The sequence below is a fragment of the Abramis brama genome, assembly GCF_963993115.1.
Source record: "Abramis brama genome assembly, chromosome: 7".
Lineage (NCBI taxonomy): Eukaryota > Metazoa > Chordata > Actinopteri > Cypriniformes > Leuciscidae > Abramis > Abramis brama.
Window position 1 is genome coordinate 7,533,457 of NC_139969.1, and position 72,089 is coordinate 7,605,545.

Below are 72,089 nucleotides of genomic sequence, written 5' to 3' on the forward strand. Positions count from 1 at the left end.
AGAAATGTACAAATCAGGATGTATATCGCGTGTATTCTCTCTCTCTCTCTCTCTCTCGCACTCACACACACACACACACACACACACACACATACACGCACGCACGTCGCACACACACAAGCGCGGCACACAGGCACACACCGGTAACGGTAGTTTATGTACATTCCAGCATTAGAATGCAACCATTATTAATCCTTATTGTTGCACAGCGGCCAAAAGTAAAAGTAAAATCACACACTGCTCAATTGAATATGAAGGCAAATGGCTTGCATTAATTCAACCATATTTATCAATTCAATATTAAGCCCAAAATAGTTTTTGACTCACCAATCGGTAGATTATTTGTAGCCTACATAAAATTCATCCGCCGCCCTTTCCTCGTGAAGACGTCGATCACAGCTTTGTAAAACTCGTCTTTACGGGCCTTCGGTTTGCAAAGTCTCTGGCTCTCAATTTAAAACATTTAACTCTGTGATGACGGCCTTTTAACTCCGGTGCTGTCATTTTGGCTTTGAATTTGGCGCGGGGATTAGGCATGTAGGCTAGCTGTGGTGTAACGTTAATGACGTTAGCTGCGCAAATGTCCTGTAATATCTCGATTTTAATTGGTCCATGTCTGATATGTTACGGAGATGTTACGGGCATACCATATTTACGTCCAAAGGCACAGCAGAGTTGTGCTTTTGACGTACATGTTAAAGAATACAGGATCGAAGTGCGCATGCGCAACATGGGTTTTTCGCTTGCCGTCTGCAATGAATGGACAGTAAAAGCACTGCTTATTCTACGATTTGTTTTTTATTTGATTATGCGTAACTGCTACATTTGTCATCATAACGACTAAATAATTGGAATAACACACATATTGCATATATAAATCACAAGAATAAACAGTAAAAATACAAATACAAGTTTATTATTTAATAAACAATTTTATTTTTTAATTTTGGCAGGGTAGGCAGTGCCTAGTTTGCCTACCCAGATTTATATGCCTATTCCTTTGCTCTCTACCATTTTTCTTTATCACCTTAAATTTCTTTCAGGATCCGGATTGCTGGGGATGGAGATGATGGGTAGGTGAGGTGAAAGGGTTAGTGGGATGAGTTAGTTTTCTCAATCATAGGTCCAGTACTTTTCTTTATTGTACTTCTTTATTGTACAATACTTGTACTTCATATGATTCATGTCTCTGTATGCAGTCTGCTAATGCTGAGTGGAAATTCACTGGCAAATAATTAAATAACTGAATATAGGCTGATAAGGAGAAGTACTACAACTTGTTTTTCAGAAACTGCATTTCCTTGAAAACTGTCTTTTTGTAGAAGCTAGACTTGACTGCTAGGAACAGAAGAGAAATTTTGAACACTTTGAGTACTTCTCCCATCCTAATATGGTAATAAGGTATGTGCGCATCTAAGACACCCCACACTAGGCGTATGGAAACTTATGGGTAGCGAAACAATATTCAATTTGAAATGTAATATGCAAAATGGCAATGTATTTCTGTATTTTAAATGTACATTTTCAATACAAAATGTGTAACGTTTGGAACAAAATACTCTATACAATATAATCTAAACGTATATTTTAACATTTTATAAGTTGCAAGATTAAAATGAAAATGTATTAGAAAAATTATTAGATATGTCTAACATGTTTAAGCTTTCATTTTATGTCCCACAATGAATGAAGCAAAATTCAATGTGGAATTGAAAATGCCCTGTCAATCATTGCAACACCAAACCAAATAAATGTGGAAGTTTCAAGTGAAAGTTTCACATTTTCCTCTCCATCTTGACCTCTCAGTCAGGGGGTCAGCAATCCTAATATGGATTGCAAAAGTACTCAAAGTGTTCAAAGTTTCACTTCTGTTCCTGCAGTCAAGTCTAGCTTCTCCAAAAGATAGTTTTAATATGTGCATGCACTATGCCGTTTTTTATTTATTTAATTTCTTTCTTGAAATGTTAAATACTAAATTACTGTGGACTACGGGGAGCCAGCGGCGGAACGGTAATCATCTGAAGAGCTCGTCCCCCCATCCCTGGGTGGCCTGTATCAGGGACACTTGGTCTCACACTTTCCAACTGGCTTGGCAGTGTCTGACACAGGCTGGGCAGCCTGCCTGCGGCTAGCTCTCCGCTGAGGCCTGGGTGAAGGCTGCTGTTTTTATGTTTCCACTATTCGATCGCACCCGCGCCTCTCACACACACACACACACACACACACACACACACAAACATATTCCAGTAGTGTAATCTTGACATCGCAGCCTGTTCATTATAGCCGTAATAAAATATAATAATAAAATAGGCAACCCAGCATAAAAAATTACACTGCTCTGTTTAAATAGTCAGTAATACACTTCATACATTCATGGTAAGCACCGCTCCACTGTGATGTTTCCAAGCACATTTTAGCGCGTGTGAAGAGGATGATTTTTTTCCGTCGATATTGGAACGTGAGTGAAGTACAAAGCCTATAATAAAGAATAGTTTACCAACCAAATACATCGCGAATGTTGAAACATTTTGATTCTAATAAGAGAGATACGTAAGCCCAACGCCGCTTACTATCACTTTCGCTTTAAATTATTTAGTTTTGGCTTGTTTATAGTTATTTTTTATTCTTGTTCTGTTCTGAATATTATTACATTTAAAGGATAAATCATTGATTTAAATGTCAGTCATCAATCATTGATCAAATCAAATTTTAGTGACATGGCTTAACATTACCGTGACTTTGCGCACAAATTGTCTATGCACGCGAGGTTATGCGCATGACTCAAACACTGGCAGACTGTAACGTGCTCCAAGAACCAAGTTAAAGTCAGGATCTAGATGCAGATAAAAATTATGTTTAATGGCTCAAAACAGCAATTCATGACTTGAGCGTAGAACACATGACACGGAGCGTAGAGCTTCACCATAGCAATGAACCATCAAGGGCACGTTCACATGAACATTAGAACACACTAACATTCAAACAATAATCCGTCCAGGTAAGAACGAACACCATGGTTAAATAACAGGACTAATTAGATAACACTGTACACCTGAGTGAGTGAGTCTAATTAGCAAACAAAACTACAAAAGAAACATGAACTGACAATTTTCACAATAAGAGACATGACAAAGCACAGATTCCTTACATAACCCCCCTCCTTAATGGCAGCTCCTGATGCCCAACAAAGATTCCCTGAAATCATTGTCCATGGGAGGGCCAGGACCGTGAGGCAGGGGAAAAACTAGCCTAATTGCTAACCCAAAAGGCAGTTCAATGGGCTCTGATACAAACATTGAGACAGTACTACAATGTGCCCGACACAAGGCAAAGACATTCATTGCAGCAATACAAAACAAAGACCCCATAACACTTGTCACATGAAGTATAATAAACATCAGTAATTTGTCCATGGCAGTAGCATGAAGCTCAAAGCTCAAGGTTTCCTTACTTGTCACATTGTACATAGGTAACTTAGATTCCCCCGTGACCATGGCATAAAGCTTGGAATCTGAAAAAACTACCCCCTCGTTCCTAAGAAAAAACAAAAATGCACACTCGTTCTTAACCATGGTGTGCCTCATCTCAGTTTCAACGTTCTCATTCAACACTGAGACGATCACATTCTCGGCCTCAGTGCAATTCTTTGTAGCCTTAGCACTCACGTTCTCGGCTTCGTTGCACTCGTTCACTGCAGCCTCGGCACTCATGTTCTCGGCTTCGTTGCACTCGTTCACTGCAGCCTCGGCACTCACGCTCTCCTCTACTGCCCCCCCTGAAAAATTAATTAAAGCCAGATCTTGGTTCGAGAGGACAGTTGCACTCTCTGGGTTGTGGTAAGCCACAGCCTCACCCACAGTGAAACTAGACCCACTTAAAAACAAAATAAAGTCCATTTGCTGGCATAGCGTAGAGGGGTGCTCAAACGAAGGCATTAACTCAGCGAATTCATCGTCCAATCCATATTGAAAGCACCACTTTAAATAAGTCTCATCCCATGGTACATGATCCGTGAAACATAGAAAATCCTTGACATAATTTTCAATAGAACGACCTGCTTGACGAGGACTCATGAGCCGATCTGCTAGATCCATTTTAGACGGATTATTCTGTAACGTGCTCCAAGAACCAAGTTAAAGTCAGGATCTAGATGCAGATAAAAATGATGTTTAATGGCTCAAAACAGCAATTCATGACTTGAGCGTAGAACACATGACACGGAGCGTAGAGCTTCACCATAGCAATGAACCATATCAAGGGCACGTTCGCATGAACATTAGAACACACTAACATTCAAACAATAATCCGTCAAGGTAAGAAAGAACACCATGGTTAAATAACAGGACTAATTAGATAACACTGTACACCTGAGTGAGTGAGTCTAATTAGCAAACAAAACTACAAAGACCATGAACAGAACTACAAAAGAAACATGAACTGACAATTTTCACAATAAGAGACATGACAAAGCACAGATTCCTTACACAGACACAGCAGCAGTTGTAGGCAGGTATATTGATCATGAAATCAGAATGTCTTGAATTAGTCATTAATTCATTCATGTCACTTGTTTAAGTTAATTAATATGTAAAAAAAAATAAAAATAAAAAAAAAACTCGATTGGGGGCCCCCTGGTGGCCAGTTCGCTTATGCCTCGGGCCGGTGTTTATGATCATATAGTGCAGTGGTTCCCAAACCTGTCCTGAAGGACCCCCAACACTGCACGTTTTCTTTGTCTCCCTCATCAAACACACCTGATTCAACTCATCAGCTCATTAACCCATGTGATAATGAGCTGATGAGTTGAATCAGGTGTGTTTGATTAGGGAGACAATGAAAACGTGCAGTGTTGGGGGTCCTTCAGGACAGGTTTGGGAACCACTGATATAGTGGGCCAAAATGCCCGGGCCGATTTTTTGGCCCAGTCCAGCCCTGCACTGGAGGGACAGCCTCGTAACCCTTCACCACTCCTCCGTCAAGGGTAGTGAGGGAGAGGAGCTATCCAGGCTCTGTCAGTAAAAGGTGCCGTCCACGACCTAGTACCTCTAGTACCTCCACGAGGAGTAATCCTCCTACGGTGGAGGATTCCACTCGAGTCCGACAGCCTCGGCGGCCCATTTCAGCATAGCTGAGAACTGTGGATCCGGCTCGGGCAACGTTACACTGCCCGAAGGGGATAACGCAGCTGAGTTGTCATCTCTAGAGCCCAGCTCACAATCGATGCTGCAATCGCCATCCTGTCCTCTGGAGGGACTCCGAATGAAACGTCTGGTCGGTCCATTACAGAGAGACCAGCGCTTTCAACAGGGGATTCCACCGGCTGCGGTGTGATGGAGGCGTGAGGAGCCCAAAGGGAATGATTACCGGGCTGGAACTCCATCAATATCCTTCGATCACCCATCCTACATGTCACCCTAGGGTGGGGCATGGTAATGGGGTCTCCACCTTCGCGGACGAAGGCGAGTCTCGATCTCAACACCGAGACAATCATGTTCCCGCAATGGGAACACGAGCCATCCACAAAAGCTGCTTCAGCGTGCTGTAAGCCAAAACACGTGATGCAACAATTGTGACCGTCAGAGGGGGACAGGGAACGACTACATCCAGAAACACTCGGGTGTAATGACATCTTGAAAAAGACGCAAACGCACCCGTGTTGCTCTTTCAGGAAATTAAAAACTCTCACAAGTGACAGAGTACACAGGAATGATCGCAGCAACACTGGCAGGGATGGTGCAGCCTGTACCAGTGAAGCACTCACTCTCTTCACCCTCAACCGGCTGTCAGACAAAGAAACACAAACAGAAATGTGATGCTATTAAAACAGCAGTTGAGAGCTCAGGAAGCTTGAGACCACCAATGCACTCGCGCTGTAGAACCACCAGCATCAGGAGAGACTTCCTGAAGAAGCACTGACACACTAGCTCGTTGTAATATAACAACACTCTTCAGAGACATCGACATGCAGAACGATCGGCTCCTAAGCGAAAGACAAGTGGTGTGTCCATCCGCTTCCGTGTTTATGCTCACGCTGCGGGGCGGAGCACGAGATGCAAATCTCGCACGCCAATGTGCACTGGCCCATTTTTTCAATACTCGAAGATGACAGGCTCCCTAAGCGTGATCCCAATCAGTCGACATGTCGACTACGCCATATGTGAGCGACTGAAAGGGAACTTATGGAATTTACATTTTCCATACCAAATGTGCAACGTTTGGAACAAAATGCTCATTCAAATTCAATAATATAATTTACATTTTCTATTTCCTACACTAGTTTTAACAAAATTTAAATATATATTTTAACAGTTTATATGTTGCAAGATTAAAATGAAAATGTATTACAGAAATGATTAGATATGTTTAACATGTTCAAGCTTTCATTATATGTCCCGCAATGAATGAAGCAAAATTCAATGTGGAATTGAAAATGCCCTGTCAATCATTGCATCAAGGCAGGTCAGTTGTTGGAAACACCAAACCAAATAAAAGTTTCACATTTTCCTTTACTGAATCAGTCCTCTCCATCCTGACCTAACAGACAGGGGGGTCAGCAATCCTAATATGGATTGCAGGAGTACACAAAGTGTTCAAAGTTTCACTTTTGTTCTTAGCAGTCAAGTCTAGCTTCTCCAAAAGATAGTTTCAATATGTGCAGCTTTGCTTACAGTTAAAAAAAAAAAAGTTGTTGTAACTTCTTATCACCATATTCAGTTATTTGCCAGTAAATTTCCAATCAGCATTAGCAGACTGCATACAGAAGCACAAATCACATAAAATAAAGAGAAATAAATGCTAAGACATAAGTGTTCCACTACACCGACAATGAGTTTTTTTTCCCTTTTTTTCATTAAAGACAGGACCCTTGAGTTGGATCGCCATTCAGATCGATATTCTACTACACTGGTCATACCACCTACTTCATTACTGGGGCTGGGCTATGTAGTAAAAGGAGGGGCTGCTTTTAATATTATAAAACATGCTGCATTTTTATGCTGTTTTTGTCAGATTGAGTACTATGGATGGCCAAATGGCGAAAGTAATGGCATTTTGGATTTGAATTTACACCGCTTATACTACAGAACGCCATATTTTGCGCCATCTTTTCATCTGAAACGCCATAAAAAAACGGCACCAGAGGCCTCATTTATAAAACGTTGCGTAGAAAGCGTCCTACATTTGATCATAAGATCATTTCTGAAATGTCCAGTGTAAACTGGATCTCTTAAAAGGGTACTGGCAAGTGGCGTTAACAAACACGTGCCCAAGAGTTAACCGCTTTTATTACCGCAACTTTTCAGAGATGACTGAATCGGGTGGTTTTGGGTTTGAAGGGATGCGCTGTTTATTTGGATGATGATATTATTTTTTAGTGATACGTGAGAGCAGCATCTTCAGTGTTTATAGACATTGTTTGATCGTCTGGTTGAAGGGCGCCTTACAGTCAACCTGTCAAAATGTGTATTTGCCAAGGCCACAGGTTAGTACTTGGGTAAGGAGGTTGGAAAGGTCAGAGTACGCCCTCTCTGAGCTAAAGTTTCGGCTATTGAAGGTTTTCCTCCTCCATCGACCAAAAAGGAGCTCAAGTGTTTTTTAGGGCTTGTTGGTTACTATAGAAGCTTTTGTCCTAAATTTTGCCACTCTTGTTTCTCTGTTGACTGATATGTTGAAAGACTCTATTAAGTTTAAGTGGACATCTGTCAGAGGGCTTTTGACAACATGAAATTGTTCCTGGCGACAGCTCCAGTCTTTGCAGCACCCAAGTTTGATCAGCCTTTTAAAATTCATGTTTTGAAAAATGATTCCATTATCGAGAAAGAAGCTTTGGGTATGTTCTGGCCGATGTTTATGTTGGAGGAGGCGCAGAGGTGTTGGTATACTCGGATCATAATCCTCTGACATTTGTGCATTTATTGTAAAATCCTAATCAACATTTGATGCAGGTGGCTTTATTTTTACAACTTTATAATTTGAATATTCAATAAATCAGAGGGGTTGATAAAATTAAGGCTGATGCATTATCACATACTTTTAATGTGGTCGAGTAATGGTTGATTTATATGCCTATTTCTTTGCTCTCTATTATTTTTCTCTATCACCTTAAATTGCTTTCAGGATCCGGATAGCTGGGGATGGAGATGATGGGTAGGTGAGGTGAAAGGGTTAGTGGGATGAGTTCATAGGTCCAGTACTTTTCTTTATTGTACTTTACAATACTTGTACTTCATATGATTCATGTCTCTGTATGCAGTCTGCTAATGCTGAGTGGAAATTCACTGGCAAATAATTAAATAACTGAATATAGGCTGATAAGGAGAAGTACAGAAGAACAGAAGAGAAATTTTGAACACTTTGAGTACTTCTCCCATCCTAATATGGTAATAAGGTATGTGCGCATCTAAGACACCCCACACTAGGCGTATGGAAACTTATGAGTAGTGATATTCAATTTGAAATCTAATATGCAAAATGGCAATGTATTTCTGTATTTAAAATGTACATTTTCTATACCAAATGTGCAACATTTGGAACAAAATACTCATTCAAATTCAATAATATAATTTACATTTTTTATTTCCTACACTAGTTCTACCATATAATAAGTTACAAGATTAAAATGAAAATGTAATACAAAAATTATTAGATATGTCTAACATGTTTAAGCTTTCATTTTATGTCCCAAAATGAATGAAGCAAAATTCAATGTGGAATTGAAAATGCCCTGTCAATCATTGCAACACCAAACCAAATAAATGTGGAAGTTTCAAGTGAAAGGTTCACATTTTCAATTACTGAATCAGTCCTCTCCATCCTGACCTCTCAGTCAGGGGGTCAGCAAAAAAAGAAAAAAAGTTTCACTTCTGTTCCTGCAGTCAAGTCTAGCTTCTCCAAAAGATAGTTTCAATATGTGCATGCAGTTTACACTATGCAGTTTTTTTTATTATTTAATTTCTTTCTTGAATGTTACTGTTAAATAGACCTACTGTAGCTGAATTTTTTTTGTTGTTGTTGTTGCTTATTTTTGATAAAGATAAAATAAAACATCTTTTTGGTAATTATAAAATTCCATTTAAAAATATTAAATTACTCGTATCATGAAATAAGATTTTAGTCAACTAACTCCTATCCCAACCCGTTCAGAATGGTGAAAGGTTAGCGAATGTTTGATTGAAAATAATGTGTTTGTTGCAAACATCTCTGCAAGGACGTTCACACTGGCATAAAATAAAGAGGAGGGAATGATCAAAAAGCAGGGCAGGAACATGCTGGTCAAGTGAGTTTTTTGTTTTTTAATTAATTTATAGAGCAGTGAATTGTAAGTTCTGTCATATTATTTAATTACTTTAACTGTTTTCGTTTTTTTGCCATGATATCGATATGGTAAATTAGTCAGGTACAGTATCATATCGAAATCATATTTTAGGTATCACGAAAAAACTAGTTTACAAAGGACTTTGAGACACCATATTTCCTAATGAGGTTATTTTGATGATACACCAGTTGGAGTGACATTTGACAATGAAGGATCCCATTTCTTTGATGGCATTTTGGGATGTGAGTTCATGTGAATGGGATGTGACTTGTTGCCTGCCCAATCACAGTGTTGCAAGGAGTAGCCATGATACACTCTATAAAACCACAGTGTGTAATGTAAATGAACATTGTCTAAACCTGAAGGGGACAAATCATTCTGGAGTAATATAGTGGGGGAAAAAGGTATGTTGCTTAAATTAAAATAAATTTTGTCAATTCTGTCCTCCAAACCAAACTTCAGATGATATAATTATTTGTAATGACTGCTAAGTGAACACAAAAAAATATATACTGGTTTTCAGACAAAAGTAACATATATAATGAATATTTTAACCACACCATCGAACTATGTTCCCGGGACACCAGTATTTTTCATAAATGTCAGGTCAGGCCAAGCTGTCAGGTGTGTTTTTAATGCTGTAATATACAATTAAATTAATTATAATATCTCTCGACCAAAACAAAAGATTAATATTTCATAGTGTGCTTCATAACTGTATTGCAGATTATACCAGAAGTTAATACACAAATGCTGTGGGAGATTGTTATATATAAATAATAATAATTTACATTTCATGTATATAAGGTATTGCTCTCAAATCATTGTCAATTGACAGCAGTTTCCTACAACTTACCCCATAAGGTGACTGTGCCTTAGTAGATGTCAACTGTATCAAACTGTTTTTTCCTTGGCCTTTTGGAAACTGAGCAGGGAACTTTTCTGGCTTGGTAAAAATTCTCAAATGCTTTAAAAAGTGTGTATATTTAAATACACTCTCTTTCAAAAGGTTCACCTTCTTACCTTTTTACCCCTTAAGAGTGGATATATGTTGGGTACAACGGGGCTAAAGGAACACCTTAAGAAAAAATGTGCTTTTCACTATTCCATAATGTATGATTGCAGAAAAAAAAATGTTTGTATTGAATATTTATGGAGCAACAGATTTTGTTTGAAAATAAATAAAACATTCATTTTGTTTAAAGATTTTATAAAATGTATGAGGTGGAAAGATGAGGGTAAAAGGCTCACCAGCATGGGGCAAAAGGCACGCATTATTTATACAAATACTTTAGCTAAAATAATATGTTTCTAATAATGTCCAAGTTAATATTCTTTCGAAATAATAATTTTAGCAAAGTTTGCACTATTTTCTGTTTATTTTGATAAATACAAGAATTCATTTTCGTTCAATAAATATACTGTCATTAAAATTTATTTAAAAAGATACATACAATTATTTTAAAAGGTAAAGATTTTGAACACATTGAATTAAATCCCGTTATAATTCAATATAGATGTACAGTAGTAACATTAAATCATATTTTTTTTTTATATGATGTGATTAATATTATATTTTTAAATATGATGGTTTCATTTGGTATGGTATCTCTAAGGTGACACCCAACTTGATATATGACATTTACAATCTGAATCTAACCATGTCATGCCAACAAATGGAAAAGTCTGCCAGCTATTTTTTATCATGTTAATTAGCAGGGTTGCCTTTTACCCCAAATACTATATTTTTACATATTCTTCCATTATTGAAAAACTGTTGCTTTAATTAGCTTGAACAAAAGACGGATGTCTCAGAATATATACAATAATTTTAGCAATCCTCATTTGCAACTTAAATCTACAGTACAACATAAAAAAAAACCCATCTAACACAAATATTAGATCATATTAGCACAGAATCAACTTTGCGCTGCTGCCCGTGATTACTTATTTGATAACAGTAATATTGTGAAACATTATGACAATTTAAAATGACTGTTTTCTATTTTAATATATTTTAAAATGTAACTTATTCCTCAGATGAAAGCTGAATTTTCAACTTCATTACTCCAGTCTTCAGTGTCACATGATCCTTCAGAAATCATTCTAATATGATTTTATGCTCAAAAAACATTCATTACTATTTTCAATGTTGAAAATGGTTGTGTACAATTTTTTTTTTCAAAATTCTTTGATGAATAGAAAGTTCAAAAGAACAGAATTTATTTAAAATAGAATATTTTCTAACATTATAAATGTCTTTACTGTAACTTCTGATCAGTTTAACCCACCCTTGATGAATAAAAGTATTGATTTATTTTATTTCTTTCCCCCAAAAATAAAATTAAAATTCTTACTGACCCCAAACTTTTGAAGGGTAGTGTTTAATGTTACAAAAGCTTTCCATTTCAGATAAATGCTGTTCTTTTGAACTTTCTATTCATCATAGCATCATGAAATAAAAAAAAAGACATAGTCTCTCCAGCGTGTCCTAGGTCTTCCCCGGGGTCTCCTCCCGGTGGGACGCGCCCGGAACACCTTCCCGGGAAGGCGTCCAGAGGCATCCGGAACAGATGCCCGAGCCACCTCAGCTGACCCCTCTCGGCTCTACTCTGAGCTCCTCCCGAGTGACCGAGCTCCTCACGCTATCTCTAAGGCAGGGGTCGGGAACCTTTTTTGACCAAAGAGCCATTTTTTCATTTTTGGTTAATGCATTTTTCCAAAAGAGCCACAGTAAAAAAAAAATATATATATATAATTATTATTATTAAAGACGTGCTTGTTAAAAACACAAAAACAAATATTCAGCAAACAATAAATAAGTTGAAATATGGAATTAATTGTGCAGGGCTTTCACTGTGAGGTTGAGTTACCAACTGATGAGCATAAATCCTCTTTCGTGTGTGTGTGAGAGAGTGTGTGTGTGAGTGTGTGTGTGTGTGTGTGTGTGTGTGTGTGTGTGTGTGTGAGAGAGAGTGAGAGAGAGAGAGAGAGAGAGAGAGAGAGAGAGAGAGAGAGAAAGAATGCACACTGTTTACGTGAATACTCGACTTTATTTGGCCGTTTAGGCGCTCAACCGAAGACAAAGGCTACTATGCTTGTCCGTGTTGCGCTCGGAGCGCGCATACAACATCAATTCAGTTCTTTTTCGCGACTTATCATGCTTTAATGTAACGACAATGAGAAGAAATCAACCACAGACTAATTTTCTTCCAGAAAATTAATTCAAACTCTCTACTTCCTGCCGAACAAAACAGAAGATTGGTTCAGAACGTCAAATGATCCTCATCACTCTGGCTATTTAAAAGAGCCTCCCCCAACACTAACTAAATAACTGGTCAATGGCTAGCTTTGTGGCCAACTACGGACTGGTTAAGATAAAGACAGTGTCCTCACAGTCCAGAGCCATAAGTCACCCATCCTGGCGCCACAGAGTCTGCAAAAGACCCTTCTAATGACCAAACCAACGAAAACCCCCCAACTAAGAACTTTTATGAGCCCAGCTAAAGGAAGAACTTGTCAATATGAGGGGGTTTTTAAAAGACAAATTGGTTCAGAAATGACACCACAGCATTCCTGACCCCTCCTCCTTAAGACCTCTGAACAGAACAAACAGAGTTCTGTCTCTTCAAACCAGAAAACTGATTCTTACCAATAAACTACATAAAATCATTTAAGAACAATTCTCAATGGACTTACAATCAAACAATCACGCAACTACATAATCCTGTGTGTTTCCACCACTTATATGCATATTCTAATAAGATATGCTTTAATCCCATATAATTCATGTAATTGTTATAATTATTAGGTGTGTGAATGACAGTGTGTACTGTTTCATATCAATGCTATCTTACGAACACAACTAGCAAGATGGCTTGAATGATATCGGTGTAATATGTTTTGATCTTCTTTTAATTAGAAATCATGTCTAAACTGTGGCCTCTGTCCTCTCTGCTTAAGAGCTAGAAAACACACCAACACCCCAGATTTACGATGAAACAAAGCCAGTGTCTAATTGGTCCGCTCTCTTCAGGAGGGGGGACAAACTTTTAGTTAAAACCTTAGACCCAAAAAAAACTAAGCTCTCTCTCTCTCTGCTCTAAAAGCTCTAAGCTCTCTAAGTTCCGGCAGACTAGTACCATGTAACAAACGAGCAGAAATAACCCAAATCAAGATCTGTAGAACATGGGTTAAACAGTTTCATTCAAGCCGTCTTACTACTCTCGTCTAAGTCTTCTTTTCTTTTCTAAGTCTTCCTTTATTTTCCGATTGAAAGTCTCGGTTTTAAGTTAAGTTTTGCTGCAAAGTTTCGTTCCACGATTCGCGGCTGCAACGCACGCTTTCAACTTCAAAGACTCATTCAACCATCAGCAACCGCCAGCCACACGTGACTGGTTCTCGCCCCATCTATCCATGCACAAGGAGACCACAGCCGACGAACGAACCCGGGGGAACCCTCTGTTACGCAACGAAGGGAATTCCCAAAAAGGAACGAGAAGACAAGCAAGTAACCTCCAGACTGAAAGCTAAACTGGTGTATTTATATAACTTTAATAACCTGCCTAAAACGATAGAAGGGTTAAATTAATGTTTGATGGTTCGTTCAGGTCATGTCTAAGTGCATTATGGAATCGTGAGATTTCATCCTTTCACTCTTAAACCCACTCTTTCCTCACTCTCTTCCTTTCTGCAACTCGTATGAATATGTGTGTGTGTGTGTGTGCGTGTGTGTGTGTTTGTGTTAGACATTAGCTGTACGTGTTAGTATATAATCAATAAAGTATTGTTTGTATTTGAAAAGAGATTGCTTGTGTATGTGCTTATCAAATTTTATTGTCTTGAACTTCGATCAAAAGTTACCTATGCTGTTACCCTATTTCTTAATTTACTGTTAGGGGGTTATTCTTTCTTGGCCAGGAAGATATTATATTTCCTAGAGTTAATAATTGTTTATGCTTTCTGTTCATTGGATGAACTGTAAATTATCATATTATTGATTCTGTTACAGTAAATAATTGAAAATAATTAAATTATTAATTATTGATCATAATTCGTTATGAATAATAATTAATAATATTTATACGTGGGCGTATAAACGCTACATTTATGGTGGAGAATGCGGGCAGTTTAACCTAAAATTGTAAGCATATACGAAGTAATTATCTTTTCGAGAGAGATCCGGACCTCTGAGTCTGTGTGTGACGTATGCAGCGCGCGCCGCGCGCTCTGTTTGAATGACTGTCTGCTGAGTGAATACACAGAGAGCTGTTACTCTAGTCTAGGCTGCCTGCCTATTTTTATTTTATTTTAAACTGCAGTAAAATAACCCAAGATATAAGATCTCACACAACGACAAGGTAACAATTGAGCGTGTCCCTCGATTCTGAAATACTTTAATTATAGCTTAAGACATCTGCGTGTTCCAGAGTCTTTCAAATAGCTATAACGTTATGTGTGTTTGTATCAGTCAGAGAGCTGAATGAAATTAAAACTGCAGTAATTAAAATAACCCTGTAAAGGACGAATGAGCGTGTTCCTCATAAAAGTCCTTTGACTCAGTGCGTGTTCCACTGGGACGAATATTCTCCTCACAGATTAGTCTTTATTTATCAGGTTGTCTGTGCGTGTCCCACGGCAATCCCCGTGATAAACTATAAGCTTATCTGTGTCTGTTCAATTAATTCTCATGTAAACACTGCGTATGTCCGAGTGTAGTTGAATAGGCATTATTTAAAGTTGTGTTCAAGTAAAGCTTGACGTTGAAACTCAACCAACAGTTAAAAACCCTGTTGTTTTTGCGTGCTCAGATAACATTGCACAGAGACGATCCGCCGAGATCGTTATTCCATCTATTATACAGCGAAAAGCTGCTGTTGCTTCCTTTAAAGTTAAAACTCACTCTAAAAAAAAAAAAAGAAGGAAAAACTGAGTGAAGCCCCACATCGTAAAACAGCTACGAGTGGCGTCCCATTTGTACAGGTTGAAATGCGCCGACATTTCACGTAATATTATCAATCGACGTGCATATTCTTTGAACATTGTTTGAAATGTGCCGACATTTCATGTAATATGCATTACTGTTTACGAGCTGCAATTCACAACTTCGCCCACTAGAGTTTGTTTTGTCGCCATAGTTACAATCGTGACACGGAAGTCTTAACCAACGCTTCCGGGGGAACTCGGACCCCACAGCAAAGCCCGTCTGGCCACAGTGTAAACAAACTGAAACAAACCCATTTGTGGCTAAGCTAAGCTAAGCTAAAGCTAAGCTAGGTAGTTGTTTACATTGAGGCCTAACCTATACTAAAGCCTTAAGCATTATTTACGGTTGTCATTGACAGTGGTTAAATACAGTGTCTGTTTGAACAACGTTAAAGGGATTTAACCATTTAAACACCTTGATGTTTACACCTGTTGGTCTTTTCTTCTTTCCTATTTTACCTGTCTCATATTATACTTTACCCATATTTTTCTGCGAAAAGGAAATTTCGGTTCACAATTATTAATTTCATTTACCTGCATTTTACTTGAAAAGAAAATACTGGTTTATGATTATTAATTGTCAAATTTTAATTTGATTTAAAAAGGGTTTAAATTCTATTTTCCTAAACAGGTAATTTCTAATGATTTCTCGATTTATTTTTAATAAATCTAATTTCATAATTTTTCCTAATTTCTAAAATTCTCTTTTAGATTTAATCACTTCAGGTGAATACATTTTTGAACTTTGAAAGCTTGGGAGTAACACACCTGAGCCTCAATAGGAGACATTGGTATCTCACTACAAGTGTCAAATAAATCAGAGATAACCCTCTCTTACAAAGTTTTATTTTTGAATGTTTAGTTGTTGGCAACTATCAATTCTACACTCGTAGTTCGACACAAAGGCTTCAGAGCCATTTGTGGACCCAATCTCCTTTCACTCCTTCCTCTTCCTCCTTTACACGTCTTTCCTGTTCTGTCCTGCTTTATTCCATCCCCTTTCTTCACATTTGTAGGAAACAAACCTGGAAGAACCATCAATCGAGTCTAAAGAAAGAGAAAGATAATTTTTCCAAAGAAAACAATGAATAGGTATTTGATTTGTAATCAAACCCTCTCTTGTTCTCCATACTCTCTCTGTTTTGTAAACACAATTTACAATTTAACATCTTATCCAAGATAAATTAACAGAGACAAGTGTTGAGCAACTGTCGCCTTCATAGCATCCCAGCTGTAAGCAGTCCAACTGACGGTGTGTGGTGTCAATCCTGTAAAACTCGGAAAAAGGTATCAGCATTATTATTGTATTATTTTTCCTTGTAAACATAAACAATAATATTGTTTACCTTTCTGGAAACAGATTCTCACCGATAGGCAGCATTTATGAGAAAAATGATATTTCTCCTACTTAAGAATTTTCTTTCTTGTTTTATTGAAATTGGTTTTAACCTCTCTCTCTTTCCCCCTTACTCAGTTGAGTGACACATCACGAGTTTAAACCAGTTTTTTCATTGATAGAAAATATTAAAAAAAATATTTCTCCCATTGAAAAAAAAATTCTTTCAATTGAGATTTGTTTTAACCTTTTTCTCTCTTTTCCTCACTTAGTTGAGTGACGAAGTTTCCACATCACTAACCTACCTGTCTACACTGAGACCAACACTTAGACATTACAACACTTCACTATTGTTGTACAGTCACTGAAACGACACTTAGCTGTTCAACCACATAGGCTTACACCCCACACAGATCTGTGTCAGTCTCTTCACCCCAGCGTGCCAACATGCCGTGGACGACAAACCCCACTGACGTGGACGCCTGGCTCAGAGGCATTACGGACTGCCTCACACCAAAGACAATTGAACTGTTATTATTTTTAATAATAATCATAATTCTGAGAAGATTCCTGACACATGATTCAAGCCAGAATCAAAACCACAACCACGTGGAACTAACCAAGATTATCTGTTCCCTAAGCAATGCCTTCACAGCCCAGCTGACACTAAGCGACAAGCACATCACCCACCTTCGGGAGGAGCTGACACGTGCCCAGAGCCGCATGGACAAGCTGGAAGTGAAAGTCCAGGACGACTTCAAGCGTCAGACCACTGAGTTCCTGAGAGAGCTGATGCACACTCAACGCTGCACAGACCAGCTCAAAACGAAAGCTCAAGACAAACTCATGCCTGATGTAGTGGAGCAAGAAACAAAGAAGCAAGTTGACAGGCTCCAAGAAGCCCTTGCAGTCACTGAATGTGACAAACAAGAATTAAAGACTGTCCAGATGCACCTGGTAAAACAACTCCAGTCTGCTGAACATCAGCTAGAGAAAGCTAAAGCTGACATTAAAGACAAGAACTCTAAAATTAATGCTCTGAAAGACAACCTGGAAAGGTGCAGTGCTGACATTGATCGTATGACCCAACAGCGAGATGACGCCAACGACGAGCTCTACGCGGTCAGAGATGAACTCCAGCACATTTTCCAACAGAAACCAGAGCCAAGAAGGGAGAGACCTCCCTCAGCATCACCACTGCCGAGCAGGACAGAGTCCTCCATCCAAGAACTGCCATACAGTGAAAGAAGTGAATGGCCACAACCCAAAACGTCACAGGCCTTCACCACAGAACCGTTCACTGCCAACAAGCAACGAGAGCTCATCCAGGCAGACTCCAGAGCTGCACCGGCGATGACCTTTAAAGATCTCAACAAGCTGGTTAAGAATATCACTCCGTTCAACCCGAACTCCACGGAATGCCCGGACATCCAGTCCTACATCCGAGATATCAACTTCCACCTAGAGGTGAGACCTCATGTGACTGACAGAGACAGGTTCTACCTCCTCAGATCGACATCCAGTTCAGAGGTACGAAGCTTCCTAGACCGACAACCTGCTCATGTCAAGTCAAACTACCAACTGCTATGTAAGACACTGATAAAAGAATTCATAGGCCCAGAGTCAGAACACGGTGTGTTAATCGCCTTGGAAACCAAACAAGGTCGACACGAGACTCCCCAAGCATACTACCACCGTTTTCGACAAGCCTTCTTTGGTGCACATAACTCACCTGAACAAGAAGAGGATGTGAACTTCAAAAACCTCTTTCTGAGAAACCTGCACCCCGGATTAAGTCATCATCTTGGTCTCGAGGCCTGCGCAGACACAATGACAATTCAACAGTTACGTGACCTGACGCACAAGGCCCACATCAAACAGAAGATGTCCTCAAAGAAAGGTTTGAAAACATCCACAGTTTCAAACTCCTTCAGCCAAGACACAAGCCTTGCACTGGAAGACAACCAGTGGCATGACAACACCACAGTTCTTCGTAAGAAGCACAGAGAACGTGATTCCCATGCTGATGACAGATACCACACCAACCACATGGAAAAGCCATGGGACCAGCCACGCTTCTCAGGAAACCCACCTCGGCACAACTCAGTTAAGCACAGCACTGAGTATGCCCAAGAACAAGACAGTTTACCCTCAGAAGATATGGAGCAACTAATGAGGCGACTGGAAGTGTTCTTAGAAAACAGGCTGAACACGGAAGACCACTGATTCATCTGATGCACCTTCATAATGAAGATGACAACCACTTGTTCTACAACAACACAGAACAGAGTGGTCTCTCACAGTCAACCACTGACAAACACCCAGAGGTACCAGAAAACACCATCCTGGCTACCCATCACTCATAAAGAAACCACCAAACGAGCTCCAAACTCAAGAACCATATGTGTGCTACAGAAACAACAGTAAGCCCAGAACGTCAGAAAGTCTGTCACAACCAAAAGGTATCATCGGAGGAATGCAACAACGGAGACCAAGTTTTGCACCACAGCTTCATCCAGCCATGCCAAACTGCCTCCCAATGTCTGCCAGAGAACTTCCTGCCTTACTGGTTTGACTCCCAGCAGATCACAGAAGATCCCTTTTCCAAGGCAAAGAGGCAACAAGCTCATCAAAGCTAAGCCATCAAGCAAAGGGGGGAGCAAAACAGACTGAAACAGATCTGACCATACATACATACATGCATACATCCCTAATACATACATACATACACTACACAACATCCCTAACATACTCACTAACATACAGAAGTTAACTGCCTCTACTGTGCAAAACATTCAACAAACATGTTTTCCCCCACAGGTAGAAACTAACTTCAGAAACTAGCTTAACAACTTAGCTACACTTACCATAGGAAACATGGCAACTAACTACTCATCCAACAAGTACACCTGAGAACACCTATCATTACATCATGATCCCTGACACCTTAGCTGTGCAACAGTAGTTACAATTCATATCAGGAGGAACACTCAACTGCTTTGTTTTGTTTTACCTCTTCCTTCCTTCCTTTTCTTCTTTTATTAGGTAAAATGCCTGTCCGCCCCATAAGGGTCAAGGTCACAATAATAGGATTGACACACCACGCCTAATATTTGTAAGTCACCTCAAAACGAATGTGAGCCAGAGAACTCCCTGCATCATTCGAATCACAAATTGAACGGTAAATTGGTCTAAACCTAGAACAATTTAGAAGAGAATAAAACAAACAAATCAAATTTAGTCACAAAATTAATTAATCACCGTCCCAAAACAAATTAGGATAACGTCCTAAAATTGAACTAAACTTTAGTCAACGTGATTAACTATATTGAGAGAGTGAACCTGTTTATGCCTAGGTAATCTAATGCCCTGCACCAGTAAAGTGACCAGTCATGGAGGTGTTGTCTTGTTGTTTGCTGTTTGTGTTTGCTTCCTCTACCCATTTCTCCAGCGTTCACCGATGTCTTCTACTCAACACATCGTCGACCGAAGGGGGGATATGTAACGACAATGAGAAGAAATCAACCACAGACTAATTTTCTTCCAGAAAATTAATTCAAACTCTCTACTTCCTGCCGAACAAAACAGAAGATTGGTTCAGAACGTCAAATGATCCTCATCACTCTGGCTATTTAAAAGAGCCTCCCCCAACACTAACTAAATAACTGGTCAATGGCTAGCTTTGTGGCCAACTACGGACTGGTTAAGATAAAGACAGTGTCCTCACAGTCCAGAGCCATAAGTCACCCATCCTGGCGCCACAGAGTCTGCAAAAGACCCTTCTAATGACCAAACCAACGAAAACCCCCCAACTAAGAACTTTTATGAGCCCAGCTAAAGGAAGAACTTGTCAATATGAGGGGGTTTTTAAAAGACAAATTGGTTCAGAAATGACACCACAGCATTCCTGACCCCTCCTCCTTAAGACCTCTGAACAGAACAAACAGAGTTCTGTCTCTTCAAACCAGAAAACTGATTCTTACCAATAAACTACATAAAATCATTTAAGAACAATTCTCAATGGACTTACAATCAAACAATCACGCAACTACATAATCCTGTGTGTTTCCACCACTTATATGCATATTCTAATAAGATATGCTTTAATCCCATATAATTCATGTAATTGTTATAATTATTAGGTGTGTGAATGACAGTGTGTACTGTTTCATATCAATGCTATCTTACGAACACAACTAGCAAGATGGCTTGAATGATATCGGTGTAATATGTTTTGATCTTCTTTTAATTAGAAATCATGTCTAAACTGTGGCCTCTGTCCTCTCTGCTTAAGAGCTAGAAAACACACCAACACCCCAGATTTACGATGAAACAAAGCCAGTGTCTAATTGGTCCGCTCTCTTCAGGAGGGGGGACAAACTTTTAGTTAAAACCTTAGACCCAAAAAAAACTAAGCTCTCTCTCTCTCTGCTCTAAAAGCTCTAAGCTCTCTAAGTTCCGGCAGACTAGTACCATGTAACAAACGAGCAGAAATAACCCAAATCAAGATCTGTAGAACATGGGTTAAACAGTTTCATTCAAGCCGTCTTACTACTCTCGTCTAAGTCTTCTTTTCTTTTCTAAGTCTTCCTTTATTTTCCGATTGAAAGTCTCGGTTTTAAGTTAAGTTTTGCTGCAAAGTTTCGTTCCACGATTCGCGGCTGCAACGCACGCTTTCAACTTCAAAGACTCATTCAACCATCAGCAACCGCCAGCCACACGTGACTGGTTCTCGCCCCATCTATCCATGCACAAGGAGACCACAGCCGACGAACGAACCCGGGGGAACCCTCTGTTACGCAACGAAGGGAATTCCCAAAAAGGAACGAGAAGACAAGCAAGTAACCTCCAGACTGAAAGCTAAACTGGTGTATTTATATAACTTTAATAACCTGCCTAAAACGATAGAAGGGTTAAATTAATGTTTGATGGTTCGTTCAGGTCATGTCTAAGTGCATTATGGAATCGTGAGATTTCATCCTTTCACTCTTAAACCCACTCTTTCCTCACTCTCTTCCTTTCTGCAACTCGTATGAATATGTGTGTGTGTGTGTGTGCGTGTGTGTGTGTTTGTGTTAGACATTAGCTGTACGTGTTAGTATATAATCAATAAAGTATTGTTTGTATTTGAAAAGAGATTGCTTGTGTATGTGCTTATCAAATTTTATTGTCTTGAACTTCGATCAAAAGTTACCTATGCTGTTACCCTATTTCTTAATTTACTGTTAGGGGGTTATTCTTTCTTGGCCAGGAAGATATTATATTTCCTAGAGTTAATAATTGTTTATGCTTTCTGTTCATTGGATGAACTGTAAATTATCATATTATTGATTCTGTTACAGTAAATAATTGAAAATAATTAAATTATTAATTATTGATCATAATTCGTTATGAATAATAATTAATAATATTTATACGTGGGCGTATAAACGCTACATTAATATTTCTTTTCTCATTCATTCATGTTTTGTTATAAATAACTTAATAACAGAATCGTCAACTGAAATCTGCGCGGATTATCAAAAATACGACACATTTATAGGACATAAAGTCTCTGCGGCAAAAGTGAAAGTACCAGTGGGTGAAATGTTTTGAAATGTCTATTTGCACAGCAAAGCACCCGTTTCAATAAAAGGATATATTAAAGTTTACATTGTCTACTTTTACATTTTCGCTGCTGTTCTAAAAATGGTTCTCAGTGCAGAAGCTGTAGGTTACCACAGAAACGTAAGTGGTTTAGTTGATTGCTGTGGTGACGAGTCGTGACACTCGCGAACAGCACTGAACACGCACTTTTGCCGGTACAACTTGAATATTATTATTATTATAAACTTTTCATTAACTTCGGTAGGCTGTACAACAAGGGAATTGTAATTGTCTGCTTTTTCTGCAGAGAGCCGATCTCTGTTGATTTGTTGAATTAAAAATGTTATCGATCGTTTGTTGGTAAAGGTTGAGAGACCTTGCGAGCCACATGATTTTTGCCAAAGAGCCAGGTGTGGCTTGTGAGCCATAGGTTCCCGACCACTGCTCTAAGGGATCGCCCAGCCACCCTGCGGGGAAAGCTCATTTCAGCCGCCTGTATCCGGGATCTTGTCCTTTCGGTCATGACCCACAACTCATGACCATAGATGAGAGTAGGAACATAGATTGACCGGTAAATCGAGAGCGCCGCCTTGCGGCTCAGCTCTTTCTTCACCACAACAGACCGGTACATTGACCGCATTACTCCAGAAGCTGCACCGATCCGTCTGTCAATCTCCCGTTCCATCCTTTCCCTCACTCGTGAACAAGACCACAAGATACTTCAACTCCTCCACTTGAAGCAGGAACTCTCCACCAACCTGAAGTGGGCAAGCCACCCTTTTCCGACTGAGAACCATGGCCTCGGATTTGGAGGTGCTGATTCTCATCCCAGCCGCTTCACACTCGGCTGCAAACCGTCCCAGTGAACGCTGAAGGTCCTGGTCTGATGGGGCCAGCACAACAACATCATCCGCAAAAAGCAGAGACGAAATCGTGCAGTCCCCAAACCTGACACCCTCCGGCCCCTGGCTGTGCCTTGAAATTCTGTCCATAAAAATTATGAACAGAACCGGCGACAAAGGGCAGCCCTGCCGGAGTCCAACATGCACCGGGAAACAGTCTGACATTGCCGGCAATGCGAACCAAACTCCTGCTCCGGTCGTACAGGGACCGGACAGCCCTTAGCAAAGGGCCCCTGACCCCATACTCCCAGAGCACCCTCCACAGGACACCGCGAGGGACACGGTCGAATGCCTTCTCCAAATCCACAAAGCACATGTGGACTGGTTGGGCAAACTCCCATGAACCCTCCAGCACCCTGGAGAGGGTATAGAGCTGGTCCATTTTTCCACGACCGGGATGAAAACCGCACTGTTCCTCCTGAATCCGAGGTTCTACTATCGGCCGTATTCTCCTCTCCAGTACCCTGGCATAGACTTTCCCGGGGAGGCTGAGAAGTGTGATCCCCCTGTAGTTGGAACACACCCTCCGGTCCCCCTTCTTGAAAAGAGAGACCACCACCCCAGTCTGCCAGCCCAAAGGTACTGTCCCCGACCACCACACGATGTTGCAGAGGCGTGTCAGCCAAGACAGCCCCACAACATCCAGAGATTTGAGGTACTCAGGGCGGATCTCATCCACCCCCGGGGACCTGCCACCGAGGAGCTTCTTAACTACCTCGGTGACTTCAGCTTGGGTGATGGACGAGTCCACCTCTGAGCCCTCAGCCTCTGCTTCCTCAATGGAAGACGTGTCGGAGGGATTGAGGAGATCCTCGAAGTATTCCTTCCACTGTCAGACGACATCCCCAGTTAAGGTCAACAGCTGCCCACCTCCACTGTAAACAGTGTTGGTAGGGCACTGCTTCCCTCTCCTGAAGAGCCGGATGGTTTGCCAGAATCTCTTCGAGGCCAACCGATAGTCTCTCTTCTCCATGGCCTCACCGAACTCTTCCCAAGCCCGATTTTTTTGCCTCCACAACCACCCGGGCTGCAGTCCGCTTGGCCTGCCGGTATCTGTCAGCTGCCTCAGGAGTCTCACAACCCAGCCAGGCTCGATAGGACTACTCCTCTTCAGCTTGACAGCATCCCTTACTTCTGGTGTCCACCACCGGGTTCGGGGATTGCCGCCTCGACAGGCACCGGAGACCTTACGGCCACAGCTCCAAGTGGCCATGTCGACAATGGAGGTGGAGAACATGGTCCTCTCAGACTCAATATCTCCAAACTCCAGCTGGATTCGGTCGAAGCTCAGCCGGAGGTGGAAGTTGAAGATCTCTCTGACAGGGGACTCTGTCAAACGTTCCCAACAGACCCTCACAGTATGTCTGGGTCTGCCGAGTCTGTCCAGCCTCCTCCCCGGCCATCGGATCCAATTCACCACCAGGTGGTGTTTGGTTGACAGCTCCCCCCCTCTCTTCACCTGAGTGACCAAGACATACAGCCGGAGGCCAGATGAAACGACCACAAAGTCGATCATTGACCTCCGGCCTAGGGCGTCCTGGTGCCACGTGCACTGATGGACACTCTTATGCTTGAACATGGCTTTCATTATGGACAAGCTGTAACTAGCACAGAAGTCCAATAACAGAACACGAGTCCCCAGTCGGAGCACTTTCCAGCACCCCTCCCAGGGACCCCAAGAAGGCCGGGTACTCTACACTGCCGTTTGGCCTGTAGGCGCACACGACAGTGAGAGACCTATCCCCGACCCGAAGGCGCAGGGAAGCGACCCTCTCGTTCACCGGGGTGAACTCCAACACATGGCGGCTGAGCTGGGGGGCTATAAGCAAACCCACACCAGCCCGCCGCCTCTCACCATGGGCAACTCCAGTGTGGTAAAGAGTTCATCCTCTCTCCAGGAGTGTGGTTCCAGGAAAGCCGTGCATGGAGGTGATCCCGACTATCTCTAGTCGGTACCTCTCAACCTCACGCACAATCTCAGGCTCCTTCCCCGCCAGCGAGGTGACATTCCACGTTCCTAGAGCTAGTTTCCATGTCCAGGCATCACCTAGGACCTGTTTGCCTTGGGAGACCCTACCAGGGGCATATAGCCCCAGACAACATAGCTCCTAGGGTAATTCGGGTACTTAAACCCCTCCACCACGGTAAGGTGGCAGTTCAAAGAGGGGGAAATAAAAATGTAAAAAACTGTTTTCAACATTGATAATAATCATAAATGTTTCTTGAGCATCAAATCATCATATTAGAATGATTCCTGAAGGATCATGTGACACTGAAGACTGGAGTAATGATGCTGAAAATTCAGCTTTGAACACAGGAATAAATTACACTTAACTATATATTCACATAGAAAACAGCTGTTTTAAATTGTAATAATATTTCACAAAATGACTGTTTTTGTTTGTATTTTTAATCAAATAAATGCAGCCTTGGTGAGCAAAAGATACTTCTTTTAAAACATCAAAAATCTTACCGATCTAAAACTTTTGACCGGTAGTGTGTGTGTATATATACACACAGTACTGTGCAAAAGTCTTAGGCACGCTAGTATTTTCGCCCCAAAGAAATGGTTTTAAGCCAGTTATTCATATCTTTTACTGTAGTGTTTCTAGGGTTGGGAATCGTAAGACATTTTCCGGTTCCGGTTCCGATTCCGGTTCCGCCAAACGATTCCGGTTTCGGTTCCGGTTCCCATTCAATACAAATTATTAAAACAACGAATAAAAAAATAGTAGTAAGGCAAACATCCTTTTTGTGTTTATTTCTTATACTTGTCAAATGAGTTTTACCAGTCAGACTGGTAATGTCAACAAATTCAACATATTATTAAGCAATTTTTGCAAAAATAATTAATTTTTCTGAAGGAAAATAAATATTTCTGCATTCTCTAGGATAATTTGGGACCTCTACTATATAGCTTAAGCCTTATTGTATCTCCAGCAGTGGAGAATACCCTCTCAGAAGGGGTAGAATATGATTGAACACACATGTAAGATCTAGACAGGTGAAACATAATATTTCGATTTGAATGATTGATTCATAAAGACTTCACTTCATTACTGGATGAATCAGCGCTCTAGCAGTTAAATAAACAGAACGTTTTGCGGAAGAACATTGTAGCCGGAGCTACTTCTCTATGTTTATTTCTATGACGCGGGTGAGTCACTCAGGCACTGTGCTACTCCGCAGCGGTGCCGGTGTAAAGTAGTCCGAGTATAAACGCTTATTACAGGCTTGCTGTAGTGATTCATTTCAGGATAAGACAAAAACACGGTTTGAAAAAAGACATTCATGATGTACTCGCTCATTATATACATTTAAATTCTGAAGCGTATTTTCGCTATTTGAAGCGACTTTCAAAAGGTGATTTACTCAGTTTTGGTTGCTACCGTAGATATCAGTGTTTATTCTCGAACTATAAACTTTTATTTCAGTACTTCTGTGATCATTTGAATATTTGTAACACCGAAATACCGATACTGTGTTGTTGAAAAGATTGTGAAAGTAAAGCTGTTTCATATTGACAACTGCTCTCTCAGCGACAGCGCAAACAGATTTGAATGTTCCAGTGTGAAGTTTTTGTCATTTAGGAATAAGATCGCGTGAGTGTTTGAATCGAGATCGTCTATGAGAGGCCGTTTGAGACGAAACCCATTGAAAGACTTGCAATACACATTGAAAACTTGCGATACACACTGAAACACTCGCGCTACACACTGAAACACTCGCGATACACACTGAAACACTCGCGATACACACTGAAACACTTGCGCTACACACTGAAACACTCGCGCTACACACTGAAACACTCGCGATACACACTGAAACACTTGCGCTACACACTGAAACACTTGCGCTACACACTGAAACACTCGCGCTACACACTGTAACACTCGCGATACACACTGTAACACTTGCGATATTGCGATACTAAACAAAAGAAACAAATGCTTTGAAGGCAAGCTTCTATTCCATTCCAAAACAAAACCTTGAGTGTTTTGGATTCCAAAGTCCATGTTGTTTTTGAAATCCTCGTAACTTGGACTGTGAACAGCTTGTTTTATCTGTCATTAATATGTATATTTGTATAGCGCTTTTCACAATACAGATTGTATCAAAGCAGCTTCACAGTATTAAATTCAAATAATACAACAAGGTTTGTTTCAAGTGGAATTTATTGATTGATAAAATAAAATTAAATATCCCCAAAATATCCCCAACTGAGCAAGCCAAAGGCAACAGTGGCAATATATATATATATATATATATATATATATATATATATATATATATATATATATATATATATATATATATAATATATCTGACAAAAGTAAGAATAGCAGATGTTGTCCGTTTTGTTGATAGTTTTCAGGGAGTTGTGACAAGATCGAAATTGGACAAAGGTTACAAATTATTCTTGACCTTTTCTTACATAAAAAAAAAAGTTCCATTCATTTAAATGGCATGACACTTGATGACTAAGCTCACACTTACTATAGCTAAACAAAATAAATAAATAAATACATTGAAATGATGTCTGATTGTGGGCTATGTTTGAAATCTAGTGGCTTTTGTTAAAATTTCATGTTATTAAGTGTTAGTTTGTCCCGGAGATTGCAGCAATATTCCACTAATGACTAGATTATGGCTCATTTTTCATGTTACTATACCATGAATGAAACTAAGAATTGTACATCTTTACAGTGATAAATAAACCGCGCTTCTGTTTCCAAATGAACCAAACTTCCGGTTGCAATGAAATGACTTCCGGACACACTGAAAATGTTTGTGCTCTCTCACACGCGCGAATGTTTGAAAAGTGCAGTCTTAATGCAGGTACAACAGTACGTGGGCGATTACAGGGTATATGCAAAGAGTTTCTATGTAACCGCAATTACCGCATGTCTTTCATATGCACATATATAGTGTTTCACATGTACGCGCAAGTGTTTCAGTGTGTAGCGCGAGTGTTTCAGTGTGTAGCGCGAGTGTTTCAGTGTGTAGCGCGAGTGTTTCAGTGTGTAGCGCGAGTGTTTCAGTGTGTATCGCAAGTTTTCAATGTGTATTGCAAGTGTTTCAGTGGGTTTCGTCTCAGACGGCCTCTCATAATCGTCTCTCTCTCTCTCTCTCTCTCTCTCTCTCTCTCTCAAAACGTATATGAGTAGCGCGAGTGCTTTCATTACTATTTTAATATTCATGAGGTGAGTGAGACGTCGCTGAAGGATAAGCTCCCAGCACTTCGCCCACACATCGGCCCAGAACCGTTTTTTGGAACCGAAACTTAGGAATTTCGCACGGTTCCGGTATTTTTCAAAAAACACTACCGGTTCTGGATAAGAACCGGTTTTTGGTTCCCAACCCTAAGTGTTTCAGTAGGAAATATCAGTTTACATTTCCAAACAATAATTTTGCCATTAATTAATTAATCAATCCATTTATTACATGGATAATGTAATAATCCAGTGAAAATCCAGTGCTCCACACGGAGATCTGATCTCATCATCGAGTCCGTCTGGGATTCCATGAAGAAACAGAAAAAAAACTGAGACAGACTAAATCCAGAAGAACTGAGAAACCTTCCTGCAAATCTACCTGAAAAACTACGTGCAGGTGTACCTGGACAAAAGCTGGTTTAAATGCAAAGGGTGGTCACACCAAATATGGATTTGATTTAGTTAATAGAAGTTAATTGATAAAATCTATTTATAGCATTATTTTTGAAAGCATCCTCACTACAGCATTTTAAGGGCGTAAAACTTTTCACAGTACTGTAGCTTTGGAGGCAGGTTTCTTCAAGCGTCTTGGAGACATTGCCACAGTTCTACTGGATTTAGTCTGTCTCAGTTTTTTCTGTTTCTTAATGTATTTATCTGTGTTATTAAAAATAAGTTAATCGACAGAAAAAAAAAATCATTAGTTACAGCACTAAATATATTAACCCTTTCACGCATAGTGGTCACTACAGTGGACAGCTATTAAAAAAGCATTTTCTTGAATTTGCACGGGTTTTTTTAATGGCAAAGTTGCACATCAATCTCTTCATTGGACCCTGGTGCATCATCCTATAAATTGCAACCAAGTGGCAAGCCTTTGTGTTTTGATTTTTTCCCCCTCCAAACCAAGATGGCCAAGGGTCAGTCAGACATGCCAAGTTGCTCCGGAATATCCACTCATTCCTTCTATCATAGGAGACTCTTGTAGGTTTAAAAAATATTGCAGAAGTTTTGATTTTAGATTGAGAGAAAACTCTGATTAATCACATGTCCACTGTAGTGGACGTCATGCATGCAATGGCTATATTTCAGCTACAATTCATAATTATAATGTGAATATTGTTTTTGAAATTTAAAACTTAAAAACTTAATATGCTTTGACTTTTTCTACTGTAAATAAATGTATTTGTATTATTAGAATGTAATTTTCATTGACATAAAAAAAAAATCATGTGATTACATAATGTATGGCACTTGTAATGCATTACTTTACTTGTTAGATCAAAAAGTAATCTGATTTTATAATGCATGTTATTGTAATGCTTTTTTTACTAATAACATCAAAAAGTAATCTGATTACGTAATGCATGTTACTTGTAATGCGTTTCTTTACTCATAACATCAAAAAGTAATTGATTACATAATGCATGTTACTTGTAATGCGTTTCCTCTCTCATAACATCAAAAAGTAATCTGATTATGTAATGTGCATTATTGTAATGCGTTTTTTTACTCATAACATCAAAATGTAATCTGATTACTTAATGCATGTTACTTGTAATGCGTTTCTTTACTCGTTACATCAAAAAGTAATCTGATTAGGTAATGCACATTACTTGTAGTTAATTACTTGTTAGATCAAAAAGTAATCTGATTAGGTAATGCATGTTACTTGTAACACATTACTTTACTTGTAACATCAAAAAAGTAATCTAAATGGGTTATGCATGTTACTTGCGTTACCCCCAACACTGATCATTTCAGATGAGATTGAAAAAAACGTATCGCTAGGTTTACTCAGAGGAGGGCTATGATAGAAATGTGCATGTCCATCTTGAACATAATCAGAATTATCAGCTAATAAGGGTAAATCTCCATACTCTGGTGCACTGGAGGGAGCATCTGAGTGGTTTCCACAGTTGTACCTTGACAGGCTGTAGAGAATTCTGATGGAATCACGTCCTCATGTTCTGATATCAAAGATATGCGAAGTGCAACTTGTATGAAGTTGTATGAAGCCATTGCAATATTTTGCATTTATATTTTTTGTATATATTTTATAGTTTTCACATTATTTGATATAATTGCATTGATTAGTTTGTTAAATTCACATACTTTATCTGTTTGATTATTTTCTTATATTTAATACAGTATATCTTCAGTTTAAACCAACCGCATGCTGTCCACTCAAGTGGACATCTGAAGATCTCTTTGAAAAATTTGTAAAAAAATAAAATAAAAATCAATTCTTGTTTTTCATGCCCTAAGAGCAATAAAAACACATAGGAAAAAAATCCTGACTGAGGTTATCATAATTCATGCATGAAAGGGTTAAAGCTGCAAGCACTGTCTCAAGATAATTTTACCCATATTTGAAGATGGCCCAATGAATGTTTTTTTTTCTAATGTTGCTTTTGCTGCTAATTTTGTTGCTAATGCAGTATTTTTTTCAGTCATACGTTGTATATCTTTTTATTTAACATTTACAAAAAAATTATAATCCAAGACTTTTCCACTAGAAAGATGTCGGACTCTGAAACCATTGAACTGGCTTGTCTTGGCCGACCTTTTCAGTTGGGAATGCTTTATGACTGCCGAAGAGATGTCCTCATTCCAGGTAATAAAAAGCACATGAACACACTGGGGAGGAAACAATCTAAATGGTATAATTCATTACTTTGTTAGATTTTATGCTTTAACTTTGGGGTAACTAATTATTAACATATAAAATGTTCCCAAGGAATAACTCTTTGGGATGCTGAGATGCTGCAGAAGAATATCAATGTACGGCCACAGCCAAACACTGACTTCAAAATCATTGCCTCAGATTCAAGTGAAGACAAAGTAGAAGCTTTGAATATTTCTGCATCTCTTGAAGCCAGTTTTCTGTGTGGATTAGTTCGTGTGAAAGGGTCAGCTGGCTATTTAAATGACAAGAAGAAGTCCAAACATCAATCTCGAGTCACCTTACAGTATCGGTCAACGGCACGTTTTGAGCAGTTAACTATGGAGCATCTTGGAACAGGGAACATAAAGCATAGCAATGTTTTTCAGGAGGGCTCGGCCACACATGTTGTTACGGCTCTATTGTATGGAGCTCAAGCGTTCTTTATTTTTGACCGTGAAGTTTCATCCAATGAAAATCATCAAGAGATACAAGGACACCTGCATGCAACAATCAAAAATATACCTTTAATATCAGTTGAAGGTGAAGCATCTTTGAAAATGAGTGATTCAGAAAAAGAGAAAATGAACAAATTCAACTGCACTTTTCATGGAGATTTTGCTCTGGAAAACAATCCAGTTTCCTATGTAGATGCCATCAAGGTGTACTCAGAGCTGCCAAAACTGTTGGGAGAACATGGAGAGAATGCTGTGCCAATGACCGTATGGCTTTACCCTCTGAAAAAACTAGATTCAACAGCTGCTCAGTTAGTCAGGGAGATCAGTGTAAGCCTAGTACGACGTGCCCAACGGATCATGGATGAACTGGATAATTGTGACATTCAATGTCAAGACCTGATGAGGGACAATGTTGCCATTCAATTCCCTGAAATCAAAACTAAAATCAGAAAATTTAAGGACCTCTGCTCAGAGCACAAAATAGTTTTTCAAAAAAATCTCTGCAGGCTTCTTCCATCCATAAGGGGCGGAGGAAAAGAAGAACAAGAACTTGCTGATGCTCTTAATGACAAAGAAAGATCCCCGTTTCAGGGTGCTCTGGTACACAAGTACCTCAATGAGCGAGAGCGAGAGATTAATGTCATTAGATCTTACCTCGAAATCATGAAAGAAGTCCCTGTTCTTTCATCCAGCAATGACTTGGACAAGGTTGTCCTGAAAGGATCCAATTACTATGTGATAGCTTTTGCACTTTCCTCCTTAAATGAAAAGGAACTGTACATCTCAGACCTGGAGAATTACCTGAAAAAACAATCGCGTAACAAAGGAGAGCAAGTGAGTTATGATCAAGATTCCTCAAAAAAGACAGAAAAATGGTTTTCCTCAGGAAATGTAACTACACTGACCAGGGAAAACATACAGTCCTTCCTAGATTTCAAAGAAGCCAATAAAGGAAGAAAGAACATTGAATTCTGCATCGCATCAATCCCGGATGAACTCATCACTGCCTCTTCAATTCATGTTTATGAAAGGGGGAGACTCATAAGCTCACAGTACGAGCTCCCCTCAAAACCCCCCAAACCAGTCTTCTTGAGTGCGGAGCATGACTGCATACATCTGCAAATCAAACCTCCTGAACACGGTGTTAGTTGTGTGAACTCGTACTGCATTTCATATCAGTCTGCGCAGAGCTCTGAATGGACAGATGTGTTTACTGATGGGGTTTCTGATCAAGTCACAGTCAAGCAGTTACAACCACATAAAGAATATCGTTTCAACTGTAAGGCGGTGTGTCATCCAGGAGTAAGTCTGACTAGTGGCACAACATCATTGTTCAGGACTCGTCCATGCTCTCCTCCTGGAGCACCTATAGTGAAACGAGTAGTATCACAGTCTGCAACTGTAGCCTGGGATGTTCCTACATCTGTGGGAGAAGATGTTCTGGTCACTGGATACGTGTTGGAATTCAGAGAATGCAGAAAGGATCAAGAAAGTGAAAAGCCAGGGAAGTCTGTGAAATCTACAAACAGGGAGTGCACTCTTCAGGGACTGAAAGAAGACACAGATTACACAATCCGAGTTTTTGCAAACTGTGGAAATGATGGAGAGAGTCTTTTCAGCCCTGAAACTGTGTTTTCAGCCAGTTTCAGCCAGAGCGAGTTGTTCCTGAATCAATCTTCACGAATTAAAAAGGGCAATCCATCAATACATACACTGACACTACACAAAAAAATGGAAGAGACTGTTAGCTTTAATCGGTATGTCTTCGGAAGTAAGGCTGAGGATGTGAAAAACAAAGTTATCCTTCTTTTGGGACCAACGGGTGCAGGAAAAACCACACTGGTTAATGTGATGGTCAATTCCATACTGGGCGTAAAGTGGCAGGATGCATATCGCTTCAAACTAATCAATGAAGTGACCAATCGCTCACAGGCTGAGAGTCAGACATATAATGTCTCATCTTTTGAGCTGTACAATCAGACTGGCTTTCAAATTCCCTATTCCCTCACAATCATAGATACACCCGGATTTGGGGATACAAGAGCACATGTTAAACTGATTACAGAGCAGGTCAAAAGCTTTCTTTGTAGCCCTTTGGGAATTGATCACATTGATGCCGTCTGCTTTGTTGTCCAGGCCTCTCTTCCCCGCCTGAGTGCAAATCAGAGGTACATCTTTGACTCAATCCTGTCCATTTTTGGCAAAGACTTTGCAGAGAACATCATAATTTTGGTCACATTTGCAGACAGTAAAAACATCCCAGCTCTAGAAGCCATCAAAGCAGCAGATCTACCCTGTCAAAAGAATACAAAGGGACAACCCACCCATTTCAGTTTCAACAATTCAGCTGTGTATGCAGACAAAAAAGTAGAAGAGCCTACAACCTCTGACAATGATTCAGATGATAATGATGATGAAGATGATAAACTGCCCAAGCTTTTCTGGGACAAAACCTTTAAACAGATGAAGGCTTTTTTCAAGGCATTGGGGGCCATTGAAAGTAAAGATCTGACGATGACTAAAAAGGTCATAGAGGAACTAGAGCGCCATGAGAAAGCCATGAAAAGTCTGACCCCTCAAATAACTGCAGGTCTCTCTAAAATGAGTGAGATAAAAAAAATCAAACAATGTTTAGAAAATGAGAGTGACAGCATGAAGCAAAATGAGGATTTTGAGCAAGATGTAGAGGTGATGAAAGCAATCAGAACCCCTGTAAACTGTTTTGCCATCAATTGCAACAACTGCCTTTTCACATGTCACTTCAACCCTGCAGAAGTGCAAACTTTCGGTGCACTTTCAGTGCAAACTTGTGCAGTGATGGAGGCTGGACACTGCATTATCTGCCCTGAAAACTGCCATTTCTCTGCTCATTCTAAGGAAAATTTCATGTGGACGTATGAAACAAAAATAGAGAAAAAAACTATTAAAGAGCTGAAAGACAACTTCATGATGGCAAAAAGAAAGTTTATGGACTCTAAGCACATACTTGATGCACTTGAAGAGGAACTCTATGGAATTGAGGAAAAACTAAGGAAGTTGATCAAACTGTCCTCTGATTGCCTAAGAAGACTGGATGAAATTGCATTGAATCCAAAATCTCTCTCCATAGCCGAATATCTCGAAATCCTAATCAAAACTGAGAAAGAAGAGAAAAGTCCTGGCTTTGAGGACCGGGTTGTTGGACTCGAGAAAATGAAACAAGAAACTCTTATCCTAGAAAAGATTGCTAAAGGAGAAAATTTGCTTGAAACAGAGCGCCGCATTATGGAGGAGAGAGAGAAGCGAATGCAAACTGTTGCCCTGAAAATGATGAAAATTAAGAAAGCTTTTGCCTTTCAGTCACAGAGCAAACAGAAAACATCTGATCAAAAGGATGGAAGTGCTTCCCTTGAGGGACAGGAGATGTCCTAACCAAAATAAAAGGCTGAATAGTTCAAAAAGATTTAGGAAAATTGAAAATTTGCTTAACAAGATGTTACTTAAACATCAATGCTTATTTCACGTGTAAATCAATAATCATTTAACATGAAGAATACTGAATTTAAGAGTTATATATGCTTTTAATATTTGTGTTTTCAACAATGATGCAATGTCAAATTTCTCAAGAATCCACAACAATCATGTACTGTAGCTCAACTGGTGCTAGCAAAACAGTAATAATGGCTCCAGAGAATGCATGAAATTAGCGTGGTATTTATTTATTTTTTTCCATTTTTTATAGCTTAAATGCCATATAAATTGCATTGCTTAAATTGGATAAAAGCTTCTGAAAAAAGTATAAATGTAAAAAAAAAAAATCTTCATTTTTGTGTTTAGTCTTGTGAGATCATGCAAACATTTTGATATTGTAAAATACTATGAAATACTATAAAAACAATGTATGGTTTCAAGCACTTCCTTTATGTTTTCAAGAAATTATGAGTTTTAAGAAATTATAAGTTGTATTAGTATGGCATAAAACATTTTGAAATTAAGAAATATGGATTTTTCTTATGGTAGAGCTTATACTGTATTGCCGCAATGCACATGTGAAATTTCCCAATTCCCTGACAATTTACTACTGTTCAAAAGTTATCAGCAATTGTATTATAATTAATTCTACTTATGGGTTTTAAAATGATAATTATTTTTATTAGTAGTAATATTGTTTTTTAAAAAGTCATTTTCTCAACTCTGTGAATTAATAAAAAGATCTTTACTGTTTAACTTAATTGTCAATTCATGATTTTACTTTTTTAAACCTTTATGAAGTTTAAATTAGTTTGAAGCCTGTTTTGCAAAATCCAGGTCCTGAACACGGACTGCGACTTGTAAACAATGTCCAAAATTATTGCCATTATGCATTATGACTATCTGTCATTCATGTTAATCAAACAACAAAAGACAATGAGAAGATCACTTTTGTAGCTTTAACAAAGATGAATAATATTTAATTTATACAGCCAAGACTATAGTTTTATTTAACATTTGATTTCCTGAACAATTCATGTACATCAATCTTTTTTTATTGCAATATATAATTCCAGAAAAACGAAATATTGCAATGTAGTGCAGTAAAAACAAGTATGAAAAATAAAAATAGACTATGGCACAACCTTTACAACTCTGTATGTCAGATTGACAGGTAATGATATTCTGTAGCCTACCCTCCATGGCGAATTAATTAAATACATAATTATTATAAGAAAATCAAATCAAATCAAATCAAGTATATTTGTATAGCGCTTTTCACAATACAGATTGTATCAAAGCAGCTTCACAGTATTAAAATAAAATAATACAACAAAGTTTGTTTCTAGTGGAATTTATTGATTGATAGAATAAAATTAAATATCCCCAAAATATCCCCAACTGAGCAAGCCAAAGGCAACAGTGGCAAGGAACCGAAAAACTCCATCAAGTGACCTAATGGTGTCCTAAAACTCCATCAGGTGACCTAATGGAGAAAAAAAAACCTTGGGAGAACCCAGGCTCAGTCGGGGGCCAGTTCTCCTCTGGCATTTATGAACTAGAGGCCGGATTGTAGTTTGAAACTGTGAGATTAACAATATTATATGAATGCCTGGCTGAAAAGATGCGTCTTTAATCTAGTTTTAAACTGGGAGAGTGAGTCCGAGCAACGAACAGTATCAGGAAGGCTATTCCAGAGTTTTGGAGCCAAATGTGAAAATGCTCTCCCTCCTTTGGTTGATCTGGATATCCTAGGTATGACCAAAAGCCTCGAATTTATTGATCTTAAAGAGCGCGATGGATTATAGGGTGATAGAAGATCCGTTAAATAGACTGGAGCTAAGCCGTTTAGGGCTTTATAAGTCAGTAGCAATACCTTATAATTAATACGGAACTTTATAGGTAGCCAATGAAGTGATGATAAAATCGGTGTTATATGATCATATTTTCTTGATCTAGTAAGAACTCTAGCGGCTGCATTTTGGACTAACTGTAGCTTGTTTATTGAGGATGCAGGACAACCGGCTAATAAAGCATTACAGTAATCTAGTCTCGAGGTCATGAATGCATGAACTAACTTTTCTGCATCAGAAACTGATAGCATATTACGTAGCTTAGCAATGTTTCTAAGGTGGAAAAAGGCTGTTTTTGTAACATACGAAATATGATTTTCAAAAGACAGGTTACCGTCGAGTATAACACCCAGGTCTTTTACTGTAGAGGATAAAGTAACAGGACATCCTACGATGTCAAAGTTGTATTGTGAGAGGTTCTGTGGGCGGTTTTTTGAACCGATAAGTATTACCTCTGTCTTGTCTGGATTTAATAAAAGAAAATTACGCGTCATCCAATCTTTTATATCTTTAACACGCTCTGTCAATTTGGATAATTTAGCGTTTTCATCCGGCCGTGATGAAATATATATTTGAGTGTCATCAGCATAACAATGGAAACTAATTCCATGTTTCCTTATAATATTTCCAAGTGGCAGCATATATATTGAGAATAACAGAGGGCCCAACACAGATCCCTGCGGCACTCCATAGTTTACTGGAATTATGATCGATTTTTCTCCATTTAAATAGACAAAATGGTAGCGGTCTGATAAGTATGATCTAAACCAGCTTAATGCTTGTCCTTGAACACCAGTATAATTTTGTAGTCGATCTAAGAGTATTGTATGATCTATAGTATCGAACGCAGCACTTAGATCAAGTAAAACTAGTATTGAGATACAGCCTTGGTCAGAAGCTAAAAGTAAATCATTTGTGATTTTAACGAGCGCAGTTTCAGTGCTATGATGCGGCCTGAATCCTGACTGAAACTTTTCATAGATATCATTTTCTTGCAAGAAAGAGCCCAGTTGAGTGGACACAACTTTTTCTAGTATTTTAGACATAAAAGGTAGATTTGAAATGGGTCTATAATTTGCTAGATTATGCGGGTCTAATTGTGGTTTCTTAATGAGAGGTTTTATCATTGCCAGTTTAAATGTTCTTGGAACATGACCTAAAGATAAAGACGAGTTAATAATATTGAGGAGAGGCTCTTCCACTACAGGTAACACTTCTTTCAGTAGTTTAGTTGGTATAGGATCTAATAAACATGTTGTTGTTTTAGATGAAGTGATAAGTTTATTTAACTCTTTTTGTTCTATAGTTGTAAAGCACTGTAATTGTTCTTGCGGGGGGAAAATTGAGGCTGAATTATAAGGTGCGATTGAGGATTGAACGTTTACAATTGTGGTCCTGATGTTTTCTATTTTCTCAGTGAAGAAGTTCATGAAATCATTACTACTAAACTGTAACGGGATATTTTGTTCGGGTGACGTCTGTTTATTTGTTAGTCTAGCCATGGTGTTAAATAAAAACCTAGGATTGTTTTGGTTGTTTTCTATTAGTTTGCGGAGATGCTCAGCCCTGGCCGCTTTTAGGGCCTTTTTATAACGTGACATACTGTCTTTCCACGCGATTCTAAAGACCTCTAAATTAGTTTGTTTCCATTTACGCTCCAAATTACGGGTTTCTCTCTTTAGAACATGCGTAGTATTATTGTACCATGGTGCTTTAATTTTCTCTGTAACCTTTTTTAATCTAACGGGTGCAACAACATCCAATGTTCTAGAGAGAATGGTGCTCATAGTGCTAGTTAGTTCTTCTAGTTCATCTGTTTGTTTGGGTTCAGGCAGCAGCTGAGACAGATCAGACAAGCAACTCGAGAAATTATCTATGGTGGATGGAAGGATTGTTCTGCCTGGTCGAAAACGCGGCGCCGCATGACATATTACAGCAGTACGTAATATGCAAGTTACCAAGTAATGGTCAGTGACATCATCACTTTGTGGAATGATATCTATATCGGTTGGATCGGTTCCATATGATATAATTAAATCGAGTGTGTGATTAAGACGATGAGTTGGTCCTGTGACGTTTTGTTTGACCCCAAAGGAATTTAATAAATCTATAAACGCAGCCCCTAAAGCATCATTTGGATTATCTACGTGTATGTTAAAATCTCCAACAATTAATGCTTTATCTACATTGACCAATAGATCTGAGAGAAAATCTGCAAACTCTTTTAGGAAATCAGCGTAAGGCCCAGGCGGTCTATATCCGGTAGCCAAGGCTAGAGATAATATGGATTTTTTTCTAACATCTAAGAGCGTAACATTTAGTACAAGTATTTCAAACGAAATAAACTTATAACCCGTTTTCTGAGTAACATTGAGAATATCTCTATAGACCGCTGCAACACCGCCGCCACGACCAATCAGACGGGGTTCGTGCTTATAGGAGTATCCTAATGGAGTAGACTCATTAAGACCGAAATAATCATTAGGTTTAAGCCAAGTTTCAGTAAGGCAAAGTACATCGAAGCTATTATCCGTGACTATTTAATTTACAATAACTGCCTTAGGTGTGAGTGATCTAATGTTTAGAAGACCTAGCTTTAGAAATTGTTTTTGGTTACTAATAGCAACATTTTCTGGTTTAATAACAATTAGATTTTTTCTAGATCCTGCAGTAGATTTATTATTTGATCTCACTAAACGAGGAATAGACACAGTTTCTATGCAATGTTCTACACTATTTTTATCAGTTAATTTGGTGCAGCAGAGACTATGATTTGAACTTTTGGTTACTAGTCAAAAGGTATTTAACATTTTGGAGATGTTATCTGACAGAAGATCCGATCCGAATCTGCTTGGGTGTAAGCCATCAGCACGGTAAAGCCTAGGACGCTCCCAAAACAGATTCCAATTATTTACAAAGAGCAGTTTCTGCTCATTGCACCATGATATTAACCATTCATTTAGCGCGAATAATCTACTAAACTTTTCATGACCTAGTCGGTACGTGGGAAGCGGTCCTGACACAATGATCGTTATATCAGGCGATGTGCTGCGTACCGTATCGATCAGATTCCTGAAGTCTTTCTTCAGAACCTCTGTCTGTCGCAGCCTGATGTCGGCCCCTCCCGCGTGCAGGACCATAGTTCCGATGCGCTCGTTCAGAATCTCGGGAACGTGAGCAGCGATTTCAGAAACACGAGCACCAGGAAAGCAGTGACTATATGCACCTTACTTTTATTTAACGTAGCTTGTACGTGTCGAACGATGGAATCACCGATGATCACACAGCATCGCGTTCTGTTTCGCGAAGAGGGGAGAAGCGGTTTTGTGTGGATATCTCGAAAACCGGGAGGGTCGGAGAGAGTTTTCTTGGTCTAGACCTGACTCGCGTCTTCCGCTGCGGAAATATCCAGGCTTCGTGGTGGCATGTTGGAGCCGGCGTAAACGAGACCATAGCTGATCGCGGCCTCGACGCTCGTGACCGATGCTGAGTAACGCACGGAGTAGACGAGGTCGGAGTCAGCGGGTTAGTAACGTTGATCACTGATTTGTGTGCAATTGCATCGGCGCGTGATGTTTCAAGAGCTAACCGCCGGTCTATCAGCTCGGCTTTTCTCACTAAAAGGTCGTGGATCTGTTTCTCAACAGCTTCCAGCTCAGACTGCAACGCGTGTAGCTCAAATGTATCCTCACCTGCACCAAAAGGTAGACTACTTACATCTGATATATTCGCCATTTTAACAGATGGACAGTAAGTTAAGTTAGCAACGACGCTACCAGTGATGCTATCAATATTAATACTAATTTATGGCTTAAGTCTTGGATATAATCCGTCTTTTTAGTGGTACGGGTGTGGAGTAGACGCACGATAGGCGAAAAAAAAAAAATGTTTGTTTATAAATGAGTGCGGAGAAGACGCGTTCAGCCGTGATCCACGGACGTAACCTATAAGAGTATCCAGCGTTGGATCACTAGGCTTGAGACGCGTCTGCTCAACAGTCCGCGTTGTAACTATGAGGTGAGGAAAAATAGAAAATGTTCGTTGTAAGTGAGTTTTAAAGAGAAATCAAGAATTATAAATCAATCGATGGAGCTCCAAAGACAACAACGCGTTCAGACGCGACGCATGCGCATTCGAAACAGGAAACAGGAAGTGAAACAGGAAACAGGAAGAATTGAAATAAACAATCAAAAAAAGGCGACATTTGGCCAAACACTTTTGTTTGCTACAACAATCTTATAGTGGGGAAAATAATTATTTGATCCCTTGCTGATTTTGTAAGTTTGCCCACTTACAAAGAAATGACGGGTCTATACGTTTTATGGTAGGTATGTTTTAACATATAGAGACAAAATATCAACCAAAAAATCCAGAAAAAACACATTATTTAAAGGTTATACATTGATTTGCATTTCAGTAAGTGGAATAAGAATTTGATCCCCAAGCAAAACATGCCTTAGTACTTGGTGGAGAAACCTTTGCTGGCAAGCACAGAGGTAAGACGTTGTAGTTGGTCACAAGGTTTGCACACATCTCAAGGGGGATTTTGGTCCACTCCTCTTTACAGATACTCTCAAAATACTGTGCGTGAAAAAAAAAAAAAAAGTGTGTGTCATTGTCATGCTGAAAGACCCCACCCACAACCCATCTTCAGTGTTCTGGCTGAAGGAAGGAGGTTCTCGTACAAGATTTGACGGTGCATGGCCCTGTCCATCGGCCCCTCAATACAGTGAAGTCATCCAGAAAACAGCCCAAAAGCATTATATTTCCACCTTAGTGCTTGACTGTAGGGATGGTGTTCTTGGCGTCATAGTCAACATTTCTCTCCCTCCAAACACGGCGAGTTGAGTTGATGTCAAAGAGCTCAATTTTGGTCTCATTTGACCACAGCACTTTCTCCAAAACCTTCTCTGAATCATTAGAAGTGAGCAAACTTACAAAATCAGCAGGGGATCAAACAATTATTTTCCCCACTGTATCTATCTGTAGACCATCTAGTTGGTGTTATATTGTATACAAACTACACTATAAAAAAAATCTGTAAATGTACAGAATTTTACTGTTTTATTTTACAGATTTTTCCTGTATTCTGACAAATAGAATGTAAATGTACATTTCTGCAGTAAAATAATGTGGAAAACATGTAACGTTTTTTTGACTTCCCATACTCTGACTGTTCTGCTTTTTCAAAGTAGTTCTGCTAGGTTCAATGTTTCGTTTCGTAACAAATTTCTTCTCATAATATCATATTATATCATAATATCATATAATCATACATTCTTTGTTGAAATGTCGCTGACATGTCAACTATAACGAATTCAAATATTCAAACTGAAGAAATTCCTGCCCGGTGTAAGTCTCTTCTGAGCACAAGGTGAATGGAGCAGCACAGTGATACAGTAATGAAACACTCTCTAGTTACATCTACATTAATCCAGACACATTTGAAAACATTGCTTTAATTTTAAAATGTTCTCAGACCACACTATTGTTCCAGCATTTTACAAAAGTTTAAAATGTAAAATGTAATAAAAGCTGATAGTGATGATACAGAGAGACGGGAAATAGCTATGTTTTCTCAGAACACACACACAAACAAATCTGCATGGAAGGAAGGCCAAAACATAAAAAAAAAAAAAAAAAAAAACCTTTTCAAAAGTATCTGGATTAGTGTAGACATAGCCCCTGTCGCATACACACTACCACTCACTCATAACATTCTCTTGCATACACACTTTATCTCTTGCAAATTCCATCCACAAACATGCTCTGTGTCAATTTCCACTATTCTGATATTTTTACCTTTCATTTATTAAAAGAGTTATATAGTAGAGTGTTTCTTTAAGTTGTTTGTTGCTTGTTTGACATATGCCTTTTCAAGATAAAACCCAAGAGATCAAAAGTGGAGAAGAGCACTTCAAGAAAGCAGCTGACGGTCAGTCAGTCAGCATATATGTCAAACTACACTCCTGGGGGCCACTGTCCTGCAAAGTGTAGCTCCAACCAGCTCCAAAACACCTGGCTGGAAGTTTCTAGCAATCCTGAAGACATTGATTAGCTGGTTCAGGTGTGTTTAATTAGTTTCTGAAGGGCCACTGTCCTACAGAGTTTGGCTTCAACCCTAAGTTTGACTCATGTGTTCGAAAGGTACTTTCACTCTGAACCAAAATGACAGACTATAGCCCTATTCGGACGGGACTAGTTTTCCAAACGACGTTTGAGTTACAATTCTTATCAACCTACGTCTGTGATTTCATGTACGGATTCGGACGGGACTAACATCTCCGTGTTTATTACCGAGGTAGGAGTGTCTGTTTTACATGTGGGCATTGCAGAAGATCACGTGTTCAGAATGCGTGGATTGCGTATGGTCATTTGAAATTAAGTACTTTTAAAATTAAGCACTTTGAAATATAAAGTAAAACGTCCTAACGTATTTAGTGTTTTGTAAACCTTTTATAAAAATTGTAGTATAAAAAAAAAAACTAAACATAGATTTATCATCATGATTTTATAGAACTGGGTTCTTATAATAAACCCACCGGAATAAAAAGTTTTAACTTATATAATTTACACGTTATGTAATTAAGTGCAGAAATGAAAGTAATCTTACCTTACCTTAACTGATATTACAGTAGCCAGTCTTAACAGTTTACATGATTTGGCTCTTCTTGTTGATTTCATTTTTTATTTTTTCTTCGCAGTGTAGGCTACCAAACAAATTTACATCCATTATCGGTGTGCAAAAAGCAGAAACTTGAATACCGACGCGATAGCGAGAGATTGTATGGCAGTTCACGTTGACCAAAACACATAAGAAAAAGCGTTTTGGAAAAAAAATGTCCGGTAATCACAGACATTCGCATTCGGACGGGATTAGATTTCTCTGAGGACCGCCGAGTTTGACGAAAAACAGTAGGTAATTTGCTCTGGAATTTTTACAGAGGTCGTGTGAGAAAAAGACAGACATGGCAGATTCGGACAGGATTAAAATCTCAAAGTACGTCTGTGAAACAGATATTTCTCTAACGTCCCCCTGTGAAACTAGTCCCGTCCGAATAGGGCTTATGAATAGAAGGCATACACGGAGAACATTCTTCAGAAGAGAGTCCAATGTCCCTCCATCCACTTAATAATTGTTTAATTATTATTCAACTGTGTATGTTTTTTTTTTTTGTAACAAATTGTTGTACAGTTATAATTAAATATACTGCTGCAATTGTTTTTAAACATAGTTTTAAAACTATTATACTGTTTTTATTAAATAAAAACTAATAAACAGTATTTTGCAATTAAGAGGCTGGTTATTTGTATATAGCAGTGTTTAACCTTATTTATAGAAAATGTTATTGTCTTTATGCAAGTAAATATGATCCTTCATTAAACAATAAAAAGCTAAAGAAAAAAAACAAGATTTTATGTAAAATTACAGTTATAAACTGTATTTTAGTAAAGGAAAAGCACTGTATTTTTACGAGATGTTTATTTTCCGTTTTTTTTTTTTTTTACAGGATTTTTTTTTTAGTCTTGTTCTCTAAAATGGTTTTCATAATTGGCCCTGCACCCAGAAACATTAGGTCAGAACACTATAATGTTGATTTGTCTGCCTTTGCTTTGCCTGACAGAGATATGTAATATTAATATTTGTAAATCTGCTACTGACAGCATGGAGACCCACCCTGTATACACACATACTTTCAAAATACAAAACACCATTTCATTTTTTACTTCAAAATTTAATTCAATGTCACTTGCTGTTTCTTTTTTCAGTGCACGAAAGCTCTAACATATGTCTTTCCTTGATATTCATATTATTTTCACTCTCAATATATTAGTAAGTGTCTTTTTGGCTATACTACTACAACAAATAATCTGTCATATACTTATGTTTCTATACCTTGTTTATTAATTGTAATGTTGATTAATGTTTTTATTTATTTATTTCTCTCTGTAATTTAACTAGCAGACCGAGAATGTTTCAAAATCAATGATTGGGTCTCAGTGTTTTAGAATTTAAGAATTGCATGCATTTCATGAGGTAGAAATCAATCGAGTTTTCAGTGGAACTGGCGCCTTTTAGTGGCCCAACGTCTTTCAACGCTTCAACCTTTTTTAAGCATGACCCTGTAGTAGCTGGAGAATTAGCACTAGACTAATATTTGGCCAAAATCAACTAGGTGGAAAATACCGCAAATGCACAGTGGTTTCAAATTATTCATTAACTAATACTAACTTTTAACATTAAGATCAGAGGAACCTACACGTTTAAAAAAAAGATCTGGTTTCTCTGAAGGTTTCTCTTTCTTTCTCCATTTCTGCCACCAGATGGAGTTTGGTTCTTTCTTTGCCACTGTCGCCTTTGGCTTGCTTAGTTGGGAAACTTTATATTCAGCAGTATTTTACATTATTAGATGAGAACTGAATTGAAGATGTTGACATCACTGTTTTCTGCAGAGCTGATTATAGCTGAATTAAACTCATTCCATGATGAACCAAACTGAATCAACACTGAACAGATTTCAGCTGGATAATGACACTATTGTCCCTTTAGAATTGAACTCAGTTTGCATCATTGATCATTATTTTCCTGTTTATCCCTGTAAAGCTGCTTTTAAACAATCTGCATTGTATAACACTCTAAATAAAAAAAAAGACTTAACTTGATTACACTTATTAATGTGAATCTGAAACAACAAAATATGAGTGCTTGACATACAAGTGAAAGATTGAAGCAATTCTTAGAAAATACAAAAAAGTGTATTAACAGGCCTAAAATAAAGACCAAATAAGATTATCTTGTTCATCTTGTTGGTAATGTAAAATAACACACCTGTCATGATCTTCACAACACTGCAGTCTCATTGGCTGATCCGTGACAGATCTGTCCAATCACAGCATTGCCACACCCACCTCAGCCCTCTATAAAACTGTAGTACTCTAGTATAGTTTTACACACAGCAGCTGAACCTGAGAACTGGACGGGATAAGACACAAAAACTACTGAAGAATCTAGAACAAATATAGGTAGGCTATGTGTTTTTTTTTTTTTTTTTTTTTTTTTTTTTTTCACATTTACAACTAACTATTTATGCTCATAATATATTTTATTATACGATTTGCAGTTTATAGTACAAGGAAGCCCAACATGCTATTTTATACACTTTCTCTGTTCTGAAAATATAAAAAAAACTTAGGGGTGCATAAAAATTTTCATATGCATCAATCTGACAATGAATAGATTTTGCAATGCAAAAATGTAAAGTAAAATGTGCACAAATGAAATGTCTTAAATGCAGTTTTGTTTCTTGTGTTGACGTATAACAATTCTATTGACCACAATAAAATGTACGCCTGTGAGTGCAAGATAAAGACTGAAATTTTTAAATGCATTCAATATTTCTACAAAAAACAAATACAATTTTCTGGTATTGTGGAAAGTGGAATTTTTTAAATTTCATAATCGTTACTGAATTGTCATAGTAAATATTTTACACCCCTTACATACAGGATATTAACAGGACATTTGTGATGAATTTACTTTGTAGATTCTTTAATAGACTTTCTCCTTTTCTTTCTCTCTCTCTCTCTCTCTCTCTCTCTCTCTCTCTCTCTCTCTCTCTCTCTCGCATAACAGATTTACATCTTCAAAACTTTGAAAATGGGAAATGATTATGTTAGACAGATCAGAGCTGAAAAGGAAACATCGATAATGGCGGAAGAACTTCAAAGACTAAGACAAGAAAGAGAATTAGAGAGATTGAGAGAGGAGAAAAATGCAGCGGAGGAGCGCAACAGAAGCGAAGCAGAAAAACGAGCACTCCAGGAACAATATGATAAAATAGAAAATGAGATAAACATGCAGAGATTGAAAGAAGAAGAGAAGAAGAAAATCGACATGGAGAACAGATGTAAAGAAGACGAAGAAAGGAAAAGAATTCACATAGAGAAGCAAAATGCACAAAAAGATGACAGTAAAAAGATCCGATGGCTATGGGTTTTTTGTTTTACAATTACTAACAAGCGTTACCAATAGGTAAAGTACTTTTTCTAAACTCTTAACACAGTAACACAGCTACATCACAATTGGCCACATAGTTCATTTTCTGGCCAAAACCACATTTTGTTAAATAAATACAAACTCTACATAAAAACCTTTTCTATGTGCTAACTCAAAACTGTATCAATCAAATACAATACAAATTAATCAAATCAAATTACAGCAAACTCGACTCATTAGCACAGGTTTTCTATCCAACATGAACAAATTGTCAACCATTGCAGAACAACTGTCAAAATACTAACAATTGATGGCATTACAGTATGAAAACTGCATTACTTGTCATGTTTAAGTTCTACCTGCAGACAATATGTAATAGATTGTTTTGATTTTTATCCATTGTTTCCTTTTACTGTAAGCCATTCTATATTGTTGTTTGAGTGTTGAATGTGTGCAATCTAAAAGTAAATGAGCATTACTTTATAGAGTGTACAGTAAAAAAAAAAAAGAAATAAAGAAGAAAGTAACAGATTTGCTCAGGGCAGCCACTGGTTAAATGTGTCCCCTACCCAGAACTTCAGTTGAAATCTCTTTCTTTGGGAGGTGTGTTTTACTGAAATGAAACCATGAAATTGCTGCCATTTACTATGTCCCAACAGAATAAAAAAAAGTGTAAAAGGTAATTGTGACTTTTTATCTCAGAATTGTGAGAGAGAGAGAGAGAGAGAGAGAGAGAGAGAGAGAGAAAGCATTAGTGCATCTGGCATGGAATACCTCTTCTTCTCCCTCCATCAACTCTTTCTCTCCCTCACCCAGACATTATGTGTCTCTCTCTCTCTGCCCCTCTGTGTTGTTCTGCATCCACACTGAACAAAACCAACTCAAAGAGTCCTATTTCACTGTGTATGTCCAAGTGATGGAAAGAACTTCAACACCTGACTATGCCTCCAGCTGAGATAGGAATCAGCTATTTCTCAATATTTCAGTTATCTCTTACCTAAAAATGCTTATCAGTTGTTTCAATATTTTTTATATTTTGTTTCAGTTCTTTTGAGCTGATGCTGTTGCAGAAGTAGAGGTTTTAAAATATATTTAAGGTTTGGTCTTTATTAGGTCTTTATTTTTGTCATGCTGTATTAAGCATTTGTAAATATTGAAGTGTTTTAGAAGTGTGAAAACAACATGAATTGTGTTACTAGCATGGTTACAACAGACGGATGTCGTACAAATTGTGTTTAGAGTTTTGAAAATGCGACTACAGATTGGACAAAAGCAATTGACTGTATTGGGAATTTGTTTAAAAATCTCTATTAATCATACAGAAAGATCATAGATGCACATCACCTAAAACATTTTGTGAAGATTTTATTTTTCTTCTTCCATACGTCTACTGTAAAGCACTTTGTAAACACGTTTTAAAAGTTGCTATATAAATAAAGTTGTACATCTTATTTACTGCCTCCAAACATGATATATAACTTTTAAAATCAATCCTTATCTGGCTTAGCTTTTGAATTGTGCATGCATAATCAAAGGTTGTTTTTCCATAGACTTTAGGGATTGATCCTAATACATACATATATCCCAAAAGACAGTAGTCCCGTTTTATTATATAGCTGGTTAATGCAGTTTATTTGCTGCTATTCAATGACAAAACAATCCATTTCAGATTCTCTTTTCCACAACCTCTTAAGTCATTACACTGGAGAACACTAGAAGTATAGTATACACTTCTGCACTTGGTATTAAATACTAAACTGAGTCTTTAGCATTGAAAATGATTGTTGTTGTGAAGCAAGTAAGTCCCCATTAGAAGCTTAGTACTAGCTAGTTTTAATTAATTCTTTATTTGGTTGCACTGTTGTAGGTTGTAAGCTCTCTATAAAGTAATGTGTTGTTACGACCTGTGTTTTGTTCATTGTTTTATTGCTGTTTTCATTCGTTTTGCTGTTCCGTGTTTTCTCTTGATTACAAGCAGGTGATCTCATGAGGAGCTGTAAGAAGGCCATTGGTCGTCTAGTTGGGGCGTCGCCTTCATAAGGACGCTGCTGGCACTCGTCTGGGAGCTCACTTTGGTCCGGTCGCACGTGGGTTGAGAGCTCCGGAATCCCTCCTCCGGCCGATGATCAACCTTGTTTTCGTATTAGTGATTTTCTTTAGTTTAAGTGACCAGATGTACATATAATCTTTTGAATCGGTTGTTATGTCCATGCCACCAGCTACACCGTGTGGTAATGTCTGAACTGGTCCTGTTTAAAACCATAATAGAGTGGAGCGTGTAGGGGTGTCCTGCCTTATTTATTTTTGAACCGTTTGATCTCTGTTTATGACAGGGAGTCAGGTTAGTTAAATGTATTTTCTTTTGATATTTGATTAGGTTAGTTATGTTTTTTTTCTTTTCCTTTGTTTATTCGTTTTGTTTGTTGTTTTGGCCTTTGGGACACCCTGAAGAGATGCTCTTTTCATTCATCACTCTACAATAAATTTATTATCTTTTGCTACATCTGTGTTTTTGTTGTTGATTATCGACCGGAGTGATGCGTGCTGGGATTCCTTTCCACAACCCAACTAATTATTTATTGCGCCTCTTTAGTGTTTTATATTCCCCTAGAGGCGGGGCGTAATAATTGGGGGCTCGTCCGTCCAATTTTATTTGGTTGATTTGGAAGTTTGCCCGATCCAAATTGAGAAGTTTTCGGCTTTGCTGGTGAGTACGATTTATATTTGTTATGTTTTGATTGGCAGTTTTTTCATGCGTATTGGGGAAGGGGTAGGTTAATAGATGGAATTTAGTATTGAGGCGTTTAGACAGGCTCCTTCACGTGATGTTTTGGAGTCATGTCGGAAAATTGATTTATATTTAATCGCTGATTTCTATGATATTGCGATTATTAAAACTGATAGAAAGAAGGAACTGAGAGACGTAATTCAAGCTGCACTGATTAAGCAGGGTATTTTGCAGTCTAGGAACGTTGAGGTAACTGATGAAGATAACGTTGATGTTGCGAGTTCAGATCCCGTGTTGCGCTCACTTAGTGGTGTAAACTCGGAGGATTTAAAACTAGCTATTCAGTTAAAGCAATTAGATCTCGAAAAAAAACGTCAGGAACACACCACTCAATTGTTACGCTTTAGGCAGTGCGAACTAGAAACGCATGCTGATGATCGTCGTTCCAGTTCAGTTAAGACAAATTTTGATGTACCCTCTACTAGTGTTGACTATCATTCACCCTCTGTGCCTTTGTCTGTGGCTCCTGGTCATCCTGCTGATTTTGATGTTAGTCGTCATCTAACCTTAGTGCCTGCATTTAGAGACAGTGAGGTAGATTCATACTTTGGCGCATTTGAGCGCATAGCTGCTGCGTTGCGCTGGCCGAGAGAGGTTTGGTCTCTTTTGATACAGTGTAAATTAACTGGGAAAGCCCAAGAGGTTTGTTCTACCTTATCTGTGAGTGATAGTTTAGACTATGATAAACTAAAAAGTGCGGTACTAAGGGCGTACGAATTAGTGCCAGAGGCGTATAGGCAGAAGTTTCGTGCACATGTTAAAAATGCCTCTCAAACTTATGTGGAATACGCACGGGAGAAAACTGTGCTTTTTGATAGATGGTGTCATTCCAGCAGAGTCGTTAATTTTGAAAATCTCCGTGAGTTGATTCTGATTGAAGATTTTAAAAATTCATTGCCAGACAGAGTTGTTGTCTATTTGAATGAAAAGAGAGTTTTGACTCTTGCCGAGGCTGCCGTCTGTGCAGATGAGTTTACTCTGACTCATAAAAATGCGTTTGTTGTACGTCGCGAATTTAATTCTCCGTCCTCAGAGAAAAACGCTAAAATTCCGAAAGTAGGTCTGCCTAAGCAAGCATTGCCAGTTGAAGCCCGTGGATGTTTTTACTGCCACGGACTTGGTCATTTGATTGCGAATTGCCCTTCACTGAAAAATAAAAATAAAGGGAAGTCAGCCAAAAGTGTTGGTTTTGTTAAGAAAATTGGCAGTCAACTTAGTTCGAATATTGATGCCGCATATGATCCTTTTGTGTGTCAGGGGATGATTTCTCTTAGTGGATCTGAGCGAGATTTAGTTCCTGTAACTATGTTGCGGGATACAGGGGCCAATCAGTCGTTTGTGCTGGCTAGTATGTTGCCATTTTCTGAGAAAAGTTATTGTGGATCTGACGTTCTCATTCAAGGAATTGAGTTGGGGGTGTTGAAAGTACCATTACATAACGTGTACATTCGATCCGGTTTAGTAACAGGTTGTGTAAAATTGGCAGTGCGGCACAAGTTACCTGTTAATGGCGTGGCCTTAATTATAGGTAACGATCTCGCTGGAGGGAAAGTACTCCCATTTCCCGAGGTCATTGAAAATCCCGTGTATGATTCTGTTACTTCCGGTGAGTTGGCATCAGAGTTTCCTTCAGTGTTTGCGGCATGTGTAGTTACGCGGGCTCAAGCGCGTAAATTTGGTGATTCGATTGATATTTCGGATACCTTTTTGGCAGCTGAGGACCAAGTTAAAGGTGAAGTTCGCATTGTACAACCTGAGCTGTCTGATCCCGAGTCGCTGTCCGTGACTAGTAGTGCTGAACTAGAATCAGCTGATCTGTCGTTGTCCATTAATAAAGATGTGATTTCTGCTGAACAGAAAAAGGATACTACTTTATTGCGTTGCAGGAATGGAGCGTTTAATTTGAAGGAGATTGAGAATAAATCGATAGGTTATTTTTGGGACAACGAGGTGTTAAAGAGAAAGTGGACTCCAGCAGGGTCTGATGGTTTAGGTTGGGATATTGTTTTTCAACTGGTTGTGCCTAAATGCTTTCGAAAACAAGTTCTGAGTGTGGCCCATGATAATGTAGCAGGACATCTGGGTATTACTAAAACCCATTCTCGCATTTTGCGTTATTTTTTCTGGCCTGGCATTAAATCTGATGTTGTGCGTTATTGTCGCTCGTGCCACGTGTGTCAGGTCGTAGGAAAACCTAACCAGATTATACATCCTGCACCACTTAAACCTATCCCTGTCATGGGAGAGCCTTTTGCACGAGTAATCTTGGACTGTGTTGGACCGCTACCGCGAACAAGATCTGGACATGTTTATCTGCTTACGCTTATGTGCGCGACAACCCGCTATCCGGAGGCAGTCCCGTTGCGTTCATTAAAAGCGAAAGCTGTGGTGAAAGCCCTAATCACGTTCTTCTCTACCTTTGGTTTTCCACGGGTGATCCAAACGGATCAGGGGACTAATTTTATGTCACGATTATTTAAACAGGTACTGTCCCAACTGAAAATTAAGCACATTACATCTAGTGCCTATCACCCAGAGTCCCAAGGTGCTCTCGAAAGGTTCCACCAAACCTTGAAGTCCATGCTGGGTAAATATTGCATTGAGTCAGAGAAAGACTGGGATGAGGGGTTGCCTTTTCTTATGTTTGCTGTCCGTGAGAGTGTTCAGGAGTCATTAGGATTTAGTCCTGCAGAATTGGTTTTTGGACACACGGTAAGGGGCCCACTCAAAATGTTGAGAGAGAACTGGCTGACTGAGCAAAAATCGGATTGTAATCTACTAGAATATGTCAGTTCTTTTAGAGAGCGATTGCATAATGCTTGTAAATTGGCTCAGACCGCACTGGAAAGTACCCAAGTGAAAATGAAAAAGCGTTTTGACAAGAATGCTGTTTCTCGTTTGTTCTTTGAGGGGGACAAGGTCTTGGTTTTATTGCCAATCCAGGGTGCTGCATTACAGGCTAGATTCTCTGGTCCGTATGTCATTGATAAGAAGCTGAATGAGATGAATTATGTTGTTCGGACTCCCGATCGGCAAAGAAAAACTCGCGTGTGTCATGTAAACATGCTGAAGCTGTATGTGAGTCGTGGGGAAGATATGGAGTTAAAAACCTCTGTTATCACTCCAGTTGCCTCGATCGTGATTGCTTCTGACAGTGATGTTGATGAAGATGGACTGAATCTACAGGGTACCCTGATGTTGGGTGGCAGATTGAATAATTCCATGATTTTGGAGAATTTAAACTCTCATCTGGCGCATTTATCTGACTCTCAGCGCACTGATATAGTAAAGTTGATTAATTCATCTCTGGGGTTGTTTTCAGACGTTCCTACCCGCACTCAAGTACTGAAGCATGATATTGACGTAGGTGATCATTCACCGATTAAGCAACGCGCTTATAAAGTGAATCCAGTTAAACGTAAAGTTATGGAGGCCGAGGTAAAATATTTAGTTGCAAATGGATTTGCAGTTCCGAGTTTCAGCGCCTGGAGTTCACCCTGTTTATTAGTCCCGAAATCTGACGGAACACAGCGGTTCTGCACGGATTATAGAAGAGTAAATGCCGTGACAAAACCAGATTCGTTTCCCCTCCCGTTAATGGAGGATTGTATTGATAACGTAGGCTCTGCGCGCTTCGTCACGAAACTCGACATGCTAAAGGGGTACTGGCAAGTTCCCTTGACGGAGCGCGCGGCCGAAATATCTGCGTTTGTTACTCCGGATGATTTCCTTAATTATAGGGTGATGGCGTTCGGACTGCGCAACGCTCCGGCTACGTTTCAGCGCTTGATGAGTCAAGTGCTGGGCGGGGTTTCAAACTGTAAAGCTTACCTCGATGATATTGTTGTTTATTCGAATACATGGGATGAGCACTTGACAACGTTAAGTACTGTTTTTAATCGTTTACTGGATGCATCTCTCACTCTTAATTTGTCTAAGTGTGAGTTTGGCAAAGCGACAGTTACCTACCTAGGGAAACAGGTGGGGCAAGGGCAGGTTCGACCTGTTGCTTTGAAAGTGCAAGCTATTACAGAATTTGCAGTGCCTGGTACGAAACGTGAACTCAGGAGATTCCTAGGAATGTCTGGCTATTATCGGGGATTTTGTAAAAATTTCTCAGATGTTGTGTTGCCTCTAACAAATCTGCTTCGCGTATCACAGGTTTTTGAGTGGACTGAGGTATGCCAGACTGCATTTGATTCTGTTAAAAACCTTTTGAGTAGTGGTCCTGTCTTAACGGCTCCAAATTATTCATGTGCATTTCAGTTGGATGTTGATGCAAGTGCTACTGGTGGTGGTGCTGTTCTTCTGCAGGATGATGGAAATGGGATTGAGCATCCTGTTGGGTACTTCTCAAAGAAATTCCTGAAACATCAGTTAAATTACAGCACCATTGAGAAGGAGGCGTTAGCCTTTTTAATGGCTTTACAACACTTTGAGGTGTACATTGGTTCTAGTTCTCTTCCGGTAGTTGTATATACAGACCACAACCCATTAGTTTTTTTGTCTCGGATGAAAAATTCAAACCAACGAATTATGCGCTGGTCTCTCTTCGTTCAGGATTTTAATTTGGAAATCCGCTTTAAGAAAGGCAAAGATAACGTGTTGGCTGATGCCTTATCCAGGTCGTTCAATTCTGAGTAAATCTACTGTACTGTATTGTATGTAGATTCTTTGTGTGTGAGAGTGTTACGACCTGTGTTTTGTTCATTGTTTTATTGCTGTTTTCATTCGTTTTGCTGTTCCGTGTTTTCTCTTGATTACAAGCAGGTGATCTCATGAGGAGCTGTAAGAAGGCCATTGGTCGTCTAGTTGGGGCGTCGCCTTCATAAGGACGCTGCTGGCACTCGTCTGGGAGCTCACTTTGGTCCGGTCGCACGTGGGTTGAGAGCTCCGGAATCCCTCCTCCGGCCGATGATCAACCTTGTTTTCGTATTAGTGATTTTCTTTAGTTTAAGTGACCAGATGTACATATAATCTTTTGAATCGGTTGTTATGTCCATGCCACCAGCTACACCGTGTGGTAATGTCTGAACTGGTCCTGTTTAAAACCATAATAGAGTGGAGCGTGTAGGGGTGTCCTGCCTTATTTATTTTTGAACCGTTTGATCTCTGTTTATGACAGGGAGTCAGGTTAGTTAAATGTATTTTCTTTTGATATTTGATTAGGTTAGTTATGTTTTTTTCTTTTCCTTTGTTTATTCGTTTTGTTTGTTGTTTTGGCCTTTGGGACACCCTGAAGAGATGCTCTTTTCATTCATCACTCTACAATAAATTTATTATCTTTTGCTACATCTGTGTTTTTGTTGTTGATTATCGACCGGAGTGATGCGTGCTGGGATTCCTTTCCACAACCCAACTAATTATTTATTGCGCCTCTTTAGTGTTTTATATTCCCCTAGAGGCGGGGCGTAATAGCGTAGTTGCATAAAATGACATTCACCCTCAATGATCCAATAGCAGCCTTTAAATATGTGAGCAGAAGTTGCGTTGAAATGCTGTGCATTTCAGTTTATCCTTCAGATCAACTTCTTTTACCTCACGCAACTATGGTAAAAATATTTTGTACAATATTATTATAACATTTTCAACAATATTATTGATCTGCCTGCATTGACACCATTACATGAGAACTAAACTGAGCTGGACGATGAAATCACTGTATTCTCCAGAGCGTCTGTTTAGATAAATTAACTAAAAACTAAAAATGTTTTAACAACAAAAATGAACTATCACTGAAATTACTTAAGCTGGTGTGAGAAAGGAGAGAAAGATGGAAGGTTAACAGGAAGTTTATTGATAACAAAAAAGGGAGAGGATGATGGTAGGATACGGTGGATGATGAGACAGATGAACAAAGGTGGGAATGGAGACACTGTGGAAGGACGAGACGCTGGAGACAGACATATTGCTGGAGGCAGGGAGATCGCTGGAGGCAGGGAGATAAGTTCACTTTATATAACCGAGACCATGCAGACAATGAGCTGGGGTGAAGTGAGTGTACAAGTAGTGGAGGTGATGAGGGTGATGATGAGGTGCAGGTGTGTGTGATCATAAATGACGTCCAGGTGAGAGCCAAGGAGGGTGATGGGAGATGTAGTGCAGAGGAGGTGACAAGAATGAGGCATTTATATAGCGCTTTCATATGTACTACTGTACACCCAAAGCGCTTTACAATCATATCAGGGGATCTCTCCTCAACCACCACCAGTGTGCAGAATCCACTTGGATGGTGCGACGGCAGCCACAGAACAACGACGCCAGTGCGCTCACCACACACCAGCTATAGGTGGAGAGAGGAGAGAGAGTAATAGAGCCAATTCAATGTAAGGGGATTATTATGAGGCCATGATTGGTAGGGCCAATGGGTGGAATGTGGCCAGGACACCGGGGTTACACCCCTACTCTTTACGAGAAATGCCATGGGATTTTTAATGACCACAGAGAGTCAAGGCTGATCTGTGACAGCTGGACTATGACACTATTTTCTTCTAGATCTACCGAGACAAACTTTGTTGCATTATTTTCCTGTTATCACTGTAAAGCTGCTTTGAAATGATCTGTATGGTAAAAAGCGGTATATAAATAAAGGTGACTTGACTTGTATACACTGTAATCCCAAACAGTTGTACTAGCTCATAACAAATAAGGTCATAACAGTCAAATGTGGTTATGCAGTTGACCAAACTATAAAGTGTTGAGCTCTGTTGAGATTTATGCCACTTTTTAATTGAATAGGGCTCAATATTTTATAGCTAATTTGTGTGGAACACTCAAAAAGTTTAGGAACCTGTTGTAAAGTTTTCTTTCATCGAAGCAGAGACCAGTGAGACAGTTGGGATCGCGTTCAACAGAAGTTGTTCTTTATTGAGAACTCCACTGTACGCGGTTGTAGAAACTTCCAACATGATCTAATCTAACATAACTTTACATGGAGTCTTATGCTGGGTACACACCAAAAGATAATCGGGCTGATTTTGGGCCGATTTCCCCCCTTCCGACAATCCTAGTTATGTCCCGATTATCTTGATGGTTCAACAGATTATCTTATCAGATTTTCCCTTGGTGTGAGGTGTGTTAAGAGTGTCCTAACCTGCTCGGAAGAACGTCGGAGCCGCTCCGATCGCGAATCGTAAATATTCAACATGTTTAATATTTACGATCAGAAATCCTGATGTGTGAGGGGAACCCCGAGGACAAACGCGCACACGTTCTGGAGATTATCACGTGAAACAAAACAATATCCAATCAGAAAGCGAGCTGATGGAAGACAGACACGGTCATTCTCACACACACACACACACACACACACACACACACACACACACACACTTGCAGGAAGCTGAGTGTTAAGATTTAATATTCATAAGTGTAAATTTGGAGGAAACAAGCCTTTGTTTTTCATTTTAAGAGCAGACATTTTACAATACCTAAACACAATATTGGGTTTGAAAAATAAGAAAGCTGCAAAGTGCATTTCAATCTGTAAACATTTTAAATTTTTTGTTTAACTTTTAAGTTTGTCACTGTTTATGTATATGTCTTTTTATGTTTGTTTATCGGCTTTACTCTTTGTACCCCCCTGACTGTAATTGTAATTCTTAAAATCAATTAAAAAAAAGATTAAAAAAAGAGGGATTATAACTTTTTCTAAAGAGACAATAAATCCAATAAAGAATAAATAAAGACAATAAAGAATGAATATATTTCTGTATAAAAGGTTATATATGGGCTAATGGTGGGTACAATGTTTTTTTTTTCACTTGAATTTTATGTGAAAATCATTCCAAACACTATCGCAATTTCTTCCTGCATATCGTCCGCCATGCTTATTCTGGCATTTATGAAAATTACTCTGGCATTTTGCGAGAATTCCTGTGTTCACAGTTGAGACTCTGGTTGAAAATCTGTTTGTGTGTGGTGTGCTGTCTTTGTCTTATCATGGCACACCACACACTATAGGAGCAAAATGCTTAAATCTAGGATTTTTTGTCCTCATGTTTGTGGTCTATCACATTTTGAAAATCTTATAAGATGTAAAAAATCTTTTGGTGTGTACCCAGCATTATAGGCATTTTAGGAGGAGGGACTTTTGAAGGTGGAGACAAATTCAAACAAAGCATGTAAATGAGTATACAGGTTAAGGAACCCCCCCCTCCCAGACCGGCAGTCTCAATCCAATCAGCATAACCACTCAAATGATCCAATCAGCCTGACGGTATCACCCATATCTTCACATGATCAAATCAAATCAAGTATATTTGTATAGCGCTTTTCACAATACAGATTGTATCAAAGCAGCTTCACAGTATAAAAATAAAATAATACAACAAAGTTTGTTTCTAGTGGAATTTATTGATTGATAGAATAAAATTAAATATCCCCAAAATATCCCCAACTGAGCAAGCCAAAGGCAACAGTGGCAAGGAACCGAAAAAACTCCATCAAGTGACCTAATGGTGTCCTAAAACTCCATCAGGTGACCTAATGGAGAAAAAAAAAAAACCTTGGGAGAACCCAGGCTCAGTCGGGGGCCAGTTCTCCTCTGGCATTTATGAACTAGAGGCCGGATTGTAGTTTGAAACTGTGAGATTAACAATATTATATGAATGCCTGGCTGAAAAGATGCGTCTTTAATCTAGTTTTAAACTGGGAGAGTGAGTCCGAGCAACGAACAGTATCAGGAAGGCTATTCCAGAGTTTCGGAGCCAAATGTGAAAATGCTCTCCCTCCTTTGGTTGATCTGGATATCCTAGGTATGACCAAAAGCCTTGAATTTATTGATCTTAAAAAGCGCGATGGATTATAGGGTGATAGAAGATCCGTTAAATAGACTGGAGCTAAGCCGTTTAGGGCTTTATAAGTCAGTAGCAATACCTTATAATTAATACGGAACTTTATAGGTAGCCAATGTAGTGATGATAAAATCGGTGTTATATGATCATATTTTCTTGATCTAGTAAGAACTCTAGCAGCTGCATTTTGGACTAACTGTAGCTTGTTTATTGAGGATGCAGGACAACCGGCTAATAAAGCATTACAGTAATCTAGTCTCGAGGTCATGAATGCATGAACTAACTTTTCTGCATCAGAAACTGATAGCATATTACGTAGCTTAGCAATGTTTCTAAGGTGGAAAAAGGCTGTTTTTGTAACATACGAAATATGATTTTCAAAAGACAGGTTACAATCGAGTATAACACCCAGGTCTTTTACTGTAGAGGATAAAGTAACAGGACATCCTACGATGTCAAAGTTGTATTGTGAGAGGTTCTGTGGGCGGTTTTTTGAACCGATAAGTATTACCTCTGTCTTGTCTGGATTTAATAAAAGAAAATTACGCGTCATCCAATCTTTTATATCTTTAACACACTCTGTCAATTTGGATAATTTAGCGTTTTCATCCGGCCATGATGAAATATATATTTGAGTGTCATCAGCATAACTATGGAAACTAATTCCATGTTTCCTTATAATATTTCCAAGTGGCATCATATATATTGAGAATAACAGAGGGCCCAACACAGATCCCTGCGGCACTCCATAGTTTACTGGAATTATGATAGATTTTTCTCCATTTAAATAGACAAAATGGTAGCGGTCAGATAAGTATGATCTAAAGCAGCTTAATGCTTGTCCTTGAACACCAGTATAATTTTGTAGTTGATCTAAGAGTATTGTATGATCTATAGTATCGAACGCAGCACTTAGATCAAGTAAAACTAGTATTGAGATACAGCCTTGGTCAGAAGCTAAGAGTAAATCATTTGTGATTTTAACGAGCGCAGTTTCAGTGCTATGATGCGGCCTGAATCCTGACTGAAACTTTTCATAGATATCATTTTCTTGCAAGAAAGAGCCCAGTTGAGTGGACACAACTTTTTCTAGTATTTTAGACATAAAAGGTAGATTTGAAATGGGTCTATAATTTGCTAGATTATTATGATCTAATTGTGGTTTCTTAATGAGAGGTTTTATAACTGCCAGTTTAAATGTTCTTGGAACATGACCTAAAGATAAAGACGAGTTAATAATATTGAGGAGAGGCTCTTCCACTACAGGTAACACTTCCTTCAGTAGTTTAGTTGGTATAGGATCTAATAAACATGTTGTTGTTTTAGATGAAGTGATAAGTTTATTTAACTCTTTTTGTTCTATAGTTGTAAAGCACTGTAGTTGTTCTTGCGGGGGGATAATTGAGGCTGAATTATAAGGTGCGATTGAGGATTGAACGTTTACAATTGTGGTTCTGATGTTTTCTATTTTCTCAGTGAAGAAGTTCATGAAATCATTACTACTAAACTGTAACGGGATATTTTGTTCGGGTGATGTCTGTTTATTTGTTAGTCTAGCCACGGTGTTAAATAAAAACCTAGGATTGTTTTGGTTGTTTTCTATTAGTTTGCGGAGGTGCTCAGCCCTGGCCGCTTTTAGGGCCTTTTTATAACGTGACATACTGTCTTTCCACGCGATTCTAAAGACCTCTAAATTAGTTTGTTTCCATTTACGCTCTAAATTACGGGTTTCTCTCTTTAGAACATGTGTAGTATTATTGTACCATGGTGCTTTAATTTTCTCTCTGACCTTTTTTAATTTAATGGGTGCAACAACATCCAATGTTCTAGAGAGAATGGTGCTCATAGTGCTAGTTAGTTCTTCTAGTTCATCTGTTTGTTTGGGTTCAGGCAGCAGCTGAGACAGATTAGATAAGCAATTTGAGAAATTATCTATGGTGGATGGAAGGATTGTTCTGCCTGGTCGATAACGCGGCACCGCATGACATATTACAGCAGTACGTAATATGCAAGTTACCAAGTAATGGTCAGTGACATCATCACTTTGTGGAATGATATCTATATCGGTTGGATCGGTTCCATATGATATAATTAAATCGAGTGTGTGATTAAGACGATGAGTTGGTCCGGTGACGTTTTGCTTGACCCCAAAGGAATTTAATAAATCTATAAACGCAGCCCCTAACGCATCATTTGAATTATCTACGTGTATGTTAAAATCTCCAACAATTAATGCTTTATCTACATTGACCAATAGATCTGAGAGAAAATCTGCAAACTCTTTTAGGAAATCAGCGTAAGGCCCAGGCGGTCTATATACGGTAGCCAAGGCTAGAGATAATATGGATTTTTTCTAACATCTAAGAGCGTAACATTTAGTACAAGTATTTCAAACGAAATAAACTTATAACCCGTTTTCTGAGTAACATTGAGAATATCTCTATAGATTGTTGCAACACCGCCGCCACGACCAATCAGACGGGGTTCGTGTTTATAGGAGTATCCAGATGGAGTAGACTCATTTAGACCGAAATAATCATTAGGTTTAAGCCAAGTTTCAGTAAGGCAAAGTACATCGAAGCTATTATCTGTGACTATTTCATTTACAATAACTGCCTTAGGTGTGAGTGATCTAATGTTTAGAAGACCTAGCTTTAGAAATTGTTTTTGATTACTAATAGCAACATTTTCTGGTTTAATAACTGTTAAGTAGGTTTATGGACTGTATTGACTGGTTCTGACTTAGTTGGGATCATCACGGGGCATCGGTAAGAATGCACAAAAGTCCAGAAGTCCAATCACTGTTTTAATAGTAGAATCAAGCCATCAACATACTCAGGGCATTGCATGAACAGAGGCATGTGATATTAAGGGTGTGTGAGTGTGGTTTCTATAATAGAAACATAAATATAAATAATCAGTTTACAGTAATAAATGATAAACATTTTACTCAAAAGAATAAACGCGTGAGGATGGCTATAAATGTAAACAACTGACTATAAATAGACACGTGACTATCGTCTTATAACCGTATCTCAATCGAGTGTCATCTTCACAATCCACATTAAATATGGCTTAATAACATCTGTAAATTCTAAACACTAAAGTAAACATATGGAAAAATATGAGTCGTTATCATTATTTCACTTATACAGTGCGCATCGGAACACACGTGCAAAGATAATGCACAGAGTCATACCGCTAACATTAGCTTCACGGAAATCCGAAAACACTCAACATCAGAACGTTTCAACACCTAATACAACAAATAACAATATAAACAAGATTAAAGACGGTATATGTGGAAATTAAACTTACTTTTAAAGTTACGCACACTCTTCTATGGCTTGAATACACGCGAGCCCTCCACAGATTTCAAGCGAAACATAAGTTGCGTCAAATTCTGGGGGCGGGACTAAGTTACGACTGTCAATCATTCACAACCCACCAATAAGAATTTACTTAGAGCCTTTTCAACAATAACAATTAGATTTTTTCTAGATCCTGCAGTAGATTTATTATTTGATCTCACTAAACGAGGAATAGACACAGTTTCTATGCAATGTTCTACACTATTTATATCAGTTAATTTGGTGCAGCAGAGACTATGGTTTTGGTTACTAGTCGAAAGGTATTTAACATTTTGGAGATGTTATCTGACAGAAGATCCGATCCGAATCTGCTTGGGTGTAAGCCATCAGCACGGTAAAGCCTAGGACGCTCCCAAAACAGATTCCAATTATTTACAAAGAGCAGTTTCTGCTCATTGCACCATGATATTAACCATTCATTTAGCGCGAATAATCTACTAAACTTTTCATGACCTAGTCGGTACGTGGGAAGCGGTCCTGACACAATGATCGTTATATCAGGCGATGTGCTGCGTACCGTATCGATCAGATTCCTGAAGTCTTTCTTCAGAACCTCTGTCTGGCGCAGCCTGATGTCGGCCCCTCCCGCGTGCAGGACCACAGTTCCGACGCGCTCGTTCAGAATCTCGGGAACGTGAGCAGTGATTTCAGAAACACGAGCACCAGGAAAGCAGTGACTATGCACCTTACTTTTAATTAACGTAGCGTGTACGTGTCGAACGATGGAATCACCGATGATCACACAGCATCGCGTTCTGTTTCGCGAAGAGGGGAGAAGCGGTTTTGTGTGGATATCTCGAAAACCGGGAGGGTCGGAGAGAGTTTTCTTGGTCTAGACCTGACTCGCGTCTTCCGCTGCGGAAATATCCAGGCTTCGTGGTGGCATGTTGGAGCCGGCGTAAACGAGACCATAGCTGATCGCGACCTCGGCGCTCGTGACCGATGTTGAGAAACGCACGGAGTAGACGAGGTCGGAGTCAGCGGGTTAGTAACGTTAATCACTGATTTGTGTGCATCGGCGCGTGATGTTTCAAGAGCCAAACGCCGGTCTATCAGCTCGGCTTTTCTCACTAAAAGGTCGTGGATCTGTTTCTCAACAGCTTCCAGCTCAGACTGTACCGCGTGCAGCTCAAATGTGTCCTCACCTGCACCAAAAGGTAGACTACTTACATCTGATATATTCGCCATTTTAACAGATGGACAGTAAGTTAAGTTAGCAACGACGCTACCAGTGATGCTATCAATATTAATACTAATTTATGGCTTAAGTCTTGGATATAATCCATCTTTTTAGTGGTACGGGTGTGGAGTAGACGCACGATAGGCGAAAAAAAAATGTTTGTTTGTAAATGAGTGCGGAGAAGACGCGTTCAGCCGTGATCCACGGACGTAACCTATAAGAGTATCCAGCGTTGGATCACTAGGCTTGAGACGCGTCTGCTCAACAGTCCGCGTTGTAACTATGAGGTGAGGAAAAATAGAAAATGTTCGTTGTAAGTGAGTTTAAAGAGAAATCAAGAATTATAAATCAATCGATGGAGCTCCAAAGACAACAACGCGTTCAGACGCGACGCATGCGCATTCGAAAATAGATAAGAGCTAGACTGTTTGTCTGGTTCCTGTTTGAATCTCGGAGTCTGTTTGCAAATGCAATCAGAATGCAAACATGATCACAGAGACAAAAGCACAGCTGTACATTGAGCTTACTGGGCAGGAAATGCATAAGGGCAAAGGGTGAGGGTGAGAGTCTCAGGAATTGACTCATTTAGAGAACAAAGGAAAACCAGGTCGGGCAGGAATATCTTGCTGTATACTCAATAATCACTTTCTCAGTTTATATACTATCTAAATTAAAACCTCAAATGCTAAAATCAGTATTCTTCACCGTGATGTTATGTAAGGAAGCATATCTGAAAACATATTCTTAAATTTTAATCCTTCAGTCCCCTCTTTGAGAGTTCTTAAAAACTCTCACAAAAATACAAATTTAGACACATAAAGTTCATTCTTGTAACTGGTGTAAGTTACAGGCACATATAACTTGCTCTGTGTTGTTCATCTGTAATTGCATGCTGACACAGAAACAAAACATGCAATTTAGGGTCCGTGAATTTCTCTGCGTTGTGTATTTTTCATTTTCTCTTGTGATAGTTCGTTCAGCAGTGGGTCTGGTTGTCTTCTTGAGGTTGGGGCTTCATACGCAGATGAGACGGTCGTTGCATATGGATCTCGAAAAAAACATCAAGTTTTATCTGCACACTGTAAGAAAGAAAACAGAAAAACAGAGAGCAGTATTTCTTCAAAACACTACGGTTGTAGCAGTTTAAACACTATGGTTCTATCGTTTTCAGAGTCTACTGTTGTCGTTTCATTCTTTCCCTATTTCTTAATTGATTTGACACCTATGGACCAGTGAGGTAAGGATGGACTAAATGGGGAAAGGCCTATGAGGTAGTGTCTTCACCCTGGATTGGCCCCCGACGCCTGTTGCGTCAGTTCTTTCCAGGGCCCTCACTGAACCGTGTCCTATTTTGTCCCTGTGTTGTGTACACACTGTACAGTGTGTGAGAAAATTGGCACATTTTCATTCTCCAGTGAAACATCAGTCTTAATAAACATCATTAACAGAGGATGGTTGTCTGACTGCAATATTTTATGGCATCAGTCTTAATAGACATCATATAGAGCATGGAGGTCTGATTGTAGTGTTCTGCAGTGTAACATTTATGGCTGTGAGTTTTCTGAATGTCCCCCAAACAAAGGCTGTGACAGTCACTTTCCTTTTGTTCTATTAAACAAAAATAAGTCTTTCATCTTTGTTGTGATTTACTGGGGAAATTAAGCACTCACAGCCTAAATGGTTAACACCGTATCAAGTTGCCCCACGAGTTTAACGAGGAGGGGAGGGGCTGCTTTAAAGTAGCAAACAAATGTAGTAAGAGCTGCATAACATTGTTAACTTGTCTTAAGTTATTTTTGTTTTTTCTACATTCTTTTCCAAAATGTCCGTGCTTGCCACAGTAAGAACAACTGGCTTCTCTAGGACTTTTGCGTTTCTTTGGCTTCTCTGAGTTGACCTTAATGGATGCTGCTGCAATTCTTACTCTCTCTTTGACATCAGAATTTCTTTCCCAAATAGCTAAACTTTCTAGGTTACTTCTGAGAGTTCTTTTAGCCCACGTAATATCTAGGAATGGCAAGGCTGTTCTGTACTCAGCTACAAGACCATCTGCCCAAATTCGGATTAGAGCTCCTTTGTCAGCTAACACACTTTCGGAATCATTCACTATTCCACTGTACGTTACCGCTACCTGACAGAACCTCTCAGTATATTCACTCACAGTTTCTTCTTTCTCTTGTACACAGCTAGTAACTCTCGACCAATCGATTTTGGGTCCTAAGATATTCTTTAGGATTTTCACACCTTCTCTCAAATCGCCTTTACTGACAGGTTGCAGTTCGGAAGTAACAGCAGACTCAAAATTGTTGAATTCAGATTCAGTTAGAATTTGTGACATCAGCTGTGTGACTTCTGGCAACGACATGTCGTAAAGATGCATTTTACTGAACAATGCTCTTCTAAATTCAGAAAAATTTGTGCGTGCCGAGGGTAAACTCTGGGAGAGTCTATCTATATCCTTAGGACCTAAAGATGTTTTGGCAACCGTTTGTATTTGGACAACAGAAGAGTTCGGAGTAACACTTTCAGTTCCCTGAGATCTTCTCCTAGTCCCACAAACCTGCACTGAATCTACAGGCTGATCAGTTACTGATTGGATGGCTACATTTGTTTCAACGAAAGCTTTTAAGTCAGGATAATTGTTATCAGGCTGACTAACTTCTTCCACATCAGTTTTTTCTGCATCTTTGTTGCGGTTTACTTTCTTAGTCAACGAAGATATTCTAGCATGGAGCTCTTTGATCTGTTTCTCTAGCTCAGAGTTGCGCTTAGACTGTTCTGTAGCTAGGGTTAAACCGAATTCTCTGTGACAACAGATAAAACTTTTCACACTGTTCTTGCGAATACTTTCTCCTAGTACCTTCTTACAATCTTCGATTGACCAAACTTTGCCTGGATCAATGCAAAATTTCTTTGTTAAATTCAATCTGACTTCCTCAGTCACGATGGAGTCCATGTGCTAGTGATGGGGACGAGACCGCCTATGCCGAGTCCGAGTCAAGACCGAGTCTTTGAAGGGTCGAGTCCGAGTCGAGACCGAGTCCGTTGGTTTTCAAATTCAGTCGAGTCCGAGTCAAGACCGAGTCTTTGAAGGGTCGAGTCCGAGTCGAGACCGAGTCCGTTGGTTAACATGGGAGGATTTGAACTTGAAACACGGAGTGTACTGACGCCTTTCCGTGGTTAAAACAACATTGCTTCTTATGTTTGTTCATGTTTATTTGAGGCTATAAATTAACTAGAAGGAAGAGATGATCGGTTCACGAGCAGCTTTAACTGATGCTCTACAGCGATCTATCACTACACATTTAAGAGCCACAAAACGGTATTTATTGTTTAAATTTCTTTTAAAAAATGACCAAATTTGAAAGGCGAGACTTTGTTTAATATGTTTAATATCAAAAGTAACCGAAAAGTAACCTGGTCTGTCCTGTCTGTCAGCGTGTTGTCAGTCTCCTCTCTGCTCCGCGATGTATTTTTCACTGCGTGAGAACATGGTGTGGCGTGAGAACGGTGTAGCTTGTCGGACATAGCGACAGTAACTAAGGGGGGCGGGTCTTTGCGAACAGTCAATTACAATTTTCTAGTGGTATGTATTCTAGTGGACTAGTGATGGGACGAGACCGCCTATGCCGAGTCCGAGTCAAGACCGAGTCTTTGAAGGGTCGAGTCCGAGTCAAGACCGAGTCTTTGTAAGAACAAGTCCGAGTCGAGTCCGAGAAAGCAGAAATCGGTCTCGAGACCGGACTCGAGTACTACATCACTACCATGTGCTCTGATAACAAAGACTTGAATTCACTATCTGTCCAAAAAGGTGTAATCTGTCTAGTACTTTTCCTAAACATTTTGTGAATTTTTGTTACCACAAACAAACACTAAAAAAACTTCTCTCTACTGTCTTGCAAACAGAGGGTACAATCTTATTAGCACATGAGGCTAAATCTAATTCTAAAGCTAATTCTCTAGCTTACAGATAGGTCTTCTCTAGCAAGAGCATACACACAATATTAACATGTAACTGTTAATCTTCCCTGTCAACAACAGAGGATCAATTTCATCTCTAAAAGAAAACTTTTTAGAGGCTTATCTTTAGTTAACCAAACTCTACAGCTGTTTGTTAACTACTTCTCTGAACGGCGCAGAGGAAAACATTTGTACTGGTCTGCATTGGTTCTTTGAATGGAGTGTAAACTCACCGAATCGTTGGTTGTACAGAAAAATTTCGTCTGGAACTCAGTCAGCTTTGTTGAGATCTTTGAGCTTGAAGTTTCAAGATTCAGTCTGGAACTCAGTCAGCTTTGTTGAGATCTTTGAGCTTGAAGTTTTCAATCTGGAGGAAGCTGGAAAGATTCAGTCTGGCAATCTTTGTTAAATCTTTTGTTGAGCTTGAAGTTTCAAGATTCAGTTCATTGAGCTTAAAATTCTTTGAGTTTCCTTCTCCATCCGGGTCACGGCACCATCTGTTATAAAGTTTTCTTTGATCGAAGCAGAGACCAGTGAGACAGTCGGGATCGCGTTCAACAGAAGTTGTTCTTTATTGATAAATCCACTGTATGCGGCTGTAGAAACTTCCAACATGATCTAACTCTAATACAGTATGCATTGTAGTTATATACATTCCAAGGGGGAGGGATTACATAGAGGTGGAGACTCTGAACAAAGCATGCAAATGAAGTAGGAACACACCCTACTCTGAGTCCAATTGAATCAGCATAACTATTCACATGCTGATACTGGCCAGGAACTCCAATTCCAAGAGCCATCCCAGAGCCATTAAAGACCAAAGGTGAAAGTCAATCAACCTAACGATTCAACGTCTGGGCTCCGAAAGGTGAGAATCAAGTGATCTGACTCATTTAAAACACAATAGAGAAAACAGGTCTGGCAGGAATGGAGACTCTTGCTGGAGACTCAATAATCACCTGAAATCAGTCTACTCAATTTTATCAGTTTAGATACTATTGCAGTGAAAAAACTAAATTAAACATTTAATAAAAATGTAATCCAACAACACAGCTGGGGCAAAACAAACGAGATAACTAAATGAGGTGATTAACAAGGCACAGGTGAGACAGGTGAATTGAAGACAATGACAACACAGTCCAAACACAACAGAAATGTGACACAAGCCTAGCTTCTCCAAAAGATAGTTTCAATATGTGCAGCTTTGCTTAGTTTAAAAAAAAAAAATTGTTGTAACTTCTTACCACCTATATTCAGTTATTTGCCAGTAAATTTCCAATCAGCATTAGCAGACAGCATACAGAGGCACAAATCACAAATAAAATAAAGAGAAATAAATGCTAAGAAATAAATGTTCCACTGCTATTCTGTTGACAAAGGAACTTTCAAGCATTCCTTGCTCAGTGTAAGGGAGAAACCATTTGTTTGGATTAAAAAATAATTATTTGAGTTCTGTACCTGCATCAGCAAAGTTCGCATTGACTATTTGTGCAAAAAATGATTGGAACATCAACATAATGCATACACATGTATGCATGTTAGGTTAAAGCTGCAGTCAGCAATATTTTTTTGATCATATTCACTGAAACCGACACTATGCTCCGACAGAACAACATAAATGAGCCGGTTTTAGAAAAAAACCTGTGCTTCTACCTCCACCTGGAGCCTGTTATTTGTTTTGCAAAAATCCATCGCTCCCGGTTCTTCTGGTCCAATCAGCGCAGGGCTGTGTGAGATCTGACTGTCAATCACAGTTCGTGCACACCACAGATCCACGCACGTTACAATATCACATGCACACGCCTGAAGTTCACAGGTGTGTTGGATTGTAACGAAGCGTGATGGCGGAGAGAAAATCTAATAACAAGCTTCATTTTCCTTGGTTAATAACCAGAGCTGGGATGTCCAAAATAGGGATGCTCCGATCCACCTTTTTTGTTTCCGATACTGATTCCGATACCGGCAATTCAGTATTGGCCGATACCGAGTACCGATACAAAGGTAAAATGTTAAAAGTGCTGAATTACTTAATAAGCTGTATGCATTACTTTGCAAGATATCAGGCTCAACTTAATATTTTTGCCTTGTAAAACAAAATGACAAACAATGTATTCACAAGTTTAGTGATTTATTTATTAAACCAGCACCATAGCAACAAGTGCAAAATAAAATAAGAAGTTCATATATATATAACTTCAAAATCAATGCACAATAAACAATAAAACATCTGAAATTTAGCAAAAAAGCAATAGCTTTACTGCTTAAGATATTCAAAATAACAGGATTCAGCTCTTTTCAATGCTTTAGTGGAAATAATATTTAACATCTGTTAAAAACTTTTCTTCGTCGAAGCAAGAGACCAGGAGACGTTGGGGATCACGTTCAAACAAAGTTATTCTTTATTGAGGACTTTGCGTTGACGCGGCTGCAGTTCTTCCCAAATCAGTCTAACTAATGTAACTTTACATGGTTTCTTTATAGGCCTTTTGGTGGGCTGTCTTTAAAGGTGCTAAACATACACACAGCCTTAGAGGTAACCACTAAATCTAATCATCTAAAGACAATAGTTAACCAATTGCCCCCAACTGAGATAATGGTAACCCCCCAAAAGGTATACACAACAAATGGTCACGAGACCTTAGACTAGATAACATTCACACACAGTCCAACTCTTAGTTGGAAGATCAAAGGCTAACAAAACCCCTGACTATTACAATGTTTAGACAGCTGACTTAAAGCTAACTTCTGATCAGTAAATTGATGCCATCATGTTCACCTTGAATGCCCAATACAGTGTAATTCACCTTAGTTTTTCATGTGATGTTATGTAAGGAAGTAAGATCAGCAGATCTTAAACATATTCTTAAATTTGGATCCTTCAGTCCCCCGTTTGAGAGTTCTTAAAAACTCTCACAAAATACAAATTTAAACACATAAAGTTAATTCTTGTAACTGGTGTAAGTTACAGGCACATCGCATATGTTCATTCTTGTAACTTGTGTAAGTTACAGGCACATATAACTTGCTCTGTGTTGTTCATCTGTAATTGCATGTTGACACAGAAACAAACATGCACTTAGGGTCCGTGAAATCTTACGGGTGTGCTGGACGTGAGTCATTTGTTGGTTGACACACTTGATACTAACAGGTTTCCGAACCATGAAAAGTTATCTTCAGTCATATTAACCAGGTGCAGCACTCAGATAATGGTGCAGGCTTGTAGTCTTGATCATATCGATGGATGACTGAAGGTTTTGTATTTCTGCGTTGTGTATTTTTTTTTTCTTCTTTTTTCTTTTGTGATTGGCTCGTTCAGCAGTGGGTGTAGTTGTCTTCTTGAGGTTGTGGCTTCATATGCAGGTGAGACGTTGTTGCATATGGATTTTTGGAACAGCCATCAAGTGTTTATCTGCACAGAGGAAGAAAGAAAACAAAAGATGACAGAGCAATATTTGTCCAAACACTAGGGTTGTAGCAGTATTTGTTTAAACACTAGGGTTGTAGCGTCTGCTGCGGTTGTTTCATTCTTTCCCTATTTCTTAATTTATTTGACACCTATGGACCAATGAGGTAAGGATGGACTAAATGGGGAAAGGCCTATGAGGTTGTCTTCACCCTGGCTTGGCCCCCGAACGCCTGTTGCGTCAGTTCTTTCCAGGGCCCTCACTGAACCGTGTCCTTTTCTGTCCCTGTGTTGTGTACACACTGTACAGTGTGTGAGAAAATTGGCACATTTTCATTCTCCAGTGAAACATCAGTCTTAATAAACATCATTAACAGAGGATGGTTGTCTGACTGCAATATTTTATGGCATAACATTTAAGGCTGTGGGTCTTATTTAATGTCCCCCAAACAAAAGCTGAGACAGTCACTTTCCTTTTGTTCTATTAAACAAAAATAAGTCTTTCATCGTTGTTGTAAGTTACTGGGGAGATTAAGCAATCACAGCCCAAATGGTTAGCACCTCAAAAAGTTTACCCACGAGTCCATTGACGAGGGGAGGGGTTGCTTCAAAGTAGCAAACAAATGTAGTAAAATCTGCATAACATTGTTAACTTGTCTTAAGTTATTTTTGTTTTTTCTACATTCTTTTCCAAAATGTCCATGCTTGCCACAGTAAGAACAACTGGCTTCTCTAGGACTTTTGCGTTTCTTTGGTTTCTCTGAGTTGACCTTAACAGAAACTGCTGCAATTCTTACTCTCTCTTTGACATCAGAGTCTCTTTCCCAAATAGCTAAACTTTCTAGGTTACTTCTGAGAGTTCTTTTAGCCCACGTAATATCTAGGAATGGCAAGGCTGTTCTGTACTCAGCTACAAGACCATCTGCCCAAATTTGGATTAGAGCTCCTTTGTCAGCTAACACACTTTCGGAATCATCCACTATTCCACTGTACACTGCAGCTACCTGACAGAACCTCTCAGTATATTCACTCACAGTTTCTTCTTTCTCTTGTACACAGCTAGTAACTCTTGACCAATTGATTTTCGGTCCTAAGATATTCTTTAGGATTTTCAAAACACCTTCTCTCAAATCGCCTTTACTGACAGGTTGCAGTTCGGAAGTAACAGCAGACTCAAAATTGTTGAATTCAGATTCAGTTAGAATTTGTGACATCAGCTGTGTAACTTCCGGCAACGACATGTCGTAAAGATGCATTTTACTGAACAATGCTCTCCTAAACTCAGAAAAATTTCTTTGCACTGATGGCAAACTTTCAGCAATTCTCTCAATATCTTTCGGACGTAAAGATGTTTTGACTGCTTGTGGCTGCAATATGGGGGTTGCAAATGGAACTGTATCAACACCTTTTCCCTGAGGCTTTTGTCTAGCTACGCACACTTCAACTGCATTTACATCTGCATTGACATTGTCTTCTATACTATCAAAAGACTGTAAATCAGGATAGCTTTCATCTGACTGTTGGTCTTCTAAATCACATTTGTTATGGCCCACCTTTGTTTTGAGACAGGACATGTGAGTCTGCAATTGTTTTTTCTGATCGTTTAAAGTAGCAATACGCTGCGCTTGTTCTTGTGCAATGGATAAGCTAAATTCTCGGTGACAACAGATGATGCCTTTCAGATTTTTCTTCCTGATACATGCACTCAACACTTTCTTGCAATCTTCAATTGACCACACTTTCTCTTGAAGACTAAAAATTTACTGTTTAATGTTATGTATTTGTATTATTTTTCTTTATTCATAATTTCATAATGTATTGTGTAAAGACA

The 72,089-nt window shown here is 39.0% G+C and overlaps 1 protein-coding gene across 1 annotated transcript; it reads left to right on the plus strand.

Moving 5' to 3' along the window:
- Window positions 1–9,666: 9,666 nt before the first annotated feature.
- On the plus strand, window positions 9,667–35,661 carry LOC311087697 (uncharacterized protein). Its single transcript, XM_084121100.1, has 3 exons — window positions 9,667–9,717; window positions 30,858–30,955; window positions 31,079–35,661. Exons 2-3 carry the CDS (start codon window positions 30,862–30,864, stop codon window positions 34,870–34,872), a joined length of 3,888 nt encoding a protein of 1,295 aa, XP_083977226.1. The 5' UTR covers window positions 9,667–9,717; window positions 30,858–30,861; the 3' UTR covers window positions 34,873–35,661.
- The last annotated feature ends 36,428 nt before the right edge of the window (window positions 35,662–72,089 follow it).

Excerpts from the sequence above, each read along its gene's own strand:
- LOC311087697 (XM_084121100.1), top strand. The coding sequence starts at position 30,862 with ATGTCGGACTCTGAAACCATTGAACTGGCTTGTCTTGGCCGACCTTTT. Across the intron at positions 30,956-31,078 it reads AAGAGATGTCCTCATTCCAG|GAATAACTCTTTGGGATGCT; the intron begins GTAATAAAAAGC and ends AATGTTCCCAAG.